The following is a 72089-nucleotide window of genomic DNA, read 5'->3' as shown; positions in this document are numbered from 1 at the left end:
ACCGTTGTTAATGGCGAATTGTACCTAGTCAAATGATTGGGCCTGAACATTCTCCTTCAAAAGTCTGAGAAGCCTACAAGAAAGGAAAAAATCGCCATTTTAAATGGCTATTGCATCATTTGTGAAATATTTTTGCATGCAACATTAGTTGTGATTATGTTTTTGAAACAAGCATCACTTCAGTAAAAAACTCGATTTTTTTATTTTTTTTATAAATTCGGATATCCGTTTGAATATCTAAATCCGTATCCGAAATTTCAGATACAGATTCGGATATCAATATTCACTATCCAAAATTTTTGGATATCCGGTTTTCGGATATCCGAAAACCGGATAATCCGATCTTGAACGCCCCTATCTCTTTTCACGTCCTCTTCCATATGGACTTTTTTATTGCCTTTGACATGGAGTCCACAACCACGTTTATGAAACCTCTCACACCTCCTTACGGTGGTATTTTACGCCCAGCTTCGTAATGTGGCTTGGGCATGAGAAGATTGAAACCATTACAAATAGCCTTGTGGGGAGGAGTACATCTTTCAGCACCCCTCACACTTCTTCACCAACAACAAATCACATCATGTCAACTCAGTTTTTCTCTAAACTTCTCTGAACTCCCTTAAACATCGAGTGTGGGGTTCCTTATCTCACCTAAACGGCTAAACTTTTTCTAAACAAATAATTTAAATTAAACAATTATTAAGATTAAAACATATAACTTAAATTAATAAATAATCAAAATATAAAAATAAGTGTTTCTTTTAAAACAACCAAATTTTAGTAAACTCTGAACATTTCAAAAATTCAAACCCTCAAATGTATTTACATCGAGATAGATGGTAAACGGGCAACAAGCTGCGCCGCTACCCCTTTTGGAATAGCAAAACTAAGTCTTTTAAAAACTACGTCTATAGATCTCGGGGTCATAACATTACTATGCATGACCCTTTGAAAAGTATCAAAACCAAAAGTATCAAAAATAAATAAAAATTTATTCTGCTAAATAAAACTATTAACTCTGTTTATAGGCATTTCACTTTTAGACCATGTGTAGTGGGAGGGAGAGGACCATTGGGCATTTTGCGCCATGTGGCGGTCTAGTCATGTGGGCATGGTGGGGCATTATGTTAAAAGGGGTGTAGTGGGGATGTAGGCATTGTGGGGCATTATGTTAAAAGGAGTGTAATAGAATTAAAAGTTGGTATCAGAGCCCTGGTTTGAGAGAATCTAGTACAAGAAGGTAAGTACTGGAACTTAAACCCGTGTGCTCTTGTGACGAGGAATCCATACAATTCAAGACTCGATCAAGATCCAAGGGTAGAATTGAATGTAAGCATATATTTATGTATTCATATAAAGAAGCTAATTGTATTGAATATGCAATGCAAGCTTAAGTGTTTGAGGAGGATGAGCCGAGGATATGGTCTAAGATGAATACCAAAGCATGTAAATAGACAGAGGGACCCAAGGTACACAATATCAATATATATATATATATATATATATATATATATATATATATATATATGGGTACCGGTGTTAAAGGAAAAAGGAAAATCTCCTTGGGAAGGGTAAGTTTTTGCAAGAAATACTGAAATGATGTAATAAAGTCTTTGCAAGTATGCCTGAATGGAAAAGAAGTACGAACGTGTACTTCAATACATCTACGACAAGTAAGAAGTGCTTGAAAAGTCAAACTGCAAAAAGTTGGCGAAATAACTAACAAAATGAAAGAATTGTATGTAAGAAATGGAATGTGTGATATGTTATAGTATGTACGTATGAAATTTGTGAAAGAATTATAGGTGAATAATCACCAAGTAGAATGAATGTTTGAAGGAAGTGTGCTAACTGCCAATTTTGTAGATGATAATGGTAGGACTCTTGATGTGATGAAACCAATCGAGTTGGTGAAAGGATGCCCACGAGCGAAAACTCATCAGATGGATGGATGAGATCAACCCCGTTATGGTATGGACTCGTGAAGAAGCGAGTCAATTCGGATTGCGATTCGTTGGATTGTGCCAAATTAGCGAGGTTAGTAAATTGTTTAACTTGTGGATGTTAAATAGAAAGTTATATATTGAATAGTACTTCCATGAGAACTAATGGTAACACAAGCATGACATGGTATAAAAGGTTTGACTTTTAAAGGTCAACAAAGGAATGAAATTTTAGTTCAGACTTAATGTCATTCAATAACACACATATGTCTGTATAGTAAGTAATGTGTAAAACAAACGGACGGACAACTCGTGGTGATGTGAATGAAATGAATCAGAATTTAACCTAAGGTTGTACATAGTACCATGTATCTGTGGCAAACGTAGAATGATGTTTAACTCTGGAGTTAAGTACGAGTGTGTGAGTATGAAACAGTAGTTTTGTTGCGATAACGAAACAAGAATTAAATGCTATATGATATATGTATGATCATATCCTGACTTCTTATGTAAATACGAAAGTAATTAGAATAAAATGTCGACAGTAGAATGTTGTAGTGAGATCATAATGAGCTTTAGTATGACTAACGGAAGGGTAGAATGTCATGTATGATTCATGAGTACATTCTTGCTATAATATGAATTTTGAATAAATTAAAGGAATGAACTAGTAGTGATGATGATTACAAGGAACTAACCTTATGTAAGAATCCGATTTCTAAGGGAATGTATTTTAGGGGTGTGCCCTAAATATGTCGGTTGATGGATTAATAATAATCGGAAAGTAAAGGTAGGTATTGTCTGATATGAACGAAACGTACAGTTATGTTTATTTTGCTAGAAACTAGCATTATACAATGAAGACGACACTAATAAGAACTCCGGGTCGGGTTCTTGGAGTTAGAAGGTTGTCACCGAAACGGGCTCGTGATCTAGTTGATGGGCGGGAAGAAAAAATAGTTAATGTTCAGTAGAAATGAACAAGGTTTCGAGGACGAAACCTCCTTTAAGGGGGGTAGACTTGTAATGCCCCAAAACATGAATCTTTAACCCCCTATTACGGTTTCCATATTATGGAATAAAGTATAGTAACTAGGATTAAGTAACCTAGTTTATTGGTCATGAGTAGTTGATAAAAACATGAATTGGTGGTTCCTTATTATAAGACCAAAGTGGGGGGACTAAATAGGAACAATATGAAAACTAGTTATATTAAATAGATAAAAGTTAAACACAATACACGCTTGTATGTGTGTGTATGCGTCGACCAGGAGCAAGAAAAGAGGGAAGAACATCATCTTGCCCTACTTCATCACAATCCTCAAATTGAAAGGCTAAGAATGTTGGAATCTAATGCATGAGTTAAGATTATCATGCATCTAAGTGTTCTCTACACAAGGTATGCTAAAATTTATGTTTTTGTGACATTTGATGAAATGGGTTGTGATCAATCTGTGGGTTTATGTGAAATTAGGATGACTAGGAGTTAGAATCATCTTATAGAACACGAATCATACTCGAAATATTGGTTATCTTGATGATTTGATTAAAACCCACCTGTAGTAGTAATGTGATGAGCATGATGATGTTACATGTGCCGAAATTTAGTTTAATATTGATGCATAAAAATTGATGTTGTAGATTATTAATAGATGAATGTATTATAGAATGAAGATTGTGTAAATTAGTTAATTTTGGTGAAACATAGCATGAACTAGTAAGGATATGCATAAAACACTTCTACATTATGCTTTAATAGTGGTACGCCCACCAAGTGTTTGATGAAATGCCTAGGTGAGCTTAATAAATGAAATTGTATGTAAGTAAAAGATGAATATGTGTGGAATGTGGAAATGATGTATTTGATAGTAAAATATCATGTGACATATGTTCTTGATGAAATCCATGAGAGAGTGTAGTCAATGTGAGATTTAGTAGAAGTATGATTTAAGAGCTTGCACTACATGCTTGTATAATGTAATGCACACCATGTAGATTGATTGATTTTCCTTATTGTGAATAAGAAGTGAATGTAAAGCATGTGAGAATCCTAGAAAAGGGTAATATTGAAATGATGTTGATTTAGGTAATTATGGGTTATGATGTTGGTTGTGAGGATATGAAAATACTAGTTGGGAAGTTATGAAATGCCAACTTGAACGAAATGAGTGTTCGTGTAACTAGGTGATCATATGTTCGTATGTGCATCGTTACATGAGTATGAAATGAATATAATGTTCGTAATATAACCCACTATAATAAGATGGATGCAAAAGACTGAGTTGAAAGTTCATATGATAAGCAGTTGACTTTCTGAAAGTCAACTGCGCATAAATGACATGGTTAGGCTTTTTGCCATAAGAGTAAGATTAGAGATAATCGTGTGATATGCGTTGGGCAAATGATGTGTTATATAAATAGGAGTTAAATTGCATGAACGTGGAATAATGTGATTATCGGTGTGTCTTATGCATGATTAGTGAATGATTGACTAATGAAAATAATGCAACCAAGAATTTGAAATGATTATCGATGTGGATGAATATGCATACTGACAAGTTATGAAAATGATGGCATGGAAGAATAGGAATCACATTAGCTCAGGACTCAAGCACGGAAGGCTAATGAGTCGAAGGGAGGCAAGGATACGAGCATGAACATGGATGCTAAAGGTAAGTGATTTCCGGAATCACTTCTTATTTTATAAATGAAGTTTGATACGTTGCACGTAGGAAATCATGTAAGAAATTATGAGTAAGGGTAAGTACCAAAGTAAGTATTGATGAGGTAAGTCGTAGAAAGTTATCTATGTTTGGAATTACATGGTAGAAGTTAACGGGTCAAGAATATAGAAACTAACATGACATAATGTGGTAGTTAGTTTGATCATGGGGTTAAGCATTAAAAGGATTTGGGAGTTTGAATATGGTTATTTGACATCTTGGAAGCATGAAAAATGTGGAAGAAAGAAGTTCGGAGGCCTAACGGTCATTTGCGAATGTTAAAAGAGAACAAAAGTTATGGAACTGGGCTCTACCATAGCTTACGGTAACCACCGTAAGCTATGGTAAGTAGTGATGCCACAATCTTCCACCGTAAGATATTAATCCCACACCGTAGGGACTTCCTAGCCACCGTAAGCTATGGTGGAGGTTCCAGCCAACAATGTTGTTTTCTTCAATTTCGGACCCCGTAGATCCTTTTCCAAGCCCCGTTAAACTTATACAATGTACCCCAACCCTACCAAATAGCTTGGTGAGCTACGGGTGAGTATGGAACTCGTTGTCAAGCTCTTGATTTGTTCTTCAAACTCTTTGAAGAGTGTTTATGAGGTGTGTTGAGCGTGCACGAAAGCAGAGCCGTCTCCAAAAACTCTCAAAATAAAATAGGCCTCGGGCGAAATAAAAAGTTGGGCCCAAAATTGTGGTAAAGGGAAATGAATTAAAAAAAAAACTAGACCTTTGTGGTAGAGCAAAGCCTTGAACTTGAGACCCTTACATTATGTTGAGATGGTTTTTTCCACTCAACCACCAACAATTTTATGTACAACAAATGAATGCGTATATTAAATACATAATTTACTATATTTATAAAAGCTTATAAAAACTTTTCGGGCCCTTTAAAAATTTGGGCCTCGAGCAACGACACGGATTGGCCGGCCCAAGAGCCGGCCCTGTACGAAAGTATGAGAGGGAACGAAGTAAGTCTAGAGGCATGTATGGGTATGGGTATGTGTATGGATTTACATGCATGTTATAAATGGAACCCAAAGGTATATAAGAGTAGAAGTGAGCATACCCATAGGTTTGTATATATGAGCCATATTTATATAGATATTCGCAATTAGGATTTGTTAGTATATTTATTTGGGAATGTAAGTTGTAGGTAAGAGCTTGGTTATGGAAGTATGCATGAATGTATGTATGTATGTATGTGTGTATGAATATATACATACATATATATATAAGTATGAATGTACGTATGCATGAAGTGGGATTTATTATACACGAAAGGATAGGGTTGGTATATAACTATACATGGCTTCAAAACGTTTGAGTAGTACCGTTACTAATTATGTGCCTTAAGAATGACTTGAAAATGCAGGTATATTATTGCTGACCTTGTGAAGATTTGATATTGGGATGTGAGATTGTACCCGCAATGATAATCGAAAAAAGTAGCATGAGTAGAAAGAACATGACGTGGTTATTTAATTATGTATGTTTAGATTATGAATAATGTCACCAAATAATAATGATGTGGATGTATGTGGTGATTGCAGGTTGCACGGAATTATCTTCATTATGGAGTTTAAGTGGTTGAAGATCAAGTCAAAGAGCAAGGATTGTACGGGAAGAACGGTCACATAGCTTGAATTATATAATACTTTTGACGTGTTAATTAAGAGTAAATGTTGTAAATCCCTTCAAGAATGTGTTTGACATTTTATAATTGAGTCTTCAAGTATGTCATACAACTAATAAAGAAAGAATTTTTGAGTTAGTATTTTCCGCTGCGTCTCTTTGGTTAAAATCGTGCTAGGGTGTTAAAAACTGCTCAGATGAATATCTAACTCACGAAATAAACAAGTGAAATAGGTGGAATCATAGTTGGAGAACCAAGGTTTCCATTGTTCACACCTTACCAAAACACAAGTCTTTCAACATTGAGGATTGAAGGCTTGGTTGATTTCAACACTTTGTAGGTCGCTTGGGACCTTTATGGCAGTAACTATGTGAGGTATCTGGACCTCTAATCTTATAAAAATCGACCATACACAAGCCCAACAACCATGAGTTTGATTGAGAACAGCGTTAGTACAAGGTTACTACAAGATTCCCACAAGATAAACATGAACAAGAACAAGTTGTAAAAGTTAAACAAAACAGAATTTTGAACTCACTGTGGACCCTCATATAAGTGATGTACCACCTTGTTACACCTTGGTGAACATTGGGTAACATCATTTGAGGTTGTCCAAGTAGTTTGATATAAGAAAATGGAGAAGAATGTGCTCAAAACTCACTGTTTTGAGACTTGGTACAGTCTGCCTCACTTGGAGTTTTTGAGATGGTTGAGAGGGTTAGAGAGTTGTTTTGAGGTGTGTAAAGAGTGGAGGAGTTGTGGAAGACACAGATTTATAGTGGGGGATTAGGGTTTGGTTTAAAGAAGGTTAGAATATGAATTAGAGTAAACTTCCGTTTTGCTCCTTGTGGTTTGGTCATTTTAACGGTTTTGCCCCAAACCTTTAAAAATAGCCATTTTACTCCCTGATGTTTTGGTTTTGTTGCCAGTTTGGATGGAGTTAGAGGCGGGGAGCAAACTGGCAAAAAAACCGAAACATCAGGGAGTAAAATGGCTATTTTTAAAGGTTTGGAGTAAAACCGTTAAAGTGACCAAACCACAGGGAGCAAAACGGAAGTTTACTCTATGAATTATGATTGAAGGAGAAAGGAGGCCCAATCCGCGAGTTTGGCAATAATCTGCCCGTCAGACATGCCTTGCGGACCGTTATACTCTATGGTCCATTCCATTACGCCTCTCATTCCACCATACCAAACACTACCCAAGTTAAACTTTTTGATTTTATACTTATAATTTTATAATTGGTTGAAACCAATTACTCAAAAACTAATTTACTCTAGAAATAAAATAAAAAAACTGCCTCTCGAGTTCACCGTGCGGTGGTTCCGGTGGCAACTGTTGATATGTTCTTAACATGCCTGATAATAATAAGTGTCCGAATACGACAGCGGTGAAAAACCAACCAAAACACGATCCAAATTCTCCAGTTCCCCTCACATTTGACTTTGACTTTGAAAACTCCACACACCCCCCTTCATCAAACCCCCAAATCTCACCTCAATTTCTCCATCTCAACAACAACAACGATCTGTAAACTGTAACAATGGCCGGACTCCTTACATACATCATCGGCGGCACCGGCTTATTCCTCATCGGCGCTTCCGAATCCTTAATCTCCACCACCCCAACCCTAACCCAAATCTCCACCCCATCGTCAACACCCTCAAAAAAATCAACCCCTTTCATCTTCTTCACAGCCTCTTTACTCTCCTTCTTATTCATATCAAATTCCTTTATCTCCATAACCTCCGCCCTCAAATCCCACGACCAAACCGGCGTCGTTTTACAACTAGAAGTCATCTCAATTGCCGCTTTATTCTTACTACTATCCATTTTAGGTGCAGTGACACATCTCAAAAATTCTGTTAATATTCCGTCACATGTGATCAACCTGCTATGTTTATTCGGGTTTGTTGAAGAGTTCTTTTTGTTTTATATTCAGAAGAAAGACCCCGATGGGATCGAAAACCGGTATTATGATCTGTTGCTTGTGCCTATTTGTGTTTGTATTGTATCCACGCTTCTTGAATTGAGAGAGGAGGGTGCGAAGTATTCGCGATTGGGGCGGGGGGTTGGGTTGGTTATGCAGGGGATGTGGTTTGTGCAGATGGGGTTGTCGTTTTATTCGGGGTTGATTACGGATGGGTGTTTTATGAAGAAGAAGAGTAGGGGGAATTTTACGATTTGGTGTAAAGGGCATCCGGAGTTTCATAGGGCTAGAGCGGTTGCTACGTTGCAGTTTAATTGTCATCTTGCGTTGCTTGTGTGTTTTATTGCTGGTGGGTATAGTTTGGTTAGTAGGAGGTATGGGGTGAGTGGTGGAGCGATGGAGTATAAGCCGCTTGGAGCGGAAATGCAGCGTGTGAGTATGAGTCATCATGCGCAGTTTACTTTGGATAGTGATGATGATGATGATGATGAAGATGGCGTTAAAGATGATGAGGGGGTGGAGAAGAATGTTGTTGTAGTCGCTGAGACGGGTGTCAATGGTTATGGTTCTCATCACTGAGGTAATTCTAGGTGGTTCAGTAAAGTGTTTGTTTGTTTGTTTTGTTGTCGATTTTGTAGGTGAGATTAGAGGGTACATTGTGGTTCTTTATGTTCGATAAAGATTATGTTATGAACTTATGATTTTGAACTCTTTATACAATCTAATACGTTACCATTTGCTCTCTTGTAAAGCATGTATCGAATCTTCATTGTGTTCTTGTGTTGGTTTATGGATCTTGGTGATGATAGTTTGAAAGACGATGATTAATGGTTGAGTAAGGGGTGTGTTTGTTTGTTTGTCGATTTTGTAGCAAGGTTAGAGAGCACATTGTGGTTCTTTTGTCGTATAGAAATTATGATTTTGGTCTTCTTATACAATCAAGTTTGTTACCATTTGATCCTTGTAAGCATGATCTTGAATCTTGGTGAGGATACTTCGAAAGACGATGATTAATGGTAGTTTGATATGGTTGTTTACATTTGTGAGTTAGGTTTCATAATTGACGCATAAGCATTATTCGGAATCTTGATCGTGTTCTTGTGTTTGTTTATGGATCTTAATGATGGTGGTTCAAAAGACGGACCTTTTTGGTTCATCTATTTGTTCGAATATCACATTGACTCGTCTATAAGCTTGGTGCCATTTGCGCCTTGTAAACATCGTCTTCAATTTTTTTTTTTATGTTTTTGTGTTTGTTTATTGTTTTTGGTCTTGATGAAGATGGTTCAAAAGGCTTGTTGGCTCTTGGTTAAAATGATATTATGATTTCGAACCGTTTATAGACTAGTGGGTCTGATCAAGTGTCAATTCTTTCACTTAGAATCGACACGATTAGAATATAGAACAAATCAAGATGATAAGTGACCTTTTGAAATTCGAATCGTTTATTTCAACACAAAACTCAAGAAACGGAAAGAACATTTTTATTCTGTTCGACTCGATCACACTTTATTCTTGTATTAAAAAGTACCGATTTGACATGTTCTCTAAGCCGGCCCATCATAACACCTCTAATACTGGTTTAAAAGACGACACTTTGTTCGAATCTAATGTTCAAACCCGTGTTTGGTTATCCCCATGAATCCTCCATCACCAGAAACCCCAAACCTCAGCAATAACAAATTTCAGAAGCAGAAGTCGAAACATTATAACCAAATCCAGATATCGAAACATTAAAGCCAAAGTCAATATAATCAGGAATCAAAACCCAGAAGCAGAAATCAAGACATTATAACCAAACCTAGTAGAAGAAGCAGAAACCAAAACACTAAAACTAAAATCCAGAAGCAGAAATCAAAACATTACAACCAAAATCCAGAAGCAGCAATCGAACAGAGAATACAGAATGATTTATCAAACCCATCACCTATCTCGGGTTTGAACTTTTTATAATCGAACAGAGAATACAGAATGATTTATCAATAGTAAAATTTCAGTTTGATTCCCGAACCTAAATGCCAAACGAACTTAATTCAAAGTCAATACGTTCCTTCATACTTCGTTCCCATATCAAACACCCCGCCCACATTATAAAGAATCCACTCTCGAAACTAAACTTGATCATAAGTGAGCAGTGACCTTCTAAACCGAAAGATCCCATATACCAACTTGAAGCAACCAAACGAATAAAAGGTTCTCATTCAACAATAAAGAACTTAACTAGATGATCTAAAATGAACATGTTGACAACATTTTCTGCTAACGATATGAAAAGAGGACACCAACAACTACGGCTGCCAGGCTCATTGTAAATATGAAACAATTACATCCTATTCGTTTTAATTCGGTATAACATACAACAGAACAAACGTTACACTTAAAACAACAACATACTTGATACAACTAGAATGATTAAACATTACACTTGCAACGAGAAATGGTAAGTTTATAGGTTTATTAGTAAAAATACAGCATACAACCTGTTATGCAGGTTCGGAACACCAACAAACAACAATTATTAGAAAAGCTCACCAATTGAAAACGCATAAATCTAGAACCGAGTATGAATTCTACATGAGCGAAGGCGATGTGCGCCTCTTGGCTTAACAACCTTCTTCGGAACAGGTGGAATAGGAACCGGTGTGGGCCACTTCGGGATCACGAACGGGATCACCACACGCCACGACAGGTCATCAACGACACCGATAGGTTTAGCGACAACATCTAGTGTTTTATTTCGAATACTATATGATACAACACAAGCAAGCTCCACACACCTTAGATAAACAATATCGAGATCAAACGGGTGGAAAGATAACGGGAGAAACTTAGCTTTCATTAACCACCCGTTTAATTCAGGATCCGAAGATGAAAGATCACTGCGGGTCACCTTAAACTCGGAACACCATTCACCCTTCTCGTAATCCTTCATATCCCACATGCTAAAACAATAAAACGAACAAACGTCATAAGCCACCTCGAAAAACCGAAGCTTTCCTTGACACTCATCACACAACCGATAAAGCCCGTCATGTTTATACTCAGTCTCAACCTCTCTATCCTCCGGAAACTGAATAAGCCGACAAGATTTCGGTTCTTTATTCGGATCAAACGCAACCATCCCATGATCATAAACAAACCAATGAAAATTCCCATTAAAACAAACCGGACCTCCACCGCGCTTCATAAGCGCAATCGGACTCTCACAAGGCAACTTATAATCAACCCATTTCCCAGTCTCCGACGAAAACGCTTCCAAACTAAGATAATTCGTCCGCAAACTCAACAACTCGACTCTCACAACCGTATACCCGACAACAACATTATTCTCATCAACCCGACTAACAAACCCCTCTCCGAAAAATATCGGGTGGGTACTCGCTGACATATCTCTACCTCTAGGCAAAGTAACCCACTGTCGAGTAACGGGATCACAAACATAGTAAACCAAAGGCCCCAACAAACAACACAAGATCAACCCATTACTCACACCCAAAACCTTAAACTGATCAGACTGCTGCTGCTCCTCAAAACTAGACAAAAACAGCACAGAAAACTTGTGGGAATTGTAAACCTCGGGTCGAAACCGGTCAAGAACATCCTTAAACTTGGAGACATAGATATACCTGTACAGAATTCTAAACTGTACAGACGAAGAAGCTGAGTTTGCAGTAACATTAAAATAAAACTTTGAAAAAGAAGGTTGGGATATTAGGGTTAACCAGTGTTTGCAGACACATTTGAATTTGAAAATTGACTTGAGGGGTAATCTTGAAATGATTTCTAGAAGGAGAGATTCAGGGAAATTGGTGAGATCGTATGTAAATGTGTGGGCTAATAGAACAAGCCCTAGAACTGATGTGTTGGAAATAGGGTTTGTGATTTGTGAGAGTGTTTGAGATTGGGTGTTTTGTTTTTTGTTTTTTGGGTGGGTGATTTGGGTTTGGTTGTGAAGATGATTGGGTGGATTATCGTCTTCCATTGTTACCAAGCTTCAGTTGTTGTTGTTCTTGGTGTACGAACATAGGGGGGATATTAGGTTGTGAGAAGTAGTGTGTGCCAATAGGCTTTTTTAAGAATGTTTTTTTTAAGGAAGGGTTGTGTTAAATGTGATTAAGAGTAGGAATCAGCAATTGGTATAAAATACCATCTCGATTCCGATCTCATCCTGATTCCGAAATTTCGATTCCGAATTTTTTTCGGTATCGAAATCGGTATCCATTTTTTGGCATTTTCGGTATCGGTACGGTACGGTATGGTATCGGTAAAATACCGAATTTTACACTTAAAATACCGATACCGTACCGCACCGACATATTTCTGTATCAGTATCGGTACCAAGTTTACACAAAATTCGAGATCGATATTTTTCAGAATCGGGACGACATCGATATTTGCTCGTCCCTAATTAAAAGTGTGTTACTTTTTGTGTAGAGATTTTAACATTAAATCGTTTTAAATAATTAATTTATTTTTAGTAACTTGGTCTTTATGTTAGAACATCAGATGAAAGTTAATTATCCATAACTAAATCAGATTTTCACACCCATGGCATCATAGCCTAGTGGTATTTTGGTGGTGGGATAAGACTTATGACCATTAGGTTATGGGTTTGATTCCCACAAACGAGGTTTTTCCCAGATTTATTGGGTTTTCTCCTGAATTAGTGTATAGGCATTATTGCCTAGTGGAGATGGATATGATCGGGTGGTTCTGCTGGTGGCACGATGATACTCCAGTGGTCCGTAGTGATCCAAATTTCCCATTCAAAAAAAAAAAAAAAACAGATTTTCACATTAAATGTAACTTTTATGAAGAATAAATTACATAAAACGGTTTTATTTGTGTTTATAGCCATTTGGAAAGCGTGTTCTTTACCTTAAGGCTAGTGGGTATGGTGATGATCCATCTTTGGAGGATGATCCGCTACGTAGGCGCCACGTCATAGTCCTCCTAATGATGGATCATCCTCCAAAACTAGAGGGCATGGGAGGATGGTCCTAGTCATAGTCCTCCACCACTTTTATGTTTTTTTATTTTTTTTAATCTTCAACTTTTTTTTAACATTTAACAATTAAAGTAACAAAATATTTTCATTAATATTAAAAAACATTACATAAACTTAAAAAAAAATAAACTTAAAAAAATAAATTTAAAAAAAACATAAACTTAAAAAAAATAAACTTAAAAAAAGTAAAATACCTTCTTGGTCTCGGTTATATTTTGCTCGTCTAGTTAGCCGTTGGGACGACGCTTAAAAAAAATAAACTTAAACTTATTTGTGTTATAAAAATGGAAGTGAATTGGGTGAATATTTAAAAAGTAGCCGTTATTTATAATTAATAATTATGAATTTGATTTTTTTTAACGGTCATATTCAAATTGGGGCCCACTTTTTTTGTTTTCACATGATCGTCGCCAACGTCCTTTTAGCGACGGGACGGGGGGGGGGGGGCACGGTGTTCAAACGGCGACGGACCGGGACGGTAGGGGGACGACCCCCATACCGTGTAGCCTAAGAAATTATAAAAACGTATTTTATGTTTCAAAATCGTTAAATGTTACATTCTTTAATCCTAAGCCAGTTAATTTTTATCGTTTAATTAGGTAACACAATGGTATTTTAGTCTTTTTACTCATTTATTTAAAAATATTTAAATAAATAAAACAAAATTAAACATATATATATAGGGGTTAATGTACAATGTTCGTTAACGTACGATGTGTACGCTGGGAAATCACGCACGTTATAAAACTCAAAAATCCTAATCACGCATGTTGGAAACCATAATCACGCATGTTGAACCTATAATTACGCATGTTGGTAATGTTCCTGCATCCTCTGTTCTACGGTATGATTTCGAGTCGTCATCCGACCATCCGATCGAACGACTATTCGACCAGGTGACTTGACTTTACAAGTTAAACACTTAAACTTTTACAAAATTTTCAAAGAGTATCGGTTTCAATCGAACAACCATCCGATCGAACGACCATCCGACCGAACGACCATCCGATCGAATGACTTTACTTATACTACAACGAAAACTTCAAAAGTTTAACATTTCACAAACACACTTCCCCCAGACGAATGACCATTCGATCGAATGACTTTACTTATACTACAACGAAAACTTCAAAAGTTCAACATTTCACAAACACACTTCCCCCAGACGAATGACCATTCGACCGAACGGTCATCCGACCGGATGGCCATCCAATCGGACCACCATCCGATTGATCATCTCACCGACACGCTGTTTTACGCACTGTTCAACGCTTATACTATCGTTCTCTGATCAGGCTAATCTCTCCAGCGCTCCCTTAAATCCAAAGCTTGTGTTTATTTATTAAACACGAACTGTGAGTATACTCGATCCCTTTTGCTTAACGCACCTTTGGGTGTTACATACGTTATTTATATCAGATCACATCGACACACAACGCAAACACTTTTTATACGCTAACCGCTCTGCATGTTATACGTGTTATTCGATGAATGCTTTTATGTTATGTTTACACAATGATTGTTGCCTGACATCTTAGCAAGGATAATACTATAGTTTGGACTCATCACCTGTCGTGGACAAGGATTGTTAAGGGTATTTCTTCACGTGTCATAGTGGTGATATGTGTTGCGCATTCTACAACTCGCAGTCGTGTATGTGCATATTTCATTGTCGATAGCTTACTTGCTTCACATTTCTACGTGTTACATGTTGGTTATGCGTAAATCGCTTTTCGCTACTATATTCTGTTAAACCTGTATGCTCACATTTACACTATGTGTATTGACCTATTTTAACGTATGTGACAAGTGTTTTGGGGGCCAAAGGTGTTAAAATTGAAACTAATTATATTAAAACAAAAATTAAACACCAAACACACTTGTATGTGTGTCTGGTTCGATCAAAAACACAGGGGGCGACCAAACTCCTCCACCAAACCATAGTTCATGCAAAACTGTCCAAATTGGAGGCCTAAATCTGTTCCAAAACGAAATCCAAGCAAAGATTAGTGATCTCCTTAGTAAAGGGATCATAAGGTATGTAGAATTTCATTGAATAATTTCATCTTGAACTCTAGGTGAACATATGAAATTTGAAAATTGTGTTGCATGATTGTTGTTTGGATGAAACTGCTATTAAATAATGTCTAGGAATAAACCCTAGTCATTAGATTATGGAAATTTTGCTCATTCATTGTGAATTCCACAATCACCAATGTAGGTGATTAATGGGTTTCGTGAAATCATGTTAAACACTAGGATTATAGTTATCATTCTAGTGTATTTTGAACTCTATGAAGTAAATTCAGATTTGTGATGTGAAAATTTGACATGAAATTGCCTAATCGATGTTTAATCTTGGCTAAATGACAAGTTATGAACTTGATTGTAAGTTGTGTGAAATAATGCCCTCTAGGTGTTTGTAGAAATGCCAAAAAAAAAGTTAAATGATGGAAAATCGAACTAAAACGCATATTTGAGTATTATAGCAAACTATGCGTTATGTGATACGAAAAAAGTTCTAAACGATTCGTGGTTGAACTCTATAGGCAAGGAAACTGGGACGTCAAGCGGACAAGCCGGTGGTGATACGCGTTTGAAGGGAGTGCTTTGAAGGTATGTAACCTCGTTCCGTTACATTATGTAAATTTGATAGTGTAGTCATTCAAAGTTGTGTTTAAAATAAGGATTTGCATTTAGTAGAAGTGACGATGATCACCACTTAATTGAACGAGTCAAAACTAGATTAAAAAATGTTTGGTTGTCATTGAAACGGTGGATTCCATAAATCAGCCAAACGGGTCAAATAAATGTGTGTTGATTAGATATTAGGAAAATGTTGAAAGATCATTTGGCGATTGTGGGTCACAAGAGCATAAACCATGGAATTGGTAATGATACGCTAGTGATCGTAAGCCCTGGAAGATGGGTAAATACGCCTGAAGTCATAAAAAATATTAGTGGTAGAATTAGTGCGAAACTATGCGGGCAGAATAAATAAAAAGGGGAACTATTAGCCCTTCAGTCCGTAAACTCAAATTTTGACAAGATAATCATGATAGATGCGTTGGTATTTAAATTACAGACGCGTAGGAAAAAAATCGCTGAAAACGGACCGTTAGATAGAAAGTTATGAATGTTTAAAGTTGGAATTTTGGTAAATTTTAGAGCTGGGAATATGCAGCTCAAAACCAAGCAACATGCTGTCGAAAATAGGGTGTCGCGTCGCGCGACACCATAGCATCTTCATGGTCGCGTCACGCGACGTCTGTCGGGGCCCACGTAAGCCTAGACGGGATCTGTCGCGGGGCGTGACAGACCCAAAACTCATGAATTTTATTTTGTTTTCATTGTTTGGCAATAGAACTTGATTATACGTGTTTTAACGTTGTCAAAACTAATAATTAACGTGGTTTTGACATTAGGTGATATTTGTCTCACTCTAGATGGCGATCAAGCATGCATTCAAGAACCGAACACATCGTTTTGAAGCTTCCGCATTAATCTAAATTTCTTGTAGAAAATGTTTATTTTGTAAACACTTAAGTTGATGTCTCTCATGTTTAAACTAGTTAGTTAACTAAGATACTATCGTTATGAAATCTTATCGTTTTGTATAACTTTTGAAATGATGCGTTTCTTCTAAAAATGCGTATTTTATGTTAAAATCCTAAACAAACGAGACGGGTGTTACAGCTGGATGTCATGGAATCAAGATTAGGTGGTCTAGAAACAAACTAAATAAATTTGAGTTGTCATTTTTATATTTAAGAACAATATCTGTAATAACTGTTATGCTTTATATGTTATGGTGTGGGACATGACATTAAATATATTGTCACTAATAGTATTATAGATTCTCTTGGACAATTTGTTTCGCTCAGTGCCTCACCCCGATGTTTCCGTCATCGGTTGGGGTGTGACACTTACACTTAAAGACAAGATACGACTCATGGGATCTTGTGTTAAATTTGTGACTAATGGTGTTCTTGCTACCCAGTGGGATAGGTGCAACTCTGTTGCTTTAACTTGAATTCTGAACTCTGTGTATGCTGAGTTATACTTGGGTTAAGTATATTCCAGATTTGCTTCTAATGTGTAGAAAAACTTAAAAGAAACTCATGATAAAACTGACGGATCTGTAGTTTTTTTGATTTACATCAAAATATAAGATCCTTTATTCAAAATGGTATTTCTCTGCCTGAATATTATCACAAATTAAATTTGACGTGGAAACAACTTGATCAGATTGTTTAGTTACCTTCTTGCACTTGAGATGCTTTTAGGGAGTTTAACAATTTTAACCACATGATACAATTGATGCAATTTTTAATGAGATTAGATAGTGTTTGTAGTCTGTTAGAACAATTTTGTTAATCAAAGAAACTCCTCCCGGTGTTAAAGAGGCTTTTTGTTGTTGTGTCTAGGGAGAATCACATAGGAATGCTAGTGGTATTGTTAAAAATTTATTATGTTGTATAGGTTTGGTACACGTTTATTATACTATAATATCTATATATCTATGTTATAACCGTATTATATACTACACTTTTTTATAAATTTTTGTATACATTTAGTTATAGTTTTAACAAAGTTTAATGAAAGAATTATTTTATTTTTTTAAACAAAAAACATTTACAAATTTATTATACTATACTATAAAAAGTTATCATGTAGTATAGGTTTGGTACATATTTATTATACTGTACTATCTATGTTATAACTGTATTTTATACTACACTTTTTGTATTATATACTGCACTTTTTTACAAATTTTTGGATACATTTAATTATAATTTTTGTATATAAATTTATAAAGTTATTTTATACTACATATATATTATATTATACTACAACTATTAGCATATACGATATATATACTACACCTATAGGTTTATACAGTACCTATACTACACCTATAATTTATAATAATATACTATACTTATACTATTGTATTTGTGTTATAAAACGACATGTAACGACAAAATACGTTAAGTAATAATACCGTACGACGTGTATACATACAACACGACACGTTAGAGTACAAGTGGATTCCAAACAAAATTACATGTAATCATAGAATACGATACCACACGGAACCGAACGTCACCGGTACGACACGTATAGAGCATATACTTCATAAAACGACATGTATGATAAAATACGGCCCGTATACGCACCGAAAAGGCAAAACCTAAAATTATGAAATTTTGATTTTACCCCTATATGCATCGTGTAGGTCAAAACTGGGTCGTATGGTACCATTATACGACTCGTATAGACCTATATGATCCATATAGACCCATTGATTTATCAATTAACCCCTTGTTTATTTGAGAATTCAGAGGGTCTATACGATTCGTATTAGCCTATTATACGACCCGGTGGTGCGTATAGGGGTAAAATCAAAATTTCATAATTTTAGGTTTTGCCTTTTCGATGTGTATACGTGTCGTATTTTGACGTATTTTGTCATTACGTGCCATTTTATGAAGAATACCTTCTATACGAGTCGTTACGGCGATGTTCGGTTCCGTGTGGTATCGTATTCTATGATTACGTGTAATTTTGTTTGGAATCCACTTGTACTCTATCGTGTCGTGTTGCATGTATACGCGTCGTACAGTATCATCAATAGACGTATTTTGTCGTTAAATGTCGTATATTGTCATTATGTTTGCGTATTATGGCATATAGTGTCCTTACGAGTCATGTCAGTGACGTTTGGTCATGTCACGTTTATAGTCTGTAAGTGTCGTATTAGGGTGTAGATTGTCTATACGTGTCGTGTTATCGTGTATTATGGCGTAGTATGTCTCTACTTGTCGTATTGTTCCGTATTATGGCGTATTATGTCTATATGATGTCATATTTTGGCGTATATTGGCGGTTACTTTACATGTTTTATCCATTAAACAAACAAAAAACACTTTAAATATATTATACAAACAAAATACCTTTAAAATTACAAATTAACCTATACGATACATATACGAGACCTTTACTTCACCTATATATGCTCATACGGGACCTATACCTCACCTATACTACACTACATTGTACATGGTATTCTTAAAAAAATTAAGGAAGTTTTTATTTAAAATAATAATTTTTTTTAGAAAACACTCAACCAATACGACTCGTATAGACCTATACGATCCGTATAGGTCCAGTCAAATAGACAAAATCTGACACATCGGTCTTTATTAGAAATTAGAAAAGCAATATGACCCGTATAAACCTATACGACCCGTATTAAGGTGATTCAGGTGTGTGCCAATAATACGACCCTTTACAAAATCCGATTATGTTTTTACAAAACCAAATAAGTAAAATTCAAAATTAGAGAATGAAGAAAAAGTTATAACCAGGGGGTGGGGGGAAGCCGCGCATCATCCCGGATTCAAATTCCCGCGGCCTGTTTCAAATCGCTCTTTTCCAATCTCCTCCGCTTTCACCACCAACTCAAATCCCCAATTCAAACCCTAGATCCCGCCATCAATCCCCCAAATCAACCTTCAACCACCACCAATTCCACATCAAATCGAGCTCACTTCCACCAATTTCACCCATGACGTCACTTCACGATTCCGAAAACAGAAACCCTAACCTCTACAGCCGTAAAGAGAAATCTCTCGGTGTCTTATGCTCCAAGTAGTTACTCACTTACCTTTTCTTTATCAATCGCACACATGCACTGTTGTTTAGATCTTGTATAATGATTTGAGATTTATTTGTTTTCAGTTTTTTGAGGCTGTATAATCGAGAAGGTGTCGAATCGATTGGACTCGATAACGCGGCGAATCAATTAGGTTTTTTATAATTTTGTTTCATTGAATTTTTATTATTACATGTAATTTTGTTTTATTGAAGAAAATGTAGTAGAAGGATATAAATCATGTGATGATATTGGAAACTTACAGGTGTTGAGAGGCGGCGGATTTACGACATTGTGAACATATTAGAAAGTGTTGGTGTAAGGAATTTATGCTGTTTATCTTTTTGTTATTTGTTATTATTGTTATTGTTGTGTTTTTGTAAATTGGATATGAATAGGGGATTTAGGGTTTGACTTTTTTTTAAATTTTAGGTTATGACAAGGAGAGCAAAGAATTCGTATACTTGGAAGGGTTTTGGTGCGATTCCTCATGCGTTAGAAGAGCTTAGGGTACTTGTAGACATATGTTTTTGATCACATTAATGAGTTTGTTTTTGTGTGGTTGTTATAATGTTATCATGATCATTTGGATTTTGATGTTTTGTATATACGTTTATATGTAGAAACAGACATCTAACGAGAACCATAAAGTACCACAAATGCGCAGCTTTGGAACTGTAAGTTTTTTTATGTTAAATTTGAGGTTCTTTTGCTAATTTATACATGTTACAAGAACTATTGAAATTCTTTGGCCAATAGTATAGTAAGGCTCAAATTGTAGATGGACCGTGGATGGTGCACTTAGGGATGGCAATCAAACCCGAACCCGATGGGTAAACCCGAAACCCGATACATTTGGGACGGGTTTGGGGTCGGTTAATCGGGTTTGGGACGGGTTTGGGAATAGGTTTTATTTTTTTCGCGGGTTTGGGACGGGTTTGGGATTTAGTGATATACCCGTTTACCCGACCCAATTACCCGATAAAGTGTACCCGTTTACCCGATTGTATACCCGTTATAATTTCTTTTATATTATTAATATGTATATATATGATACATCCATTTTTTACACATATAGGTATTTTATTCCGTATACATTGTAGTTATTTGATATATATCTTTATAATAACAATACAAAATGTAACCGGTTAGTAGTTACCCGATAGACACCCAATGGGTTTTGAGATAAGTATACCCAACGAGTAATCTTTTTAAATTAACGGGTTTACCCGAAACCCGCGGGTATACCCGATACCCGATGGGTATTTACCCGCTAGAAACCCGACGGGTTTTGGGACGGGTTTGGGACAAGCTTATCTAATCGGGTTTGGGTTTGGGATTACCTAAACCCGTCCCAAACCCGACCCATTGCCATCCCTAGGTGCACTTCTTTACACAATTACAATATCAACGTTTTGTTAGTGATTGTACTGATGTTAGATTATCATGATGCTTTTTGCTAAATTTTACTTTAAATACGGGGTTCTCTTACCAGGTTGTAAGTGAGAACGATTCTCGTGGGCCTTCTTATTCAAACAACTCATACACAGACAGGTATACGAAATCATCTGGATCTTCTAAAAGTGGTAAGTTGATTTCTTTCATAAGGGGGCTTAGCTTCTCAAGATGTAAGTTATATTCTTAACTGGTATTCCTTTTTTTCATTTGTCAGAAAATAACAGGAAGGAAAAATCACTTGGACTCCTGACACAGAATTTCATCAAGTTATTCATCTTATCCAATGTGAGTGAACCTGCTAGTAAACATCGTCTTTCATGGTACCTAAACTACCTATTTTCAGCTAACTTAAACTAAAGTAATCAACCTTTTTATATATTTTACAGGCAGATTTAATCTCGTTGGACACTGCTGCAACAGCGTTGTTGGGCGATGTACATGATCCAACAGCCATGAGAAGTAATTTCATGTACTCTTTGATTTCATGAGTTATTTATATGATACTAGTTTACTTACCATATTTTGTGTATGCAGCAAAAGTCAGGCGTTTGTATGACATTGCAAATGTATTTTCTTCCATGAATCTTCTTGAGAAGGTAATTTATATTCTTATACGTATTGAAAATACTTCATTTATAGTTTTATACAAGTCAGCGTATCTAAATGTTTTCTACCCTTCTATTGAAGACGCGTCATCCTGAAAGTGGGAAACCATCGTTTAGATGGTTGGGACTTAAAGGACACCCAAATACTAAATCCCGAACTTTAGATACAAACAACTCAAAAAGAAGAGATTTTGGAACAGATATTACGAACCGTGATGATTTAAAAAGAAACCGGATAGATTCTCTGTCTGATTGGAGCTCAAAAGGTGTGACTGTTGCAATGCATGGGAATTTTGATAACGTGAAGATCGAGTATGATGAGAATGTAACAACGCAGATGCAGCCTGCACGCAACTCAAAGGAGTTTGTTTTTGGCCCGTTCACACCTGCTATTGTACAAAAAGTAGGAGTTTGTGGAAACAAAAAGTCAAAGCGGGCTCAGGACTGGGAGAACTTGGCGGATACTTATCGTCCTCAGTATCGGAATACAGGTAATTTTCTGAATCTTACATGTGGCAAAATAGGCAGGTCGAGACGTGTAACTAGGGCTGCAAGCGAACCAAACGAACATGAACAAGATTTATGTTCGTGTTTGTTTGTTAATTTTAAGCAATGAACACAAGTGGAAACAACTGAGCACAAACAAGCATTCATTAACATAATATAGAATACACTGATACTTATTAAATATTTTATTTGTCGCGATTTTGAAGTATTTAAATAAAACATAAAATCTAAAACACACTAATTTTGGTACATTAGCGAACGTTCACGAACATAAATGGACTAACGCGGCCTCTGTTCATGTTTGTTCATTTAACTAAACGAACGAAATTGCTTGTTCGTGTTCGTTCATTTATCAAACGACAACATTTAACTAAACGAATGGAATCGCCTGTTCGTGTTCGTTCATTTATTAAACGAACGGACACAAACAAACTTCTCGCCTAGCGGTTCAAGAATTCTTCGCTGAACGTTTGGTTTGTTTGCAGCCCTACGTGTTACGGATCAAAGCGGGTATTTTTGTGCAAGACTAATGTGTCGGATTGACCCGAAACACTTTTATCCAATTTTTTTATAAATGTATATTGTGTCAGACTGTCAGTATGATTAAAAAGGTTTATTCTTTCAATAACAGTTCATTCTTTTGCCTACAGTTAATCACATGGTTTATGCACTGAAATATTTGAGCGACTTTTGACCCACTCTCCTTATAATTAACCAATTTATAAACCTATTTGCCTGTTAGATATCAAACATAATCAGAATTGACGTATGCATAAAACATAAGTACATGGGTCGAAATTATCATCTATATAAGTGAAAACATATGTTTAATAACTTTCGTTAATAATATTACAGCTTTATGTGAACTTTTTGGACACTATGTGGAGGCGTGGAAATCATGGCATGTTGAAGCGGATGAGAAGAAGCAGGTACAGCCAGTCCCGTGAATCTTTATCTGATTTTTAATGGTAGGCTATTTGTTGTTGAAGAGAGATGAGGACTAGTGACTGTGTGTGTGCATATGGCCTTAATGCACTGATTTTGGTACATTTTTAGGAGGTTCTAGTTGCCATAATCATTGGCAGATGGCAGTGGTACTAATGTGGTTAGATTTTGTAAACCTGCTCAGTAGTTTGAGGTTTTTACATGTGGTAAGAAGTTGTGACATCACTAATTTCTTTACCGAAAATGACTTGTTTATTTTGGCTATTCAGACATGTTTCTTTCCTTTTGTGGGTTATAATATGTATCGGTAATCGGTGTTTTTGATAGGGCACAGTTGGTAAATATAAACTTTATACCTGGCAAAATGGGTTGGGTCAGGTCGGATGGCGGGTCAAAACGGATTCGGGTTGAAATGTGTTCTGGTCAAATTGGGTCAATTAAAAAAAAAGGTTGTTTTGGTTCGGGTCAAAGCGGGTTTGGGTTAGAACGGGCTCGGGTCGGGGTGGGGTTTGGGTCAGAACCAGTTTCGGGTCGGGTTGGTTTAAAAACGTTTATTTTTTAAAAAAGGAGAGATTGTGATAGTTATCTATTAGATTCAAAAAAAAGTTTTTGTTGGTTCAGGACTTCGGGTTAGAAGTACGGGTCAAAAACGGGTTCAAAATATCTATCCTATTTAAATAAAGACTTAGACAAATACAAATAAAAATTTGAATGTGAATCGATTAGCGGTGAATGTCCAGCACAAAAGTTTGTGCTGAAAAAGCTTATTTTATATTTTAATAAACTATAAATAAAAATGAGTTATATTTTCATTCCTTTTAGGTTTTCTCTGTATCCACTTCCTCAAATTTCTATCAAGTGTTGCAAGTTTATTTCAAGCACTACTTGAGTAGGAGGTAGGCACCCATTAGGCCATTTTCATGGCCCAAAATAGAAATGAGTCACTTGGGCTGCACTTACTAATTAAGTTTGGGTTGGTATTAACGGGCCTACTAATTAATTTCGGAAATGATATCTTTGGTTCCATTCAAAACACAAGCTGCAAACACAACAAGTTTAAAGGAAGAAAATAAACAAACCAAAAGACATCAATCACACAACCAAAACAAGTTCAGTAAAAAACGACGTGATCCATTCCAGGTTTCATGTTACTAAAGTTTGTAATCTCCAATTCAACGAGATGATCCAAGTTAATAAGATACGGATAGTCTTGCAAGTCAAAAAGGTTCATGGCGGTTTGTGATTCGTTGGATTGTAGTTCATCTATGGAAAAAGCGAAACATTTCTTGCTTAGTGAAAAGAAAAACACATGAGAATCATACACCTATAGGCAATAACAATGTTAGGTAAGACTTAAAGGCAGTGAAAACATATGGGTCAGGTCAGGTAAAGGATTAAAAAAGGTTGTGACGAAACTGAGTTCAGGTCAAAACAATTAGTTTTAGAAAAGTATCAGTTGGGGGATGTGTATAATTTTACCTCCATTTTTACTTTCTTTAAATTTGGGGAGCTTGCAACCAAGAGAAGAACAAAACGTAGCTCATCTTCTTGTCCAAAGGACAGTCCATATAATATAAGATCACGCAGATGGACTAGCATGTTCGGGAGACTCTCTGGGATATCACCTGAAGCAAAACACTTTAACCGAAAAACTAAAATCAACAACAACAACAATAACAATAATTCAATTTCTGGTATGAAATCTAGTCTCCTACCTTAACAGCACAACAATTCATCTCCAAATGCTCGATCAAAGGCAACAACTGAAACAGCCGAGAGCAAGAACAGAATACTCACTTCCCCTGAGATGCTTTTCATCTTCAATCTGCAATCAAATATAAAATAGAAATAAAATCTTTTTGGTTTTTATAAGCTTTATATTAAAACACACCTGATATTTTCCATTTTTCAAATGTAAAGAGGGAAAGCAATAAATAAATATTTACAGACATTCTTTTTGCGAGTTTCGAGAATAATTATAAATAAATAAAAATATAGTTTTTTTGGTTAAAATAAAAAATAAAGTAGCACCCATGAACGTTTTTGATCATACCAAAGTGAAGCTCTTGAGTATAGGGCAACAACTTATTATATATATAAGCATTGTCTTGGTGATGCTCAGTGGCGGAGCCAGAAATTTTTCTTATGGTGTCATTTTTTATGGATATTCTGGTTTATAGTAACCCGGAGTCGAACTTTTTTGGATCGGTTCAGATCTAGTCGGGTCAAATTAGATAATAAAAGCAAATATCACAGTAAAAGTACAATGTCATTGAATAAAAACACATAATAAAATTACAAAGTCATTTGAAATATATATAAAAAATGCATTTAATAGTTGCTATGTACGCATTTTCATGTTTTGAGAACGATTCATAATGTTTTCAATGGCCTCTTACAAAAAAAAATAAATAAATAAATAAATAAACCCTCTTTTTCATTATAACAAACAAATGCACACATCATTGAAATGATCATCAAACATCCTATTAGGTTAAACAATTGAAACAAAATCAATTAGACATAAGACTATAATACTTAGTGGATTAGAAAAAATAAAAAATGAGCATGGACCTTTAATAATTTAAATTATACTAATTAAATTCAAGTAACTAGGCTTAATTTTTTTAATATAAATTTGTTTATTATGTAATTCTTTTAGAAGAAAACAAAACAATGGTGTCGCTCGTAAAAAAAAATGGTGTCGCTCGAGTTTTTTCTATTATACATTGTATTTGCTACATAAAATTCAATGGTGTCGGACGACACCGTTGTTTAAAGTGTGGCTCCGCCACTGGTGATGCTGACATTATGAAAGGAGAGCATAAGCTTGTAAGCCTCTGAAATCTCAAAATGGGTGATTGAAGCTCAAAAGCACAGTTATTGAGGTTTAAATGCGTTAACCTATGCAGACCAAAGAAGGATTTAGGTAACTTATAGTCATTACCATAGCTCATGAAAAGATTAAACTTCTCAAGGGTGTTGTTGTTTGCAAGATGCAGTATAATCTCACAACAGCTTGGAAGTTGAGAGACACAAAGAGAGAACTCTAGCACCGGACCGCGGTGTAGTAGTAACAACACAGTATAGATAGCATGCAAAACTTTACACTTGATGATGTGTGATTGGTTATTATTGCTTGATCCTTGTAGCAGTGTGTCATCAAACTCAAGTTTAGGTAAGTTAACACAATGGTGCCTCCAGTTCCGAGATACAACGGTGGTTCTAAACACATCGCGTATCGGCAAAGAGTTTCAAATACCTCAACCAAAGAGTCCATGAATCAAAATTATCAAATGAAGGATAAAAAGTATACCGGGCAAAATGGGTGGGTCAGGTCGGGTGGCAGGTCAAAACGGGTGCAGGTCAAAATGGGTCAATTCAAAAAAAAGGTTGTTTTGATTCGAGTCGAAACGGGTCGGGGCGGGTTTCGGGTTGGAACGGGTTTCGGGTCGTGTTGGTTTAAAAGCGTTTATTTTTTTTTTTTAAAAGAGTGATTGCAATAGTTATCCATTAGACTCAAAAAAGGTTTTTGTTGGTTCAGGGCTTCAGGTTAGAGGTACGGATCAAAAAACGGGTTGTTCAAAATATATAACATATTTAAATAAAGACTTAGACAAATAAAAATAAAAATAAAAATTTGAATGTGAAATGATTAGCGGTGAACGTCCAGCACAAAAGCTCAAAAGCTGGAAAAGCTTATTTTATATTTTAATAAACTATATAAATAAAAAAGAGTTAGGGGGTGTTTGGCCTAGTTTTTATTTTTTGGCTTATGCTTATATTTTAAATTAGCTTATAGCTTATTTTCTATTATTTGATAAGCTCTTTTTAATGTGTTTGGATTAGCTTATAGCTTATTTATATCATTTGCCCTTACACAAAGAAGGTTTCTTCAAATAAGCTAAAAAACCATCATCAAATAAGCTTATTCAAATTAGCTTATATAAGCTAATAAGCATAAGCTTAAAAAGCTAAACCAAACATCAAATTAAGCTTATTTTGTAAAAAAAACTAAAAAAAACTATAAGCTTTGTTAAAAAAGCAACACCCCCTTATATTTTCATTCCTTTTAGGTAGTCATATTTTCATTTCTTTTATGTTTTCTTTGTACTTGGTACTCCACTTCCTCAAATTTTAAATGGTTCAACCCAGGTGTCTCTCACATACATAAATCATGAAGAACCAAAAAAATATCCAATTGTTGGCGATTCATTCAATAACAATGAGAGAATTGATTGTATGTTCATTTCAATTGGTTTTTTCATCTGGGTTATTGCAGTTTCAGAATCGATTTTGCGACCTTTCTTTGCGACCTTTAACAGGATTTTTGTATAGAAGTTTGATGAAACAGTAGTTAACATAGGGAGGTTAATTCACTGGTCTCATCAAGTAGGGTTAATCCCTTCTTTCCGAGGATCGGTGGCTGGATCGTCCACTGATCTGTCTCCTGCACAAGGAAAACACACCATGACTCGTAACAAGGAGGATGGATTGGGTGGTGCTCCTTGTTACCACTCTCCGACGTGAGAATCAGTAATTTGCTTGAAAACAAAGTGTGTGATAGTAGTAAGAGTGAGTGAGTTGATAAGTGATACCTCAAACCTGGCCCGAATGGGTATATATAGCCGAAGAGTGAAGGAGGGTAATTGAGTGGCTAGACTGACGACGCGCAGCCCCTTGCAGGCATGTCAGGCACGTAGGTCATGGAGGCGACGCCACATCCCGATGTGGCTGTCAGTCTGTATGCCATCGTTGCTTACGTGTAGGCTGACAGATGACTGCTATTAGTGCCACTTGCTGTTTTGGCCACTTAAGTCAAGGTGGCAGTCCCACTTGCGTCGTCAATAGAATGCGGTGCTGGGCCGCATCGCTATCTGTGGTAACTATGGTTGTTTCCTGTAACATCCCAAAACCCGAATGTTTATAATTGCCATGTGTTCTTATATGACTTAGCATGAAATAAACGACTAGGTTAATTAACCTAGTTAAGTAACGCTCCAAAAACTCGAATTACTAAATTTGCTAATGAGACCCCATGTTTAATAAAATAGAATGTAGTAACTAGGTTATTATACCTAGTCAAAAGTTTAGCAAAGCAAACAAGGGAACAAACTTGAGGGACCATATATGAACAAGGGGGAAAGTTATGTTTTATTAAACAAAATCACAACACACAACACACAACACACATACATCGTGTGTGTGTGCGTGGAATGCTCTGGAGAAGAACAAAGGGGTGCAAACCCTAGTTCTTAAAGAAGTTCCAAATTGAAGGTTGAATCGAAGCCCAAAATCATGAATAAACACGATTTAATGCTCACCATCACAAGAGGATCAAAAGGTATGTCTCGAAAACTAAGATTGGTGATCTTGTATGAAATGGTTTAGGTCTTAATCCATGAATTGGGATGAAATTAAGCATGAACATATGTTAGAATTATCATTGGAATGTGAATTATGCAAGATTTGATGTTATTTGAGATTTGGAGATGAAACCCACTTGGGTTAGTAGAAATGGCGACATGGGTATGTCACCCATGTCCAATCTTTGTTTGATTCTTGATATGATATGTTGCATGTGACCAAATTGTTAGTTATATTGAATATGGTATGAGATTAAATTGTTATTGGTAGTTGGATGATTGAAAACAAGAACTAGGAAGAAAGAATGAAGGTTACTTGTACATCATGTTTAGAAACTTGTACGCATGCCAAGTGTTCGATGAAATGACTAGGTGAGTGTAGAAGGTGAAATAATATGCAAAAAAGTGGTAATTAGTTATGGAATGTGATAAAGGGGTGTTTGATAGTAAATTAACATGAGAATTGAGTTTAGATATAGTTCATTGCTAAGTATGAATTATTGTGAATTGTGAATTAATATGGTTGTTCTCTTGTATAATTTCATATGCTAACAAGAACGTGTGTGTAATGAAACGAATGAATGTGTGAGTAAATATGTATGCGTGTATGATTATGTGATTATGTGGTTGTAAGTACATTTACATCATAAGTAGGAAATGTATATAGTGTCATATGTATAGCCTAATATGATGTAGTGAATATATGAAGTTAAGTCGGAAGTTTATACATTAAACCGTTGACTTTTGGAAGTCAACTGGATATAAGGGACATAGCTAGATTTTTGACACAATTATAAGATCTTGGAACGTCATTTGGTATGTGTTAAATTAATATGCGTTTTATGCGTTAACATGATGGATTGTATGAGTTTGAAAAGATATGATTTGGGCGTATGCCTTATGTTTGTTAGACTTGACTATGAAAGCTAATTGCGAGTTATGCATTCGACATGATCATTTATATGTAAAATCATGTATACTAACAAGGATGTGATTGCGGTGACACGAAAGCATTAGGGATCATGTGGAAATGGACTCAAGCAAGAAAGACTAACGGGTCAAGAGGAGACAAGAAAGTGGATGCGAAAACGGACGCTCAAGGTAAGTGAATCCCAAACTTACCCTTTTGACTTAATATGTTTTGTTATTTGGTAAATTATCTAGAAGTTATGTAAGAAAGTATGAAGTAAAGGTAGTGATAGGGTTAGTCTAATGGAAGGTAGCCGAATGAGGTTAGGTAAGTTGGGAAGTGCATGATATAGATCAAGCGGGTCAAACATATATGCATGAATCGTGTATCGATGATGTAATTTATGAAGTTTAAGGACCTCAAGGGATAAATTTTTAGTTAATAAGGTAGGGAAATGTTTTATGAACATTTAGAAACAAGTTTCAAGTGAAACGGATGCAAGACGAGAAAGTTATGCAAGTTTTAGTATTAAAATAGGGGGCTGATCTGGGCATCGCCGTAGCTTACGGTGCCCACCGTAAGCTACGGTGGATGCTGGGCCTTTCCTTCTGCCGTAAGACAGTGTAATGTCACCATAAGGTTTTGGGGCCACCGTAAGCTACGGTAGCCACCGTAGCTTACGGTGGAGGTCAGGTGCAAATTGTAAGTTATGTTTTTCTTTGTTTTCCCTTAATTTTGGGCCTCGTGAATTCATCCCAAGCCCCGATAAGCTTCTATAATGCACCTTAACCCTACCAAATGGCTTGATAAGCTACGGTTAAGTGTGGAACTCATCTTTAAGATCCGAAATGTACCCGAAAGTTATTTAAAAGGTGTTTAGGAAGCGTGAGTAAGAATGGAAAGGGTAAGTGTGTGTACGGAAAACGAATTAAGTATGTGGGTCAGTATGTATAGATTTAACTTCTTCCCAATACGCTTAAGCTAATAAGTAATCATGAAGATGAGGTAGTATGTATGTATGTATGAATGTATTTATGTAATTATGTAAGTACATGTACGTGCGAGCGAAGGTATGCACATGTGTAGTTATGATCCGTTTTATGAATGTATATTTGTATGTAGTTAAGTATGCATGTATTTATGGTTGTATGTAGTTATGTATGCACGTATGTATGCGGGAAGGTATGTTTGTATGTAGTTAAGTATGCATGTATTTATGGTTGTATGTAGTTGTGTATGTATGTAGGCATGTATGTGGGTAGAGATGTATGTACACAGTCAGGTATGTAATGTATGCGTAGTTTCACTACATTTAAGTATTGACGTTATTAAAAGTGTGCCTCGAGAATGAAATATGGTGCAGGTACTATATTGAAGTTCGTCAAGGATTAGACGCCCGGATGGAATGACTAGACCTAGAAAGAAAACGGGACGAAAAGTATATGTGGATAGAACGTAGCGAGACTACATGATTAAGAATCTTGTTTGTAAATGATGTATACTAATGTTGTGAATGTATGTGGTGGGTGCAGGTTGTACGAATGACAAATCATCATCATGAGGTGTAGCGATCAAGGTCCGAGTTGCAAGATAGATTGTACGGGGATCCTGGAGTATGTAAAATGATAGACATAAGTTAGACTTTCATTTTGTAAATGAGTACGAAGGTTGCGTATATTGTAAAAAGGTTATTTTATATTGAAGTTTCAAGTAGTATAAAACGTTTTTAATGAAAGAAATTTTATGGTACGTAATTCCGCTGCGTCTTTTCAGTTAAAGCATGTTAGGATGTTACATTTCCGCGTCCCTTGCTTTGACGAAGATGTGTACAGGATGCGGAGCTAAGCCGCATCGCTACGTGCGGTAACTGCTGTTTTTACCGCATCCCTTGTCGTGACGAAAACAGTACACAAGGTAAGTCTTCTCATCACTTGACTGATTGCAATCGCCAACTGCGTTCGCATGTGCCTGCACGGACGCAGATAAGTCCTTGCTGGTGGGAGTATTTGATAAGGGTAATGGTCACTCGCGACTGCTTCAGTGCAAGATTTAGGACCATACCCCATCAAGATGTTATAAAATTAAAACACTCCCTTTGATCGAGAACTCCCAATCGTAAAATAAATTCTTCCATATCAAAATGGATTTTATACAAACTTAACAGTACTGCTAGATTCCAAACTTAGTAGAAAATGAATACTATATTACACAAACATTAGGTAACGTTCATTTCACAAAATAAGATCTTAATAAAATTAGAATGTTCATTTTATTTCTTATTTTGTTGGTTTTAGCAAAAAAAAAAAAAAAAAAAAAAAGAATTAAAAGTGTCCCCTCGACAGCGAACCGTGTTTGAGTGTTTGCGAGCCCCCCATGCTCAGGATTTCCTGTCTGTTGTTCTCATCGAAAGTTTAGGGTAATGTATGTCGGATGTGGAATACCGGGCTATCTTCAAGTACCGGCTGATGATACCCTTTTTCCCGGTTGATGACTCGTGTCCTGTATGTCGAAAGTGTTGCTTGGATTCTTTTGGGGAGCATGCAGTACATTGCAAAGAATTACTGGGTTTTAAATATCGACATGATTTAGTTCGAGATGTGCTTTATGATGTCCTTAAGCGGGCAGGGATCTTGGCAAAAAGGGAACCTTCGGTGAACTTCTTGTCCGATCCATTAAAAGGGAGATCTACCATATGATCCGCTAACATTCTTGTTTTTTGATGGGAAGGAGGGAAACACGCGTGTGTCGATTTGACAAGTGTGTCCCCCCTCGTTGGGCTAAAGGACCACAGGTTTCTGGCGGGACAGACGATAACCAAGGCAGAGGCGGGGAAAGTAGCTAAGCATGAAAAAGCTGTTTAGCAGGGTAGGGTTTGCTATTCAGAAGGGGGTAGCGACGCAACTTGTTGCTCGTCTACCTGCCATTAGTCTGTAATCGTCTCTGTTTTCTTAAACGTATAAATAAATTGTTTCAATGTGCCAAAAAAAATTGAACAACACATAGAACAAAATCTATATTCTAATATCATCTAGATTTCACTTTATTCTGTTAAACAAAGACACCTAAATTTCAAATCAAATTACAATTCTATTAAATTACAATTCTTCTACGAATTTCAGTTACATTCCACAAAACTAACATTACTTATAACTTTTATACATGGAAATAAAAATTTGAATAAAATCAAATCATAAGGATTATATAATAAGAGGTGTTGGTCCAAGCAAACGGATGGTCGTTGGGCCTCTTTATGATTCTCATTGGCTACAACTAGTGGCTCCCGCTGTTTTAAATATACCCACAACCCATTGTCTCTATACTTTTTTTTTTTAACGGCCAACAAACTCAATCCCGAGCACTCTCGGGGCACCCACTGGACAAACGGAGTACTCCGAGAGTAACCCGAGTCCACCACCAATTCCGGGGAAAACCCGGTAACCCACCCGCCCGTAGGCACGACAGTGAAGTTACCGGTAAAACCCGTTTGGCTCAAGGATCCAACCCAGGTTTCCCTAGGTCTCCTATCATTGCCCACCAGTGCCTCACTCTGCACCAAGTGGGAGTCGAACCTGCATCTCTCAAGAGAAATGCAAGTCCTCCACCACTTGATCTAGAGATCATTGGCCATTGTCTCTATACTAGTTAGTTTATAGTTTATACACACGAATAAAAAACTGTAATTAATTAAATAAAAAGGGCAAATCCGTTTAAGAATTATTATCTTTTGTCGTTTAGTAATATACTTTTATAATTTTTGCTATAAACACACACCAAATTGGACTCCACGTCTTTTTAAAGCTACCTTTTATTCAAAGATAAATATAATATTTCTATAATAAATTAAATTAAATGATGAATTGAACGTGTTTCAGCATAAACAATCAAGCATGTGACAAAGTTCATTTACTATTCAACAATATTTTAATTTTTAATTAATTCATTGATTGCCCACTCAAATATTAACTTCTTTTTTATATATCTTATAGTTTATGTATATATGTTACATATTTACATATGAAAAATTATGTTATAATTTAACTTCTGTTTTGCGTTTTTTATACTTCTAATTATAAACATATATGTTCAAGAATTATAATTATTAAGTGTTTGTTAGCCAACAAAAAATCAGTTACTTGTTTTCTATAATATTTTCACTTAGAATATACGCTGTGTGTGTGGGGTGGGGGGGGGAGCCTTGAGGGAAGGGCGTGGAGCGACATGTGACAACCACGTCAGCATGTGGTGTGGAGAAAAAAACACAGGGTGGGAAAGTGGCGTGGAAGATATTAAAAGAAATTTAAAAAGAAAATAAACGTGAACCAATCAAAACAAACCTAAATTACATCCACCAATTAAGAGCATCCACCTCACCCATATATTTGCCCCCACACCGTTGAAAATCCTCAAGCCCCAAATACAACGCTTTTCATAACGCAGGCACATGATGGTTTTATGGGCATGGACCGACAACACTGTATTTTCACGCCAGAACGTTTGTTGAGCTAACCACTACACATGGTTTTAGCGTATCTAATTAATAAGCTGAATAAAAAACTAATGTCAAAGATGTAATTAGTCTCAACCAATAAGGCCATAGTATTAAACCCCACCACTCATATTCACAACCAAACAAACATATTAATTGTGAACATCAGAGCAGAAGATATACTCGCCTGAGGGCTTCGCCGGAGACACTAATGGCGGCAGCTTCCTCTAGGGCTTTATTCTCACGTTTCACCGACTTCTCACCATTCCACCACCACCAACCGCCGCCCTACACTCACCACCTCCTCCTCCGCCCCTCGCCGCCGTCGAAGAAACGTCTAGGTCATGTTGTTACCGTCAACTGTCTAATCTCCGGCGTTGACGGCGGCGGAGTATCTGATGAATTTGTATCAACTCAACGGAATGTTTCCTTCGACCGTGAATTCTCCGTCATCGCGAATATGTTGAAGAAGATCGAGCCGTTGGATTGTTCCGTGATTTCGAACGGCGTTTCTGATGCCGCGAAGGATTCGATGAAGCAGACGATTTCGACGATGCTAGGGTTGCTTCCGTCGGATCAGTTTACGGTTATGGTTAGAGTTTCGAAACGTCCTCTAGATCGGTTATTGTCATCTTCGTTTATCACAGGGTAAATTGCAGTTAGATGTAGTTTTGTTTGTTAATTAGTACAACTTGGTTGTTTACTTAATGGATATGTGTGCATGAGCGGTTAAGGATTGGATTGATGTGTGTTGTTTAGGTATAATCTTTAGTACAAATTGTATATTAACTCAGTGGATCTATGTGAATGATTGGTTGAGGATTGGATTGGTGTGTGTTGTTTAGGTATAATCTTTAGTACAATTGATATTAACTCAGTGGATCTATGTGAATGATTGGTTGAGGATTGGATTGGTGTGTGTTGTTTAGGTATACTCTATGGAATGCTGAATATAGGATTATGTTGATGAGGAATTTTGAAGTTATTTCTTCCAATGATGTAAAAAGGCTGAATTCTGGTGAGGATAATGAGGCCTCAGAGGAGAAGGTTGAGAAAAGTGAATGTTCGTGTGATGATGTTTTTGTAGATTGCTGTACAGAAGAAGCCGAGAGACTAAATCTTCAAAATTGTTTGGGTGATTTGGCTCCTGAAGCTTTGAATTACATCAAACGGTTGGAATCGGAGATATCTATCGCCAAGAAGGTGAGGCACCGTGTGCAGTTTCATCTCATATTTTTTAACTAATTTATGACCTTTTTATCTTAGGAACTACATGCTAGGAAGCAGGAAAATACACAAATTGAAGATACAAGAGAAAGCGACAATGATCTTTTAAAGTACTTGCGGTCACTGGATCCTGACATGGTAATTACTAATTACCCTAATTTCATCACAGCTATATTAATCATTCATCAAAGTAGCGAAATTCGACTCATCCATCATGTTGGAACAGGTGAATGAACTTTCTAGACCGTCATCTTCAGAGGTTGAGGAAGTTATACGTGAACTTGTACAATGTACGTCTAGAAGATTCTTCAAGGAAGAGATTACCTCTGACTCATCGGGAGATTCAGATATAGGAACTCAAGAAAACTTCCCACACGATATTGATGACATCAGTGACACCATAGGTACTTCACGAGATTACCTAGCAAAGCTTCTATTCTGGTTAGTATTGTATCTTCAAGCTATATTTTTATTTACTAGTTTGACATCGACTCGTTCATAATTCCATAGTGTTTGATGCATTACAATAGTTGTTTGGCCTCTGTGTATGGAAAATTGGAAATGAACAACTAATTATTTTTGGTATACAGGTGTATGCTATTGGGTCATCACTTGAGAGGCTTGGAGAACAGATTGCATCTAAGCTGTGCAGTGGGATTGTTGTGATAAAACTTCAAAAGGAAAAAAAAAGGGTTAGAAAGATGTATATGATTTTCCCTTTCAAAAATTTCTTATTTATTGCTGCTACTTATTCAGTTTATTATATAATAATTTCAAAATGTAGAGGCTTGCATGCAACAATAGCTTATGTTGTATTTAGAAATTCTGGTTTACATGCTAACTTTCTTTCCTTTCCCTCTCCAAATAACAAATTAATCGGTTCCCTAGGCATGAACCTTGTTGTTCCCGCCTAGGCCACGATGGCTCGTCAATTGGCTCAACGTTGCTACTCGACCTTCTACATAGCTTGTGTACATCATATGCGAATATGAAATTAGAGTCAAGGTCAATTAGGTGTTTGCATATAGGTCAATAATGTTGAACAAAATATCCCTCAATTTAAGTTTAATCAAGTTCAAAAAAAAGTTGCATATTTAAGTGGCAAGTTGCAACCACATAACCAATTTCCACTTCATAATTTGCAAGCTAATGTTTTGTGAGCTATTGTTTTGTGTTATAATAGCAAGTCTAAAATCACTAATTTACCTCACAAGTTATGCCTTAATAACCGATTGAAGCCTCATGTCTTTTCACAATTTCACATATTTCGGGTTTACAAGTAATTTAAGATTAGCTTTATCTAATAAACCGCAGTCCTGTAAAAGCATTTTACAAGTGACAGTTATCGCTCATTTTTTTAGAAACTAGTGGATCTGGATATAAAAAATTTTATACATTGGTTCATGTGGATCAATTCAAGCTTCATAACATGCCAAATCAGATTACTATTATAAACTTGTAAACTTAAAACGGATCTAATTGAGCTAGCACCACCTGTAACCATTGTTTGTCTCCACTCTCCACTCTCCACCACCCACTGACCACACTACCACCATTGTTGCCGCCACCATCCTTGACACAAACTCTCATCGCCACTACCACAACTGACACAACTGCTATCTCACCTGCATCCGTACCACCTCTGCTTGTGGTCACTAGACGTCATAAAAAGTTCAAAACCGGTGCGACAATGTGTGATGCGGGTTGGTGCGGCATGGGGGATGGTGGTGCGTTGATGGGGGTTATGGAATGGTGGCTGGTGCGGTGATAATGGATGAGGGTTGGTGGTTGGTGGTTGGGCAACGACGCTATGGTCGATAGGCGGCGTCGTTGTCTCAATGGGTTAAGTTATGGTCGTGAATGATGCAAATAAACTAGGTTAAAATTGATATATTGAAGATATGTTTAAGTTATGGGCTTGGTAATGTGCTATTTTGAGACTTAGAATAAATTTATAGACTAGTTTATATTATAGCCCAAATTAAAGTTATATATTTGTACTCTACATAACTATAATAAATAAATAAATATATATGTATAATTCGAATTTGAACTTTTAATCGAACCGCATTCAAAATTATAAATTTGTATTTGTTTACTAGACTAGAATGTAATCGAATTCGAATTCTTGATAATTGAAACAAATTCTTGATAATCGAATCGAATTAAGGCGAATTTCGAATTTTTCGAATCCCAATAGAATCCTAAACACCCCTACATGTAACAAAGGTCAGTACGACAACCTAGAGTTGCACAATATTTATAAAGTATTAATTGCTGGTAAATTGTAAAAGAATCTTGGTTTTAAAAAGCGCGAAGCGCACAAAAGCTACGAGGTCTAAAAGCGAGTCGCAAAGCGCAAAAGCGGAGGGATTTTCGAACGCGATGCGCAAAGTATTATTAAATTTGTTTCATATAATATTTACTATAATATTAATTTCTTACAGTAAAAATTTAGATAACTAAAAGATGTATATTCTTTAATCTATAAATAACCTATATTTACAACATAAAAAGAGCTATATATACAAATTAAAGAAACACAACTCTTGATGAAAGAAGAAAAAAAAATTAAAAAATGTTTTAGGTTAAAACCGAAAAAAAAACATTGAGGATGGAATGTGTAACTTAATAAAAAAGTTTTAGGTTAGAATTGCAAAAAACAAATACATTAGGGATCAAATGTGTTAATTAATAGGGTTTTAGGTTAAAATAGTTTGAAAGTAACACAACCATCATCTTCATACGACATCATCTCTACTCCCGCCTCCATTGTACTTGTCGTTCTGCTCCATTTTCATCGTGCTTCTACATTATGTCGTAGGCAAGCTTCATCTCTTCGTCTTCATCTCCATTCTTAGAGCATAAAACTTGGATTTCGTGTCTTGTACGTGAATCGCGTGCTTTACGCCTTTGATTTCATCAGAAAAAAAGAAAAAGCAACATAGGCGCTCGCTTCTTGTACATACCTTGCATTGTGTCTCACAAGGCGATCCCCTCTGCGCCTAGGTGCGCCTAAGGCACACTTTTTTAAACCAAGAACATAATTACGTGTGTTATTTGTAAACTTTTCCGTTAGTGTGATATGTAAACCCAATAAGTTGCACACCCGGGTTTGGAGGGTGTTAGAATTTCATTACTAAAATATACTAAAAATTATTCATGGTAATTTTCATATTGTTACTACTTAAAAATAAGAGTAAATTACAAGTTTTGTCATTTATGTTTAACATCAAATTGCAGGCGCTGTCCTTTTGGCCAAAAGTTGACATGCGGTGTCCTTACGGCTTTACCTTTCAAAATCTTGCACGTTTTGTCCTTTAGGCCAAACCCAGTTAGATTTTTTGATTAAATCTAATCATGTGCAAGGCATAACCCTGGGTTCGAACCGTCGTGACATGAATAATATTTTTCGAAACAGTATTTTGTTACCAATTTTGAAGATGACGTCACATAAATTTTAAACAAAATTTAATAAACCCGACTCCAACGGTCGTGCTAAATAAATACTCGCGCACAATCGTAAATCAAGCGCCTCATATTTATATTTACGAACCCTAGATCCTAAATCACCGAACACTTTTGTTTGATTAATGAGCGATTTCTTTAGAGAAAACAAGAAGAATTGCGGGTTTCTCAATTGCAGAGTACAAAACCACACACCATACATCGGTTGTTTCAGATGTCTGAACTTAAAAACCCCTCTTCGAGTATTTAGGGTTTTTCAATCAACTTGATGTAGGCGAGAATCACCAGGTACGACAACCAGTTTATCCTTCTTCCTTTCAATTGTACGTTACAAAATCTCACTTTACAGCAGTTGATCTTTGAATTGTTTTGAAATAAACAAGAATTTGCAGGGTTTTGTGAGATTTGCGAGTTTAAGGTTTTTCAATCATGGAATTTGACGATCATCTGACGTGTTCTTGGTCTGCAGTAGAATTAATTAACCGGCAAGTTTCTTCTGCAAGGGTTTATAATAATCTTGATCTTTTGAATTTGTTAATTTTCTGGGTTGATTAGTGATCAGATCTGCAGGGTTTGTAAAGATAATCTAGATCTTTTTGAATTTTTTAAACAAATTGTAACTATTTTCACTTGTTTTTTCAGTTGTTTCTTTTGTTTTTAACTTGACTTTTAAACTTATTTGATTTTGTAGTTTTGTGAAGGGGTTGTTTTATTTATAAACTATCGTAATTTTCTTGTTTTATAGGGGGTTTTACAAGACTGAACTCACATGTAAGAACTTGTGATCCTGTTACAAGAACACCTAAAATCCAATTCCAATTGTTTTGTACTTTGAGGCTTGTACTTTGCACTTGATTGAGCGTACCTAGGTTGTGTTTGTAGCATGGATTGCTTTCTTAATAATGGAAGTTCTTTTTGTTATTTTCAGGTTTGTTTGTTCTATACTTTCTTGAATTCGTTTGATTTTACGTTTTCTTTTTTTTGGCACTCCCGTATTGTTGAAACTGTTTCACTTCTCAGTTATTTCAGTGTTTTCAAATCTCCCATATTATTGTATATGTTTTCTGTTGTTTTTATTGTTTTTGAATTTGAATGTTAAACTTGTTTGATTTTATAGTTTTGTGAAGTACAAACTGTTGTTCTGTTATTGTTGTTTTTACTTAGTTTTTAACAAGACTGAGCTCACTTCGAGAAATAGCAACACTGTTACCGGAGCACCTAAAACCCCATTTTAACCTGTCATTGTACTTTGAGACTTGTACTTTGCGGTTGATTGGTGACGAAGGTAGCTATTGTAATGTGAATTGCTTTCTTGATAAAGTTCTCTCGTTTGATCTTATTGATGATTTTTACTATGTTACTATCATATATATATTTTTTATTTCTTAGTAATGAGATTTTTTTTATATATTTTAATAGCTTTATGGTTTGACAATTTTATATTGTATTTTAGAAGACTGAACTCCTTTCGAGAAATAGGAATTCCATTACCAGAGCACCTAAGAACCCAATTCAACTTGTCTTTGTACTTTGAGGCTTATACTTTGCGGTTGGTTGGGTGTCGAAGGTTGCTATTGTAACGTGAATTGCTTTCTTGATAAAGTTTTTTCTTTTGATATATTTTTTATGATTTTGACTATGATTTTTATAACTTTTATTTCTTGGCAATGAGATTTTTTTTATATAATGTAATAGCTTTTTGGTTCGATAGGTCTTTTCCTTTGTTTTTAACTTGACTTCTAAACTTATTTGATTGTAGTATTATGAAGGGGTTGTTTAAGTTATAAACTATCGTAATTTTTTTGATTTATGTGGTGTTTACAAGACTGAACTCACATGTAAGAACTTGTGATCCTGTTACAAGAACACCTAAAAACCCATTCCAATTGTTTTGTACTTTGAGGCTTGTACTTTGCAGTTGATTGGGCGTACGTAGGTTGTGTTTGTAGCATGGATTGCTATCTCGATGGAATTTCTTTCTTTTGTTTTCACGTTTGTTTGTTCTATACTTTCCTGAATTCGTTTGATTTTACGTTTTCTTTTTTTGGCACTCCCGTATTGTTGAAATTGTTTCACTTCTCAGTTATTTCAGTGTTTTCAAAACTCCCATATTATTGTAGATGTTTTCTCTTGTTTTTATTGTTCTTGAATTTGAATGTTAAACTTGTTTGATTTTATAGTTTTGTGAAGTACAAACTGTTGTTCTTTTATTGTTGTTTTTACTTAGTTTTTAACAAGACTGAGCTCACTTCGAGAAATAGCAACACTGTTACCGGAGCACCTAAAACCCCATTTTAACCTGTCATTGTACTTTGAGGCTTGTACTTTGCGGTTGATTGGTGACGAACGTAGCTACTGTAACGTGAATTGCTTTCTTGATAAAGTTCTCTCGTTTGATCTTATTGATGACTTTTACTTTGTTACTATCATATTTTTTTTTCTATTTCTTGGTAATGAGATTTTTTTCATATATTTTAATAGTTTTATGGTTTGACAATTTTATATTGTATTTTATAAGACTGAACTCACTTCGAGAAATATGAATTCCATTACTAGAGCACCTAAGAACCGAATTCAACTTGTCTTTGTCCTTTGAGGCTTGTACTTTGCGGTTGGCTGGGTGACGAAGGTTGCTATTGTAACGTGAATTGCTTTCTTGATAAAGTTTTTTTTTTGATATATTTTTTATGATTTTGACTATGTTTTTTATAACTTTTACTAGTTTTTTAACCGCCGCGCGTTGTGGCGGCACCATACGCGGCATGATAAATTATAGATTACAATCAACCCGACTCGTTTTTGACTAAATTTACGTCGAAAGATAAAGCAACTCAAAACGTACATATAATATACATGCGCGTTGGCGCCGTACGCGGCGAGGATACATTGCAAACATCGAATGGATCACCTAAAGTATTAGGTGTTCATTAGGTTTCATGAAGCAAAGTGGATTGCCTTATATTACAAACTACAGTTTTGCTGATATTCTTTTAACATTACAGTCTTGTTCTTCTTTTTAACACAAAAGTTATTCTTTGTTAATGGCCTTCGTAGTCGGTAACAATTATGTTATTGATGCCAAAATCCTGCTCGTTGCTAACGCCGACTATGAAGGCCAACCATGTCATAATTTTCTTGTAGACCGAAATTTATCACTGCATATACTTAAGAAAAAAATATTCATAAACCTGCATTGACGTGACTCAATTCCTATTTAGAATTTACTTCGAAACGTAGACCAGCTCAAATTTATATCAAGACGCACATAAAAATAGTTAAGTAGAGGAACCATACATAATAATTTAAGTAAAGTAATTTAACATAAAAATATGTAACAAATTTTATGGGGAAAAAAGAAGAAAAAAATTACTTTCCAACAGCAATTCCTTGCAACACTCAAACAAAGCACTACACACAACTAATTGCTTAAGAATGCATTTGATTTTCTGTAGCAGAATGTATAGTATAGGTGGTGGTCGGTGGTTTTTGCCACCCCCGGAACCGTTTGGTTGCACGATTTAAGGTGACTTCTCAAACTCTTGACAGAGAATAACCCGCTCGGGTTCAAAGTCCACTCCCACTTGTCCTCATTTGCAGTAAGTGAAACAGAAGAAAGCATAGTCAATAGAAAATTGTAAGTTGAAACACAATGTTCATCAGAAGACCGAAGCTACCTGACCCAATGGAAATTTGTCCTCCATACGCTATCCACCATGGCCAACTGATTAGATACTGAGGCATGCTTGCGTCTCTCCTACTCTTAATAACAAACATACAACTTGGTTTTAAAAAGCGCGCCCTAGGCGCAAGGCGCAATAAGGCGCAGGGTCTGGCGCTTTTATGCTGCTCGCCTTGTGTGATCCCAGGAAGCGCCCAAAAAGCGCATATTTTGATGATTTTTCGTGGGCTTTTTGGCCAAAAAAGCGCGCCTCATGTACCTTAAGCGTTTGGCTGCATAACCATGTTGTACCTTGGCTGTTTTGACTTGTACATGATGCTTAATGAAATGGTGCAAAAACTGCCGCACGCGTGCCTGGTTTTTCGGAGCTGCATTCGTGTCCGCAGGACGTGCGGGCACGAGTTCAAGCAAATGCCAGCTGAGAAAATCACTTTTTGCACCCCCCCTGCGCGCGGGTAGGACTTGTGGTAAAACATGTCAGAAAGCTACAATGGAGTAGTAAATGCTTTACCTTATAAACAATCACTCACTTTGTCCCCACACCGATGTGGGACAAAGTATTTATAAAAAAAAATTATATGGACTCTAGATATGAATATAAATATATATATATATATATATATGCATGATATTATAAATTAACTGCATAGATGGGATATATAAAAAAAATTATATAAACATCTTGCGCTTCGGGTACGAAAAGCCCACCGCTTTTGCGCTTTGCGCTTCGCGCCTCAATTTTAGACCTCGTCGCTTTTGTGCGCCTCTCGCTTTTTAAAACCAAGACATACAGATACTTTGACTCTTTTCATATATTCAAACTTGAAAGCTATCAGACTGAATCCTTCATTGATTGTACAAAAATTCATACCAAATGATCCTTATAATAATTCAAAGCTCAGTGCAAAAGATATTCGTGATAATTAATTTGGAGAAGCATTACATAACGAAGTGTTTTACTAATAGTCACAAACTGAATTCATTATAAGCAACTATAACGTGAACGACAAAGTGACTGAAACCTACTATCTCATTACCTCTGATTGATCCCGGTGTCGACATATTGACCGAAAACATCAAAGAAAAACTCATCGAGTATTTTGTTGACCAAAAATCATAGCCGAGCTTTCTTCCGTCGATCCAAAGCGACTTTTACTGTGTTCCTCCTCTTTGTCGGGATAACTCAGAACAACTCAGAGAAGGCCAAATTCCTACGTGCAAATAACAAACCCTAATGAGCACTGCTGCACTGAAATAGCAAAAATCAAACGACCCATTAACAAAAATGGAGGAAAGAAGATACGAAATACACGTAGATCGTAAATAAGAAGGAAGAATCAAAGAGTATGACATACTGACATTACCAACAACGCAGGGAAAACACACCTCTGGAGAACCACCTGAGAAGAAATAAAGAAAAGGGCGTTTAAGGGATGCAGATTGCAGAGGAACCGAAGATAACAATCAAAGGAAAGAAGGATAGTCAGAGTGTAAAAGCAGGAGGGACCAAAATTGTAAAATACACCGACATTTCTTTTTAAGATATAGATAATTTCTTGGCAATGAGATTTTTTATATAATGTAATAGCTTTTTGGTTCGATAGTTTTATATCAGTCTTTTCCTTTTATATGGTGTTTACAAGACTGAACTCACATGTAAGAACTTGTGATCCTGTTACAAGAACACCTAAAAACCCATTCCAATTGTTTTGTACTTTGAGGCATGTACTTTGCAGTTGATTGGGCGTACGTAGGTTGTGTTTGTAGCATGGATTGCTTTCTTAATGGAAGTACCTTCCCGAATCTTTTTGATTTTAGGTTTTTTTTGCTAGCCGCATTTGTTCAGCACTCTCATATTATTGAAATTGTTTCACCTCTCAGTTGTTTCAATGATTTCAACACTCCCTTATTATCTGCTGTTCTTATTTATAAACTATTGTACTTTTCTCGTATTTATATGGTGTTTTACAAGATCGGACTCACATGTGAGAACTAGTGATCCTGTTACAAGAACATCTAAAAACCCATTTCAATTGTTTTGTACTTTGAGGCTTTTACTTTGCAGATAATTGGGTGTATGTAGGTCGTGATTGTAGCTTGTATTGCTTAATTGGTGGATGTTTTTACGTTATTTTCACGTGTAATTTTATTTTATATTTTCCTGTATCTTTTTGATTTACGTTTTTTTGGCTAGGCACGTTGTTCAATGTTTTTAACACTCTTATATTATTGTAGAAGTTTTCTGCTGTATTAATTGTGTAGTTTTGTGAAGTACAAACCGTTGTTCTTTTATTGTTGTTTTTACTTAATTAAACAAGACTGAACTAACTTCGAGAAATAGGAATTCCGTTACCAAAGCACCTAAAAAGCCAATTCAACTTGTCTTAGTACTTTGAGGCTTGTACTTTGCGGTTGTTTGGTGATGAAGATTGCTACTGTAACGTGAATTGCTTTCTTGATAAAGTTCTTTATTTTGATATTCTGGTTTTGATGATATTGACTATGTTGTTATCATAAAATTTATTTCTTGGTAACTAGATTTTTTTTATATAGTTTAATAGTATTATGGTTTGCCAGACGTTCAAAAAAAGTATTATGGTTTGACAATTTTATATTGTGTTTTACAATACTGTCCCTTTGAGAAATAGAAATTCCCTTACCAAAGCATCTAAAAACTCATTTTAACTTTTCCTTGTACTTTGAGGCTTGTGCATTGCGGTTGATTGGGTGACGGAGGTTGCTATCGTAACGTGAATTTCTTTCTTGATAAAGCTCTTTTTTTTATATTCTGGTTTTTATGGTTTTGACTATGTTATTTATATAACTTGTATTTTTTGGTGATGGAATTTTTATTTATAATGTAATAGCTTTGTGGTTTGATAGTTTTATATGGTATTTTACAAGATTGAAGTCACGTTCAAGATCCAGACATGTCATTGCTAGAGCATTTTAGAACCCATTTCAACTTGTCTTAGTACTTTGAGGCTTGTGCTTTGCGATTTAATGGGTGACGAAGAAGGTTTCTACTGTTGCGTGAATTGCTTTCTTGATAAAGTTCTTTACGTTGATATTTTATTTTTGATGATTTTGACTGTTATATTCATAATTTTTATTTCTTGGTAAGTTCTTTTCATTGATATTCTATTTTTGATGATTTTGACTATGTTATATTCATAACTTTTATTTTTTGATAAAGTTCTTTTCGTTGATATTCTATTTTCGATGATTTAGACTATGTTATATTCATTAACTTTTATTTCTTAGTAATGAGATTTTTTTGAATATAATTTATTAGCTTTGTTGCCTGACAGTTTTTTATGCTATATTATAAGACTAAGCTCACATTCGAGAAACATGAATCCCGTTACTAGAGCACCTAAAAGCCCACTTCAATTTGTCTTAGTACTTTGAGGCTTGTACTTTACGGTTGACTGGGTGACGAATGTTGTTATTGTTGCGTGGATTGCTTTCATGATAAGGTTCTTTCTGTTGATGTTCTATTTTTAATGAATGGGACTACGTTATTTTCATAAGTTGTATTTCTTGATAATGAGATTCTTTTGTATATTTTAATATCTTTGTGGTTTGACAATTTTATTTGGTATCTTTTAAGATTTAACTCACGTTCAAGAGTCGGGCATGTCAATACTAGAGCATTTTAAAACCCATTTCAACTTGGCTTTGTGCTTTGTGGTTGATTGGGTGACAAGGGTTGCTACTGTAGCGTGAATTGCTTTCTTGATCGAGTTCTCTCTGTTGATATACTATTTTTGATGGATTTTAACTTTGTTATTATCACAACTTTTATATATTCTGACAGATTTTATAATATTTTTCGAAATTGAACTCACACTCAAGAGCTAGGCCTGCTGTTACTTAAGTACCTAAGAATTTATTTCAACCTGTCTTTGTACAAAACTGGCAGTTTTTATGTTTTCACTTCTCAGTTATTACAATGCTTTCAAAACTCCCATATTATTGTAGATGTTTTCTCTTGTTTTTATTATTCTTGAATTTGAATGTTATACTTGTTTGATTTTATAGTTTTGTGAAGTACAAACTGTTGTTCTTTTATTGTTGTTTTTACTTAGTTTTTAACAAGACTGAGCTCACTTCAAGAAATAGCAACACTGTTACCGGATCACCTAAAACCCCATTTTAACCTGTCATTGTACTTTGAGGCTTGTACTTTGCGGTTGATTGGTGACGAAGGTAGTTACTGTAACGTGAATTGCTTTCTTGATAAAGTTCTCTCGTTTGATCTTATTGATGATTTTTACTATGTTACTATCATATATATATATTTTTTTATTTCTTGGTAATGATATTTTTTTACATATTTTAATAGCTTTATGGTTTGACATTTTTATATTGTATTTTACAAGACTGAACTCACTTCGAGAAATAGGAATTCCATTACCAGAGCACCTAAGAAGCGAATTCAACTTGTCTTTGTGCTTTGAGGCTTGTACTTTGCGGTTGCTTGGGTGACGAAGGTTGCTATTGTAACGTGAATTGCTTTCTTGATAAAGTTTTTTCTTTTGATATATTTATTTTTATGATTTTGACTATGTTTTATATAACTTTTTTTTCTTGGCGATGTAATTGTAACGGATTGCTTTCTTAATGGAAGTTCTTTCTATTATTTTCACGTTTGTTTTTGTTCTATACTTCCTTGTATCTTTTTTTACTTTACGTTTTTTTGCTAGCTGCGTTTGTTCAGCACTCTCATATTATTAAAATTGTTTCACCTCTCAGCTCTTTTAATGTTTTCAACACTCCCATATTACTGTAGATGTTTTCTGCTGTGTTTTTAAATTAAATTCTAAACTTATTTGATTTTATAGTTATGTGAACAAATTGTTTATTTATAAACTAGTGTACTTTTCTTGTTATATATGGTGTTTTACAAGACTGGACTCACAAGTGAGAACTTGTGATCCTGTTACAGGAACACCTAAAAACCTATTTCAACTGTTTTGTACTTTGAGGCTTGTACTTTGCAGTTGATTGGGCGTACGTAGGTTGTGTTTGTAGCATGGATTGCTTTCTTAATGGAAGTTCTTTCTGTTATTTTCAACTTTTTTTATGGTAATGAGAATTTTTAGATGTAATTTACGTGTATTTTTGTTTGAAACTTCTTTGAATCTCTTTGATTTTACGTTTTCTGGCTAGCTGCATGGTTTAATGTTCATACTGAGAAATTGTTTCACTGAGAATTTGTTTTAATGTTTTCACCCTCCCATATTATTGGAGATGTTTTATATACTTAATTTTGTATGTGTTTTATTCCTTTTCAATAATGATGCTATGGTTTGATAGTTTTTTATAGTATTTTACAAGACTGAATTGACATTCGAGAAATAGGAATGCCGTTACTAGCGCACCTAAAAACCCAATTGAACTTGTCTTAGTACTTTGAAGCTTGTACTTTGCGGTTGATTGGGCGACGAAGGTTGCTACTGTAACGTGAATTGCCTTCTTGATAAAGTTCATCCTGTTGATATTCTATTTTTTTTCGATTTTGACTATGTTATCATCATAATTTTTATTTTATATAGCTTTGTGGGTTAAAAATTTTCTGTGGTTTTTACAAGACTGAGCTCACTTTGAGAAATAGGAATGGTGTTTCCAGAGCACCTAAGAACCCAATTCGACTTGTCTTTGTACTTTGCAGTTGATTGGGAGACGAAGGTTGCTAGTGTAACATAATTTTCTTTCTTGATGAAGTTCTTTCTTTTGATATTCTATTTTTTTATGATTTTGACTATGTTATTTATATAACTTTTATTTCTTGGTGATGAGATTTTTTTATATAACGTAATAGCCTTGTGGTTTAATAGTTTATATATATATGGTATTTTACAAAATTGAACTCATATTCAAGAGCTACGCATGCCATTACTAGAGTATCTTAGAACTCATCTCAACTTGTCTTTGTACTTTGAGGCTTGTACTTTGTGGTTGAATGGGTGACAAAGGTTGCTACTGTGGTGTGAGTTGCTTTCTTGATAAAGTTCTTTTCGTTGATATTCTATTTTTGTTTGTTATATTCATAACTTTTATTTCTTAGTAATGATATTTTTTTTAATATAATGCATTATCTTTTTTGTCTGACAGTTTTATATGCTATTTTACAAGACTGAACTCACATTCGAGAAATTGTAATCCCGTTACTAAAGCACCTAAAAGCCCATTTCAGTTTGTCTTTGTACTTTGAGGCTTGTACTTTGCGGTTGACTGGGTGATGAAGGTTGTTATTGTAGCGTGGATTGCTTTCTTGGTGAAGTTCTTTCCGTTGATATTCTGTTTTTAATGAATGGTGCTACATTATTTTCATAAGTTTTATTTCTTGGTAATGAGATTCTTTCATATAGTTTAATAGCTTTGTGGTTTGACAATTTTATATGGTATATTATAAGATTGAACTCACATTGAGAAATAGGAATGCTGTTACTAGAGCTACCTATATAATATCGGCTAAGACTATAAACCCATTTCAACCATTTTTGATGATTTTAACTATGTTATTTTCATAACTTTTATTTCTTGATAATGAGATTTTTTTTTGATATATTGTAATAGATTTGTGGTTTGACAGTTTTTATAATATTTTACAAAAGTGAATTCACACCTGAGAACTAGGCCTGCTGTTACTAAAGCACCTAAGAACTCATTTCAACCTGTCTTTGTATAAAACATGCAGTTTTTATGTTTTTAACTTTTTCTGCTGTTTTTATTCTTCTTTGAAGATACGACCTATTGTACTTCTATTGTTGTTTTTACTTGATTTTTTCCTGGGGGATATGAATAGCAAATCAAGGTGGAACACTTCTTATTCAAATGTTCAAAAGTGTCATTAAACTTATGATCAGATTCTACATTTTCTTGGTAGAATCGCAATGTTCTGCTATATAGTACTAAATGTCATTAAACTTATGATCGGATACTTCATTTTCTTGGTGCGAAGGGACCAAAGACCTTCGGTCCTAGCATATATATAATCGTGTCATTTTTTGATCATGGAGTGGTCTAGGCGAGTGCTGTAAGCACATTGTGCTAAGTTGGTGTGATGGTTGGTTTGACTTAGCTTACATTTTTTTTTTCTTATGTCAACGTTACTCATAAGGGTGGGTTTTCTATTTTTGGCTACTAAGGTGGACTTGAATATATATGTATTTTACTGCAGCCCCATATATTTGGTGTTTTGAGGAGTTGCGTGTATGATGATGAGGTTAGTTGCATTCGTAGATTGTAACTATAGGTTTTGTTATTTGTATATGGTAAACATGTTTTTTTTTTCAAGCTATGAAACCTTTATAGCTTTTTGTAAATCCAGTTTTGGATATCATACATCGTAATTACTAGTTATTTTTATATCATTTGTATATTGGCCATTATGGGAACCTACTAAAGAACAATGATATCAGTTCTGTATCCTATGCAGTTAATGTGATAAAAAATCAGATATCGGTATCGGTGATATATATCACCAATATATCACGATATTAACTGCATAGTCTGTATCTAAGGAAGTCAAGTATGAGCCACTTGCAGAGAAAACCTCTGCTGGTAAAAAGTCCACTGCTCTTGTGGCGGAGCCCACGTCACATTTGATGCATATGATAAGCTACTACATTCTATGTTAGAGTTTTCTTCATTTGCAAATAATTTTATAAAGTACCAACTTTTGACCTGTTTTTAAAGATGTCAATTTTGACTATTCGAACATGAATTGGTTGAGGGGGACTCAGGGTTTATTTTATATCTCTAGCGGAAAAATAGCTTTTATATTGAAACGGGTCAAATGGGACGAATGGGTTGAAAAAAACCCAATGTGTATTATAATGTAAACCCTCCTAACTCATTTTATTGAAGTAAAGTGATTTATTTTGAAATAAGACAATACTGTAATCATACTTAAGACGCTAATTATTCATAAAAAAGTGTTTCATGCCAACCCAATCCGGCCTGTTTTGGCTCGGTATTTGGGCCACCCATTTGCCACATCTACCTGTTCTTTCTTCCAATGTGGTTTTTTTTATCGTATTCATGTATGTTAGTCTATGCAGTTATAGCGGTCCAAAATCGAATAGTGGTCAAGGTCAACTTTATGATATATAGATTATAGCGGTAGTATAGCGGTGATATAGCGGTAATTTTTATACAATGCATAATTTATGTATATATATATATATATATATATATATATATATATGGGTAAGGATAGTGTAAAAAGGGCCTAAAGTGTGAGAAGTGTATTATAACACTATATATAATACTATATAATACCATATCAAACACCGTATAACAATATGTAACACCATATAATACCATATAACACTATGTAACACTATATAACATTATATAACAAATATAACACTATACATCTATCATAGACATGCTATCAGACAACCTATAGTGTTATATTTGTTATAGAATGATATATAGTGTTACATAGTGTTATATGGTATTATATGGTGTTACATATTGTTATACAGTGTTTATATGGTGTTATATAGTATTATATATAGTGTTATATAGGGGGAGGTTCATTTGAGAAGACTATTCTTTTAAGAACAAATTAAAATTAATCTTAGCCTTACAATTTATTTGATCAAAGGTTGTGAATAAAGATGACATTTGGGTGAATATGTAACTCTTTTACATTAATTCTTTAAATGAAAGGGTATACTAGACATTTTTGTGTATGGTACATAATTAATTCATTGACGGTTACATGGTGAACATTACATTCACCAAGATTTCATCCACAATCACTATTATAGTTACGACATTTGTTAGAATATTGTGTGTAGGAACAATCTTGATCAGATTGGTTTGTGTACGGACATGTTGCTAGTTGTGAGATTGTTGTGTATGTATGATAGGCACTTAATATGTTGGTGTGTAGGTACTTGTTACTAGCTGTTTGATTATTTCGTGTGCATGAAAACACATTAAAATGGTGGTGTGTAGGTATAGGTTGTTATATATTGGAATGTTGTCTGTGTAGAAAAACACACTTTGGTCTGTGTAGGTAAATAAACACAACAAATTGGTGTGTGAATGTGTGAAATGATTTAGAAATTTCATGTGGGATATAGGTAGATATTAGGGGTTAAATTTGAAATCAGTATTTATTTAATTTGAATAGCTTAATTATAGGATAGTAATAAATTAATTAAATTGTTCAAATTACCTTACTACCCATATAAAATAAAACATTCTTATTGGCTGATTTTGTTCATTTTATTCTTAAGCTATTTTTTCTTCTCATTTGAACCCTCCACTATATATATATAGAGGACCGTTAAAATGAAAACCACCTCCAGTTGTAAAAACCGTGGGCACCACTTTCTGGCAATAAGATCTTCAAAATGGATGGATGAGATTAAAACTAGTTAAAAGTAATATTAAATTCTTTTTGTCTTACTATTTCTTTAATATTTTAATCTAAAAGGGTATTTAAGTAATTTTTTTTGTCTTATTAATTTTATTGTTTTTTATTACATTTTTGTCCTATTGCATTAATTGTTTTTTTTTCTAAATTAGATATTTTTTTATTAAACAATATTTTGAAATCAGATTTTTTGATAAAAAAATTTTACGCGCGTTTTTTTACGACCCGTTTTTTTCACGCCGTTTTTGCGACCGGGTTTTTACGTGGGGTTTTTTATTCCTGGTTTTACGCACCGTTTTAAGCGCGCAGTGTTTTACGTCCCGTTTTTACGCGCCGTTTTTTTTGCCCAGTTTTTTACGTCCCGTTTTTACGCGCCGTTTTTACGACCCGTTTTACACGCCGTTTTTTACGTGCGTTTTTTTACGACCCGTTTTACGCCTCGTTTTTTCCACGCCGTTTTTGCGACCGTGTTTTTACGCGCTGTTTTTTATGCCCGGTTTTACGCACCGTTTTATACCGCCGTTTTTTACGTCCCGTTTTTACGCCCCGTATTCACGCCCCTTATTTACGCGCCGTTTTATCACCCGGTTTTTAAGAGCCATTTTTTGCGCCCCGTAGTCACGCGTCATTTTTTTGCGCGTCGTTTTTTGCGCCCTTTTTCTTACACATGCGTTTTTAAACTTTTTTTTACGGTTTTAAACTTTTTCTTTTACGAAAACTTTTTTTTTACGGTTTTAAATTTTTTTTACGAAAACTTTTTTGACGTTTTACGTTTTACAATTTACATAACACAATGTTTTACGTTTTACATAATAAGGTTTTACGTTTTACAATATACATAAAAAAGTTTACGTTTTACAATTGACATAAAATTGTTTTACGTTTTATATAGAAGTTTACGTTTTACGTTGTACGTTTTACAGGTTACATAAAAAAAATTTACGTTTTACGTTAAAAAGTTTACATTTTACGTTTTACGTTAAAAAAGTTTACGCTTTACGTTTTACGTTTTACGTTAAAAAGTTTACGTTTTACGTTAAAAAGTTTACGTTTTACGTTTTATAACACCACCACCGCGAACACCGTCGGGCCACCCCCAAAACCGCTGTTGGAAGTATAAATGTTTAGTATAACGGATTTTTTCGAAAATCGGGCAGAGTTTCCTCTGTTTTTGGACAATCCCGACAACTAAGTGTCGATTTATTTTTTTTAAAATAGAACAATAAACCAATCACAATTATCAATATATATAGTCTTCGTCGAAATGTCAAAACATAACAAAACGAACGCACCCAGAAATCGCAACTCGGTAGGTGTCTCAGATAGATTGTTATCATGATCGACTGGGGAAAAAATATATAATCAACCAACAATAATCAAAACAATGAGTGGATTCTTGAAAAAACAGGGTTTGGCTCAGACTAAAAGAAAATCCGATTGACAGGAAATAATCCAAAATTACCTACAAAGACTAGAAGCAAACATGCCAACAGGCGCTTTTGTTTCAAGAATTGATCGTAGTGAGGGAATCACCTCCTCTTCGATCATCTCCGGTAACGCCTTAACAGCTGGTGGTGGTGGTGGTTCCCCTTCTTTTCCCTCTTTTGGTTTCGGCAGCAACTACACTCAACAAAATAAACAAAATTCGCATACCAGATCCATAGTTTTCAACATAGTACACACTACATTGACGATTATTGGTGATTATAACTAAAAAATAATACTACGTATGTATCAAAATCTAAATCTAAAGATTTTTAATAAAAAAATTATTCAAACAAATGTTTCTTCATCTCATAATCCATTGCATAAATCTAGATCTAATCCCTAAATTCAATATGCATATAAATAACAATTTCAGAGGTTATCCAAAAAGGAGCATGTAGTATTCAACGAAATCACAAAATTGAAACTTACTAGTAGGTTCTTCCACCTCTCGACTGCCAAAAATCCTACGAGATGTTAGATATCTTTGATTCCCTGCTTGTAACCGCATCTGGCGTCAAAACGTTTTCCAACATCAAACACATATTCAGCCAATAACAATATTTTCCCCAAACGCCACTAACGCTTGTTTCGTCAAGGGTTTTAAAATCAAGAAGAGCACCTCAACAGATTTGAGCGGATCTAAGCAGACCTGAACGTGGATCTGAACGCGGATCTACGGTCATCTGAACCGATTGTGGAGGGTTTTTTTTTTCCGGCGGAAATGGTGGTGGGTTTTTTCCGGTGTAAACCAAGACCATGAACTAAACCCTAACCTACTACCCTTTTTCCACTACCCCATCGTGTACTCTACAATCTGGATCAATAATACATCTGGGTGTACACAGAATATACTGATGATTGAGGAAATTAGGATCTGAAAGTTTTTTTTTTGTGAAATTAAAGATTGAGGAGTTACCGTGGTGGAATTGGGTGGGTTTCATGTAAATAATGATGATTTTGGGGTGGTGGTGGTGCTAGGTAGTTGTGAGAAAAGTGGTGGTCATATGGGGGTGGTTCATGTGGTTGTAGGAGTTGGTTGTGCTGGCAGGGGGAAAGGGGAGGGATGGTTGTCAATAGGTGGTGGTGGGGGAGAAGAGGACTTGGGAGAATATCCGAGTGAATTTGATTTTGAAATGGATAAATATGATGAGGAGAGAGACAAATGAAAATGAGACAAAATGAGGAGAGAGAGAGAGAGAGAGAGTCTGTTAGATTTAAATGAAGAGAGAGTGTGAGATTTGACATTTGGCGTAAATGACCAAACTACCCTTTTTGATGGCAAAATATGATTGGTGGAGAGCGGTTCTCATGGTTCTTACAACTGGAGGTGGTTTTCATTGTAAGAACCATCAGATCCTAATTTCCTCAATCATCAGTCTATTCTGTGTACACCCAGATGTATTATTGATCCAGATTGTAGAGTACACAATGGGGTAGTGGAAAAAGGGTAGTAGGTTAGGGTTTAGTTCATGGTCTTGGTTTACACCGGAAAAAAAACCCACCACCATTTCCGCCGGAAAAAAAAAACCCTCCACAATCGGTTCAGATGACCGTAGATCCGCGTTCAGATCCACGTTCAGATCTGCTTAGATCCGCTCAAATCTGTTGAGGTGCTCTTCTTGATTTTAAAACCCTTGACGAAACAAGCGTTAGTGGCGTTTGGGGAAAATATTATTATTGGCTGAATATGTGTTTGATGTTGGAAAACGTTTTGACGCCAGATGCGGTTACAAGCAGGGAATCAAAGATATCTAACATCTCGTAGGATTTTTGGCAGTCGAGAGGTGGAAGAACCTACTAGTAAGTTTCAATTTTGTGATTTTGTTGAATATTACAGGCTCCTTTTTGGATAACCTCTGAAATTGTTATTTATATGCATATTGAATTTAGGGGTTAGATCTAGATTTATGCAATGGATTATGAGATGAAGAAACATTTGTTTGAATAATTTTTTTATTAAAAATCTTTAGATTTAGATTTTGATACATACGTAGTATTATTTTTTAGTTATAATCACCAATAATCGTCAATGTAGTGTGTACTATGTTGAAAACTATGGATCTGGTATGCGAATTTTGTTTATTTTGTTGAGTGTAGTTGTTGCCGAAACCAAAAGAGGGAAAAGAAGGGGAACCACCACCACCACCAGCTGCTAAAGAAGATGTTGATGCTGCTCCGGTAAAGCCAAAGCCTGCGGCAAAAGCGCCTGTTAAGGCGTTACCGGAGATGATCGAAGAGGAGGTGATTCCCTCACTACGATCAATTCTTGAAACAAAAGCGCCTGTTGGCATGTTTGCTTCTAGTCTGTGTAGGTAATTTTGGATTATTTCCTGTCAATCGGATTTTCTTTTAGTCTGAGCCAAACCCTGTTTTTTCAAGAATCCACTCATTGTTTTGATTATTGTTTGTTGATTATATATTTTTTCCCCAGTCGATGATGATAACAATCTATCTGAGACACCTACCGAGTTGCGATTTCTGGGTGCGTTCGTTTTGTTATGTTTTGACATTTCGACGAAGACTATATATATTGATAATTGTGATTGGTTTATTGTTCTATTTTAAAAAAATAAATCGACACTTAGTTGTCGGGATTGTCCAAAAACAGAGGAAACTCTGCCCGATTTTCGAAAAATCCGTTATACTAAACATTTATACTTCCAACAGCGGTTTTGGGGGTGGCCCGACGGTGTTTGCGGGGGTGGTGTTATAAAACGTAAAACGTAAACTTTTTAACGTAAAACGTAAACTTTTTAACGTAAAACGTAAAACGTAAAGCGTAAACTTTTTTAACGTAAAACGGAAAATGTAAACTTTTTAACGTAAAACATAAAACGTAAAACGTAAATTTTTTTATGTAACCTGTAAAACGTACAACGTAAAACGTAAACTTCTATATAAAACGTAAAACTTTTTTATGTCAATTGTAAAACGTAAACTTTTTTATGTATATTGTAAAACGTAAAACCTTATTATGTAAAACGTAAAATATTGTGTTATGTAAATTGTAAAACGTAAAACGTCAAAAAATTTTTCGTAAAAAAAAATTTAAAACCGTAAAAAAAAAAATTTTCGTAAAAGAAAAAGTTTAAAACCGTAAAAAAGTTTTAAAAACGCATGTGTAAGAAAAAGGGCGCAAAAAACGACGCGCAAAAAAACGACGCGTGACAACGGGGCGCAAAAAATGGCTCTTAAAAACCGGGTGATAAAACGGCGCGTAAATAAGGGGCGTGAATACGGGGCGTAAATACGGGACGTAAAGAACGGCGGTATAAAACGGTGCGTAAAACCGGGCATAAAAAAAAGCGCGTAAAAACACGGTCGCAAAAACGGCGTGGAAAAAACGGGGCGTAAAACGGGTCGTAAAAAAAGCACGTAAAAACCGGCGTGTAAAACGGGTCGTAAAAACGGCGCGTAAAAACGGGACGTAAAAAACTGGGCAAAAAAAACGGCGCATAAAAACGGGACGTAAAACACTGCGCGCTAAAAACGGTGCGTAAAACCAGGAATAAAAAACCCTACGTAAAAACCCGGTCGCAAAAACGGCGTGAAAAAAACGGGTCGTAAGAAAACGCGCGTAAAATTTTTTTATCAAAAAATCTGATTTCAAAATTTTGTTTAATAAAAAAAATCTAATTTAGAAAAAAAAAACAATTAATGCAATAGGACAAAAATGTAATAAAAAACAATAAAATTAATAAGACAAAAAAAAACAAAATTACTTAAATACCCTTTTAGATTAAAATATTAAAGACATAGTAAGACAAAAAGAATTTAATATTACTTTTAACTACTTTTAATCTCATTCATCCATTTTGAAGATCTAATGGCCAGAAAGTGGTGCCCACGGTTTTTACAACTAGAGGTGGTTTTCATTTTAACGGTCCCCTATATATATATATATATATATAGTGTGAGGTTCATTGGGGAACACTAAAAAAGTGGGGAACAGTGGGGAACCGACTCAAACGAACTCTGATTGGACTCATTCCAGCGGCGTTGGAACCGTCTCGTCGAATCCTAACTAGGATCTTTTAACCCTAAACCCTAAATCATAACCCCTAAACCCTAAATATATTAGGGTTTGGCTTTTAGGGTTTAGCTTTAGGGTTTAGCCTTAGGGTTTAGATTTAGGGTTTAGATTTAGGGTTTAGAGTTTAGCTTTAGGGTTTAGGGTTTAGCTTTAGGGTTTAGCTATAGGGTTTAGCTTTAGGTTTAGCCTTTAGGGTTTAGCTTTTAGTGTTTATAGTTTAGATTTTACGGTTTAGCTTAGGTTTTAGCCTTATTTTTTAGCTTTAGGGTTTAGAGTTTATGAGTTAGGATTTAGGGTTTAGGGTTAAGAGATCTTAGTTAGGGTTCGACGAGCCGGTTCCAACGCCGCTGGAATGAGTCCAATCGGAGTTCGTTTGAGCCGGTTCCCCGCTGTTCCCCAATTTTTTAGTGTTCCCCAATGAACCTTCCCCTATATATATATATATATATATATATATATATATTTGGAAAATATTAATACTAATATCAAAATTCATAGTAACACAATCAACCACCTACCTGCGTTACTGTGTTGCCTCATTCTACTGCGTTACTGCTATAACCGCTATATAGGTTTCCAAATAGCGGTATTTAGCGCCGCTATAGGCCACCGCTATTTGGACCGCTACACACCCTGAGGTCCGCTAACCGGTATAGCACCGCTATTGACTGCTTAGATGTTAGCTCAAATCTGTAACAATCCTCAGCCCTCGTGGAGCTAACGGAATCTGAAACATAATATGCGGTAAATGCTATGAAGCAGTTACTGGATATGGAAGCTTATCTCGAGAAAGATAAAAATCTCCCACCTTAATCACGGACGCTTGTTTAGGTCATTGTTGTAGATGTTTCTGAAGCGGAACCAAGTCATCGAAAGCCCTTCCATATGATACATCTGGTCAAACTTTATGGCATTTGAGAAACCAGAAGGGGCCCCACCTCAGCTGTTGGCAGATTTTCTAACGCCTTGAAGTTTATCGTCGAAGAGGTAATAATTCTCATCTCAAGTTATTACAGAGGGACTAGAGTCGACAAATTTGACCCATTTATTAGATCGGGTTATTTGGGTTACATTTGCCAAATGGTCCAGTTGGTATTTTCAGTATGTAAAATGTTCTAAAACGTTTTTATTAAACAAATTAGGTATTAATTGAGATAATATAAGGTGCTGTTTGTTTTTTCTGCGGGAAAAGGTCTGCAGTCTGCGGACTACATCTGCAGCCATCTGCAGGAGAAGAGGTGGACCAAAGGTCTGCAGTCTGCAGGGAGAAGAGGGTTTGTTTTTTTTATTCTATAAAAAGATCTTCTCACTTCTCAACACACACAAACACACTTTACACACACAAACCTCTGTTCTCTCTCTCTGCATCACCACCGCCACAACCATCTACAACCACCCACCCCCGTCGCAACCACCCACCCCCGTCACACTCTCCTCCCTCGATCTCTCTCTCTCTGCCTTCATCACCACCACCAAGCACCACCGCAAACCCACCGTCACCACTACACCACCGCCACCACCGTCACCACTACACCGATCTCTCTCTTCTTTCTCTCTCTCTCTCTCTCTCTCTCTCTACGGTAGCAGAGATCGAGAGGGGTGTGTAGCAGAGATCGATTTGGGGGGTTTTGTTCGATGATGATCTGATGATGGTCTCTGATGATGATGGTCTCCTGCCACTCCCTCTCTCTCTCTTTCTAGTCTCTACGGTATCTCTCTCTCACCGATCTCTCTCTCTCTCTAGTCTCTACGGTATCTCTCTCTCATCGATCTCTCTCTTCTTTCTCTCTCTCTACGGTCTTTCCCTCTCTCTCTACGGTCTCTCTCCGATGATGGTGGTGGTGATGTATCAGGTGGCAGAGATGTGGTGGTGGAGGTGGTGACGGGGATGTGGGGGTGGAGGTGTGGAAGAAGAGGTGTGTAGCAGGAAGAGGGTAGAAGAGGTCTTGAAGACCTTTGAAGACATTAGGCCACATCTGTTTTTGAGGCAGAGGTCTTGAAGACCTTTTTTTTAAAAAGCACTTCAAGAAAACAAACGGTCTGCAAAATAAAAAGTCTGCGCGCGTCTGCGCGATGCAGACAAAAGACATCAGGAAGACCTTTTAGCAAAAAACAAACAACACCTAAATGTTGTTACCTGACTTGTCCTACGTGCCAATTTTCCACCTTTGTTAATATCATACCGTGACTTTCGTTGAACTCCTACATGACTATATAAGTCCCTAGACTTCATTTTAACATGACTTTTTACAACTAAAAAACTCTGGACTTTATTTTGAACAAATTTAATCTTGTTTTTGCATGTTGAAGTCTACAAACTTATAAAAAGATTATTAAATATGTTCCTTCTGCGTGTATAGGTCCCTACACTCATATGAAAAACAAAATGCAATCATCAGCCAAACTGGTAAGTGAACATGTTAGGAGTTATCTTCTTATATCTTGGGTAATGGGCCAAAACGGTCAAATTTTTTGATCTATTCAACCTATTTTATTTTTAGATGTGAGACACATATGGGTTAAAACTTGAAATTGGCACCTCACCATTTTATGTGTAGGTTAGTGATAGCATTACTGGTCAACCTGAGACTGGTTTGAAGAATTATGTAAGCGACTGCTCATAGTTTGTTGATTATACTAATGATATTGTGTGCCACAGTTATGCATTTTTATTATTTGATGCATATGGTTCTATTCCAAAATTTTTTTTATCTCGAACAGAAAAAATAGCTTATAATGAAAATTGTTTTGGCCCTGTGTGCAAAAAATGTTTTAGCCCGTTCCCGAGCCGCCCATTTTGCCCCTTATACCTGCTTTCGTTTGTCATGGCTGATTTTCATGTTCTTGTATGTGGCTCAAACTTTTTACTTGTTTTTAGAGGTGGCAATTTCGACCCTTCGAAAATGATATGATCGATGGGGGATTCAGGGAAATATTTTAGCTTTAGTGGAAAAAAAGCTTATCAAATGGGACGAGCGGGTTGAAAAACGTCAATGTGTGTTATAATGTATAAACCCGCTAAAGTCATTCTATTCAAGTAAATAGATTCTCTTTAAGATAATACGATATTTGTAATCATAATTAGGCACTATCGATTCATAAAAAAGGTGTTTTAGGCCAACCCAATTCGACCTGTTTTGACTCGATTTCTGGGCCGCCATTTTGCCACGTCAACTTGTTTTTCTTCCATCATTGCTTTTTGTAGTGATCCTATATGTTGGTTCAAACCTGTAACATCCCTGGAGCTAACAGAAACTGAAACAGATTATGCAATAATGCTATGGCCCACATATTCGACAAACTTGTCTCGAAATACAGTACTGGGGCAGTTACTGACTTACTGGATATGTAAGTTTATCTTAGAGAACCGCTTTTCTGGTAGTTTATATATTAAAATAAGTAAAAAAAATTCTCACCTTAATCATGGATGCTTGTTTAGGTCATATAGTTGTTATAGATGCTTTTGAAGCGGAAGAATTTGCTGAGGTGGCAACGAAGCCACTGAAAGCCCTTCCATATGACACAGCTGGTTGAAGTTTATGGCATTTGAGTACCCCATAAGGGTCCCAGCCCAGCTGTTGGCAGATTTTTTGACGTGTTGAAGTTTATCGTCAAAGAGGTAATAACTTCTCATCTCATGTTATAACAAAGTACTATAGTTGGCAAGTTTGACCTATTTACTTTAGGATCTATTGATTCGGGTAACGTTTGTCAAACAGGCCCAAACAATTCTTTTTAACTTCGTAAAATCTTATAAATCATTTTTAAACAGGTTAGGAGATGATTGATATAGTATATGTGTTGTAATAATATTGACCCTTGTTTATATAACAATAGAGATTCTGGACTGTAAAATTACCTCTTTTTTACCTGATTCTTGTTACCCGACTTGCCTGACGTGCCAATTTTCCATGTCTATTAAAATTGTTCCATGACTTTCATCGAACTCATACATAAGTCCTTCGACTTTATATTTACATGAAAATTAAAAAAAAAAAAAAAACTATACCTGTTTTTAACAAAAAATTTTTATTTTTGCGTGTTGAAGTAAAAACATATAAAAATATCAAATATGCCCCTTTTACATGATTAGGTCCCTAAACTTGTATGAAAAACATCATTAGCCTAATTGGTAAGTAAACATGTTAGAAAATATCTTCATTTGCCTTTTTAATAGCGGTGGCTGAATGGGTGAGTTGAGTAATGGGTCAAAATGGTCAAATTACGGGCTAGGCCAACCTACACTCACTCTTTTTGTTCATTTCTTCGATTTTTAAAGTTTCATATGTGTATAATATGACTTAACTAAATTAGTTAGATCTTCTATTAATAAAAGTATTTTAAGAAAAAGGGCCTGTGGCCTAGTGGTACCAAGGTTTACCTCCTTATGTGGTTTAGAGGGTGCGTGAGTTAGCCATACAAAAATAATAATAAACGCATTTTAGGAGGTCTTTAAGAATTTGAGTACAATATGTAAAGCTTCCAACTTGTTTGACCCATTTGATCCATTTTCCTTTTTTGTTAAATCATTTGACCTGTTAGATGTAAGACATACATGGGTTCAAACTGCCACTTCACCAGTTTATGTGTAGGTTTGTGGTAGCGCTACACTGTATACTAAATTTTCAATACTTTTGGAGGAGATGGTTTAGTCGTTGAAACTGATAAAGATGTAAAGGTCCTCTGATTGGACATTCTATATAAACTTAAAACACAAAGTCAGTCATAATAAGACAAAATACATACCACGTGTTAAATTGTAGTTAGTCCACTTTTGACTCTTCTTTTTTCAACTGGAAATCTAACACTGTGTTCCAGAGTTTACTAACGGAAGAAAAGGAAAGGAAACAAAAAGAAAGTAAAAATATTTTGTGTTCCAGAGTTTCATTTAAGGAAGAAAAAGAAAGGAAAATAAAACATGTCGTGTTCCCGAGTTTCATTTAAGGAAGGAAAAGAAAGGAAATGACGGGAAAGCTAGGCTAAATTCTTTAATTTTTCTTTCCTTCCGATTTGGGAGGAAACGGTGGGAAAGTCAGCTTTTATTTTCGTTTCTCGTCCTTTCCTTTCTCACTTTTGCTTTCTTTTCTTATCTCTCGTTAAGTTAACTCGGGAACAGAGCGTAAGTGAAAATATGATATACAATGTTGCTCCACTTGCCCAATGAAAGAACAAATGGATCAGATGGTTTTTCATTTTGGTGCAAAACTTTTGGAAGTTACACACGCGGGTTCAAATCCCGGTTATTTTTTTCTATGTTTTGGGTTAGAATGTAATGGTTTTATTTTTTCTCCTTTTGTTTCTTTACAAACACTTAATCTTTATTTGACTAATATATTTGCATTACTCAACATAATCTCTATTTGAATAATATATTTGCATTACTCAACATAATCTCTATTTGACTAATATATTTGCATTACTCAACATAATCTCTATTTGACTAATATATTTGCATTCTCATTCTCAACTACTACAAACTTAAGTTGATGACGTAAGACTTCAATAGTTGTAGCATTTTATTGGGCAACATGGGCGGCAGCTTCCACTGCTTGATAACTTGAGCCACCAATGAAAATTACAAAAGTGCCCTGTATAAAATTTCAACATCCGCATTTGTTAACTAAGAACTAAGGTACATACATAGAAGCATAGGGTACATGCACAGGTCCACCACCACCTTATGCCACTGCCGGAATTGTAGCCGGAAACATCGCCGGATTTCGTTGCAACCGCCAGACGCACTTCACCGATGCTGACTGGCTGTCTTAACATGGTGAATCGCCAGAAGAAATGCTGTCGGCAGCAGCAATAATCGAACTCAATCATCCCCGATCTATAACTGCCTGACAGATCAGGGCTCGATTACTTTGGCCATCGCTTAATCGCCGGGAAAATCACCACCATGGATCACCATAATTTGGATTTGACAAAATAGGCGACATGCACGATATTCACCGGGCCGCGGCGGAACTCGACTGTATTTTCGAGAAAGACGAATGACAACATTGTATGTTTCGATCTAAATACGTTCCGGCGACGGCGGTGACCACCACCGGTGGTTGCCGGTTCTGACCGGCACACCCCTCTCATCGCCTCCTTCTTGACATTCCATCACCTCCTCATTCGAGATCCATGTTCGATGATGCTTTGAGACCTATGCCACCATAAGAAGATCATGGTAGTCGGTTCAGGTGGGTGGTGATGAATCGGGAGAGGGAATGGAAAAGAACATAGAATAGAGAAAAGCAGATGTGGATGCTTATCTACATTGAAGGAAAACATAAATTAATTCATCATATAAATTTAAAAGGAAATTTTATTAAACATAGAAAGTCGTCAAAAGATTGATGGCAAAAACCAAAACAAGAGATTACCCATTCCCTATTGGCCCAATAAATGTACGATTTTATCTCCCTTTAAAATTACGATTTTGCCATCAGTTAAAAAATATGTTTTCGCCCCCGCTTAAAAATAAATTTACGCTTATGCTCCCAGCTAAATATCTCAATTTTGCCCCCGGTAAAAAATTAGGATTTTGACCCGTTTCAGTTTACAGTTTTGCCATTAGTTTTTTTCCTTTAAATTTACGATTTTGCCATCAGTTCAAAGTTATGTTTTTGCCCACGCTTAAAAATAAATTTGCGCTTTTACTTCCGGCTAAAAATTCTAATTTTCCCATCGGCTAAAAATTACCGTTTTGCCCCGTATAAATTGATACTTTCGCCATTAGTTTTTTTATTCTCACAGCCAGGTTACGATTTTGCCCTCAACTTAAATTTACATTTTTCCATCATTTTTGTTTGTTTTCCTGGTTAAATTACGATTTAGCCCCCAGTGTAAAATTACTGTCATGCCGGCAGATTCCTGACACTTCTCTATTGGTCCATTTAGTTTACGATTTATCCCTGAATTAAAATTATGATTTCGCCCGCAGTTAAAAATTACGTTATTCCCAACATTTTAGTTTTTTTTTTGCAAAACTATAAAGGTTTTTTTTTAATTGGTTTACTCGATTTAATTTTTTTTCGTGTCAAGGAGTTGCCTAACATTGCCTCATTAGTCTTGAAAAAATACAGTTTTTCCCTCAGCCCAAAATTACGGTCTTATCATCGTTTTTGTTTTTTTTTTCCTAGCAAAATTATATTAGTCGTTTTTTTAATTGGTTGAGAATTATTCGGTTATCGCCCCGCAACGCGGGCGGGGCATCTACTAGTTACTCAACATAATCTCTATTTGGTAATACAAATATAAATTATAAATATTAAAAATAACACAAATATTATGAATTATAAAAATTAAAAATAATACAAATATTATGAATTATAAAAATAAAAAATAATAGAAATATTATGACCTCGTATAAGCCTATAAAAATAAAAAATAATAGAAATATTACACTATACACTATACGATACGATACGATATGATATAACACCCGTATAGGCCTATAGGCGTGGTTTAGATCCCGTATTGACCTCGTATAAACCTATAAGTGTGATATCGTATCGTATAGGTGTGGTTTAGGTCTCGTATTGACCTCGTATAAGCCTATAAGTGTGATATCGTATCGTATAGGTGCAGTATAAGTCACGTACTGACCTCGTATAAGCCTGTAAGTGTGATATCATATCGTATAGGTGTGGTATAGGTCTCGTTTACTCTTCAGTTTTCTGTTGAGGTCTATCCTCTAGAGGTACTCAAATTGGATCAGTGATCGATTTCTAGGTTTCGTCGTAAACCTAATTGGTTACTTCCAATTACGTAAATCAATAGTTCAAACCGAACTCAAAGGTAGGGCATTTCCCATTTTTATAGGAACTTCTGTACCAGAAACAATGGTATCTCCAATTATAGCGTAGTATATGTCCCGTATAGGTCTATAGGTGTGGTTTAGATCCCGTATAGGCCTATAGGTGTGGTTTAGGTCCCGTATAGGTCTAGTCGCGGTGGCGGCGGCGTGGCGGCGCGGCGGCAGGCGTGGCGGCGGGGGCGGCGGCCCGTGGCGGCGATGGCGGTGGTGGTAGCGGTCGTGGCGATGGTGGTCGTTGTGGTGGTCGTTATGGTGGTCGTTGTGGTGGTGGTCGTAGTCGTAGTCGTAGTGGTAGTCGTAGTCGTAGTGGTAGTCGTAGTCGTAGTGGTAGTCGTAGTCGTAGTGGTAGTCGTAGTCGTAGTCGTAGTGGTAGTGGTAGTCGTAGTGGTAGTCGTAGTGGTAGTGGTAGTCGTAGTGGTAGTGGTAGTCGTAGTGGTAGTCGTAGTGGTAGTCGTAGTCATAGTGGTAGTGGTAGTCGTAGTCGTAGTGGTAGTGGTAGTCGTAGTGGTGGTGGTGGTGGTGGTGGTGGGGTGGTGGTGGTGGTGGTGGTCGTAGTAGTAGTATTTAATTTTAATATTATATATTATATATCTTATGTTGTGTTTGTATGTTTTTTATGTATAACTAGTATTAAACACCCCCGCGTTGCGGCGGGGGCGAGCACTAATGCCACACTACTGTCAGCGACTACCGACACTGAAGTTGCGGTGTTAATGCGAAGAAATTAAACGGAAACGTTGAAACGTAAAACATAGAATAAAATAACTAAGTTGATCTGGGACTTGCGCATTACGATGAACCCGCGTCAATTTTTTCTCGTTTGACAGGTTCATCGTAATCTATATATAATATATATCATTACCACTATACAAACAATAATGCATACATTACAAAAACCATTGCATCAATATGTTGCAAATTATATTTATACAAGATTTTGGCTAAATTAATTAGATTATTAGAAATAATAATAATTTACAAATAGAGTTAATTGCTAAATTCGTCCCTAAGGTTTGACTCAAATTGCTAGATCAGTCCAAAATCAAGTTTTGTTGCTAAAATAATCCCTGAGCCTAGTTTCTGTTGCTATTTCAGTCCAATTAACTGACGCCGTTAGAACCTTCCGTTAATGAATGGGTAAAATTGCTAAATTCGTCCCTGAGGTTTGACTCAAGTTGCTAGATCAGTCCAAAATCAAGTTTTGTTGCTAACAGTCCAGGTAATTTTTTGAATTTGTTAATTATAAACTTATTTAGGTATATAATTTTTCTAGACTTGCATTAATTTTTTGAATTTGTTAATTATAAAATTATTTAGATTATAAACTTATTTAGGTATATAATTTTTCTAGACTTGCATTAGTACAATATTTAAATATAATAGTATGTACAGTTGTATGTTAAAATAAGTGAAAAAACAAACCTATATACTAAACAAAAAACAAACAAACTTGTTTATATCAAATTACATACTTAGTTGTATCAATTCAAACATGTAATAGAACAGTGTGCATCATTTAATTAACTGCAAAGAGTCATTATAAAATATAAACGTATAATTAGATAGTTTACCTATGATATATAATTTTGTTTGGTTAACTTGCATTTAGATATTAACAACTGAATCTCCACTTTTGTACCTGCATTGTTTATCATGTGATCAAATTATAAAATTTTAAAAAAATAATAATATTTAGTTAGCGAAATATTAGGTATTTTTACCATGTTTGCAACTGCTGATTTAAATTCCCACCAGTTTTCAGTTGATAGACGAAGAAACTATCATGTAGTGGATAAGTGGGGTACGTTGAAACTCCCAATTACAGCCTCTATATAAGAAGCACCACAATTAATTTTTCTATAATAAAATAGGTAATCAAAATTTAAGCAAATGGAGCAGATACATATGAAAGCAACATATCTAAATTCCAAGGTATTTTAACTACTCAAATGTTTTAATACACATACCTTCTAATTTGAAAGTTTCGTTTCACGCTAGGTTGAGCCAGAGAAGGGCCTTGCAACTAATGAGACTGTTCAGACCCACGCCCGTTTTCCAGTCGTTTGACATCCGATATACACCGTGACCAGAGCCGTACCCGAAAACTATTGAAAAAATTTAGGCCTCGGGCGACGAAAAGAATTGGGCCTAAAATTATGGTTAAGGGTAAATGAATTATAACAATAAAAACTTAATGATGGAGCAAAGACTTAAACTTGAGACATTTACATTATTTTGAGATGAGTTTTGCCACTACACCACCAATATTGTTGTGCATAATAAATGGATGAATATACCAAATATATAATTTAATAATTATATACAAGCTTATAAAGACTTTTCGGGCCCTATGAAATTTTGGGCCTCGGGCGTCGGCACGAGTTTGCCGGGCCCAGAGCCGGCCCTGACCGTGACCTAAAGTGAAGGTTAATATATTTAAAATTGTATAATTAACAAATTCAAAAAATTAATGCAAGTCTAGAAAAATTATATACCTAAATAAGTTTATAATTAACAAATTCAAAAAACTACCTGGACTGTTTTAGCAACAAAACTTGATTTTGGACTGATCTAGCAACTTGAGTCAAACCTTAGGGACGAATTTAGCAATTTTACCCATTCATTAACGGAAGGTTCTAACGGCGTCAATTAGTTGGACTGAAATAGCAACAGAAACTAGGCTTAGGGACTGTTTTAGCAACAAAACTTAATTTTGGACTGATCTAACAATTTGAGTCAAACCTCAGGGACGAATTTAGCAATTAACTCTTACAAATAAAACAACACAACTTTGAATGGATCAAACCGAATGAATATGGTAAGATAATGAAACCATTATTTGATTATGGTACAACCACTTAAATACAATTTACAACCATACAAGCATACAAAACAGATTGAATTTGGTAAGGTAATGAAACCATTATTATTTGATTAAGATACAAGCATTTAAGCACAACTTACAACCTATATTTGATTAAGGTACAACTATTTAAGCATAACTTACCACTAAATATGCACATAAAAATTTAAATAAACCAAAGTGGCTTAAAATACAACCCACAAATGCATTAACAAATAACAAAGCATAGTGTACAACTATCATTGCACAAATATTTATAGCCTATAAATAAACCAAATTGTCTTAAAATACAACCCACAAATGCATTAACAGATAACAAAGCATAGTGTACAACTATCATTGCACAAATATTTTCTAAATTGATAGTATATAAATGGGCTGGAGTGATTGGGCTTCAGAAGACACCTTGAAGGCAGATTGGGCTTGAAGATTGTTGGGCTGCTGGACTTAAAGAATGCTGATGGGTTAATGGGTTGAAATGTTCAACCCAAACCCGACCTATATTATTATTCGGGTCAAAGACTTCAACTCTAACCCGACCCAACTCTAACCCGACCCATATAAATTCGGGTCAACCCGAACCTGACCCGTTTAACCCATATTTTTAAATGAGTCATATAAGTTGACGATATATAAACGAGTTGGGTTTTAAGCGGGTTATCGATAACATGTTAAACGATGAGTATGAGAATGACAAATAAATAATATAATTTATCAAAATCAACATTATTATAACTAACAATGTACAATAAAAATGGAAAAAACAAAAAAAAATATAAAAATATATTTTTCTAAATAGTTAAACGGGTTAATGGGTCAACTCGTTTTTTATACGGATCAACCCGAACCCGACCCGTTGTTTTAAATGGGTTGTGTTAGTCAATCCAAACCTGTTTTTTTGTGCCAGGTTCGGGTCGGGTTGTCTCAAGAATTGCCGCCTCTACTTGGTATGACTTACAATCTGTTCGTCCCATTTGAACCATTTTTTTAGTATCACTAATTTATCAGTACAGTACTTGATTCAGAGATTTTCAAACTTAGCACCATTAGCCTCGTTTGGATGTGATATAAATAGTTGTGTGATATGGATTTTCAAACTAAACACCGTTAGCCTCGTTTGGATGTGATATAAATAGTTGTGTGTCTCGACTTGTATTCCGCGCTTCAAGGCCGTCTTTGATGGGGTGCAGGGTGGGCGACGGCACGGGGCCCAAACCCTTCGGGGGCCCAAATTTTTTTTAATTTTATATAGAATTTACGTTGTATAAGCTAGAATATATATATATATATATATATATCTATATATATATATATATATACTGAATCGAAAGATGACACAAACAAGCTCTTGTTGGGGTGGTTATTGCCTTGCTTAGACAACAAGTAGACGTGGGTTCTAATCCTGGCGTCTCCAAATTCTCTATTTTAGCTTCATTTTTTAGTATTTTTAGCTGTATATGACATTTAATGTCTAATTTTGTCAACTACATCTTTTCCTTTAATTAATAAATTACTAACTAAGCTTAGCTAAAAATAACTATTTAAATTACTTTCACATAAATTTTAGTGATTAAATAAGTGATGAGTTCATAATACATGGAAATTTGCGAATAGGGCCCAAAATTTTTATCTCGCACAGGGCCAAATTTTTTTTTGTTATTTTCGGAGACGGCCCTGCCGCGCTTGTAGTAAATGTTTAATCCAACCTTGAGCTCGAACCACATAGTTTTAGCCGGTGTTAAAAGAGTTTATGAGAATGTTAAAACTTTTATATATTTTGTAACTGTGTTTTTGTTGCATCACAATGGAACCTGACATGATATATAGAGATGAATACATGAACGTAAAAGAATGTTTACTAAATGTGAATAATACATGATTGAATATGGCTGATGAATAATGAGTAAAGCATCCAGTAAAGCACCCGGCACAAGCCCAACCGTGTACAGTAGATTGGTGCATGCGACCCAATCCGCAAGCAGTTCCAGTTGGGTCAGAGCTGTGGAGCTGCCCCAGAACCACACAGTCGAACCTTGGGATAATCTATACCGCTGCTGAATTTTACATCTTTTATCAGTTTCTATCGCAAAGAGTCTTGGAAAAACGTCTTGTAGAGGCCTGTTACCGACCCAGTTATCCAGCCATAACAACGTTTTGTTACCCACACCTACTTTCGGTATCATTCTTTCTTTGATGTTGACGGCTGGATTTTTAGTTACACGACCCATGTTCACAATGGAGTTCCACACCCCACCCATTGAACTCTTCATAGGGATATAAGAGTAGCATCTTACCCCACAATGTATAGCCGTTATTAGTTTCGCCCAAAGCATCGAGTTGTCATTCTTGTATATCTAATGTTCCATTTAACCATCAGAGCCTTGTTGGTGGAGGCGAGACTTAGGTGCAACAACTTTAAACCAAGGAACCCAACTGATTTTGGGAGGTTCCCACGGACCGCTTCGATGAGAGTCATCCTACCTCCAAATGGTAACGTCCGTGCTTTCCAAAGTGTGAGTTTGTTTTCAAATCTTTCAATTACGGGCTTCCAGTTTTTCACCAAACCCATATTTGCTCCCACCGAAAGACCAAGATAGTTAAAAGGAAAGGAACCCGTCTTACAATGTAGGATGGATGCCATGTTTGATTTAGACATATTAATGATATAGTATGTAATTATTTCCTATATTTAAGTGCAGAATTATCGTTGAACTTGCAATTCCGTGTGAGAAACCGGGCTCACGAGTGTTTGAAGGATTCACAGTGGGCTATCATCCAGAGTCATGGAAATTGTAAGATAATATATAATATATCATACTCCCTTTCTGCACCATTAGTTGGAAGTCACATTAGCAAAATATTATTTATCATTAACCCACTGCTAATGACTCATAGGTATACAACGGCATGACTCAATACGGTTACGAAAAGGCTTACAAGGACTACAGGTCTTGCCTCTTGTCTTAAGTTAAATATATGGATGAACACTTGCTATAATCCATATTTCATAAATTTTATTATTACTTTCCATGTTTTTTCTAGAAAATCTTTACCTTTGGTTATTGCAGCTTTGATACGGACCAGAGTCGTGTATGCAGTTGCTTCTCTTTCTCATTTAGTTCAAAAACCAACTGTTACGGTATATTCGTGTACATAAACTAATTTTGTTTATAGTGATTAGCTTCAATTTGACGATAGTTTTCTTTTTGTATTTTTACTAGGTTTCTCCTAAGACCGGTTTGGAGGTTACTTTTTCTGGGCTCCGCGGCAACAGGGAGTCCACCGACAACTTTGTTTCCAACGTTATTGAATATCGATTGCAGATGTACAAAATCTTCTATTGCTATATTTTAGAGGTGAAGTGTGAGGTTTATTGGGGAACACTAAAAAAGTGGGGAACCGACTCAAACGAACTCTGATTGGACTCATTCCAGCGACGTTGGAACCGGCTTGTTGAACCCCAACTAGGATCTGTTAACCCTAAACCCTAAATCATAACCCCTAAACCCTAAATATATTAGGGTTTGGCTTTTAGGGTTTAGCATTAGGGTTTAGCTTTAGGGTTTAGGGTTTACTTTAGGTTTAGCCTTTAGGGTTTAGCTTTTAGGGTTTATAATTTAGATTTTACGGTTTAGCTTAGGTTTTAGCCTTATTTTTTAGCTTTAGGGTTTAGAGTTTAGGAGTTAGGATTTAGGGTTTAGGGTTAAGAGATCTTAGTTAGGGTTCGACGAGCCGGTTCCAACGCCGCTGGAATGAGTCCAATCGGAGTTCGTTTGAGTCGGTTCCCCGCTGTTCCCCACTTTTTTAGTGTTCCCAATGAACCTTCCCCTAGAGGTCAAAAAGTAAAATGTAGGGTTTATAGGGGGTTATATAACATATGTATGTGTAGTGGGGGATTATGTGAATATGAGGTTATATATGTGGATGTGAGAGAGCC

General features: G+C 35.7%; 4 protein-coding genes and 2 long non-coding RNA genes across 7 annotated transcripts; 4 read left to right on the top strand and 2 right to left on the bottom strand.

Annotated features, from left to right (window-relative positions):
- The first annotated feature begins 7640 nt into the window (after window positions 1-7640).
- Window positions 7641-9054, top strand: LOC110921007. The gene has a single exon (XM_022165270.2). The coding sequence runs from the start codon at window positions 7852-7854 to the stop codon at window positions 8815-8817; it is 966 nt and encodes a 321-aa protein (XP_022020962.1). The 5' UTR covers window positions 7641-7851; the 3' UTR covers window positions 8818-9054.
- Window positions 9055-10549: 1495 nt separating this feature from the next.
- On the bottom strand, window positions 10550-12300 carry LOC110926497 (F-box protein At1g49990). Its single transcript, XM_022170263.2, has one exon. It carries the CDS (start codon window positions 12218-12220, stop codon window positions 10790-10792), a length of 1431 nt encoding a protein of 476 aa, XP_022025955.1. The 5' UTR covers window positions 12221-12300; the 3' UTR covers window positions 10550-10789.
- Window positions 12301-19595: 7295 nt separating this feature from the next.
- On the top strand, window positions 19596-23656 carry LOC110922770 (E2F transcription factor-like E2FF). 2 transcript variants are annotated; one of them, XM_022166973.2, is made up of 11 exons: window positions 19596-19900; window positions 19991-20058; window positions 20170-20222; window positions 20337-20414; window positions 20534-20581; window positions 21400-21490; window positions 21577-21647; window positions 21749-21821; window positions 21897-21958; window positions 22050-22458; window positions 23330-23656. In XM_022166973.2, the coding sequence occupies exons 1-11, from the start codon at window positions 19818-19820 to the stop codon at window positions 23419-23421; spliced, it is 1128 nt and encodes a 375-aa protein (XP_022022665.1). In that variant the 5' UTR covers window positions 19596-19817; the 3' UTR covers window positions 23422-23656. The 2 variants fall into 2 exon arrangements, with proteins under 2 accessions (XP_022022665.1, XP_022022664.1); XM_022166972.2 differs by having other exon boundaries at window positions 19597-19900; window positions 20528-20581.
- A 763-nt stretch (window positions 23657-24419) lies between these two features.
- Window positions 24420-25239, bottom strand: LOC110923131. The gene is made up of 3 exons (XR_002583761.2): window positions 25135-25239; window positions 24899-25057; window positions 24420-24682 (listed from the first exon to the last, which is right to left on the bottom strand). It is a non-coding gene; the product is annotated as an uncharacterized LOC110923131 (long non-coding RNA).
- A 3360-nt stretch (window positions 25240-28599) lies between these two features.
- LOC110923982 lies at window positions 28600-31444 on the top strand. Its single transcript, XR_002584256.2, has 3 exons — window positions 28600-28763; window positions 29797-29886; window positions 31228-31444. It is a non-coding gene; the product is annotated as an uncharacterized LOC110923982 (long non-coding RNA).
- Window positions 31445-34312: 2868 nt separating this feature from the next.
- On the top strand, window positions 34313-36249 carry LOC110920750. The gene is made up of 5 exons (XM_022164948.2): window positions 34313-34829; window positions 35111-35384; window positions 35448-35546; window positions 35635-35849; window positions 35999-36249. Exons 1-5 carry the CDS (start codon window positions 34393-34395, stop codon window positions 36072-36074), a joined length of 1101 nt encoding a protein of 366 aa, XP_022020640.1. The 5' UTR covers window positions 34313-34392; the 3' UTR covers window positions 36075-36249.
- The last annotated feature ends 35840 nt before the right edge of the window (window positions 36250-72089 follow it).

Source organism: Helianthus annuus, chromosome 17, assembly GCF_002127325.2.
Source record: "Helianthus annuus cultivar XRQ/B chromosome 17, HanXRQr2.0-SUNRISE, whole genome shotgun sequence".
In the NCBI taxonomy this organism is placed as follows: domain Eukaryota; kingdom Viridiplantae; phylum Streptophyta; class Magnoliopsida; order Asterales; family Asteraceae; genus Helianthus; species Helianthus annuus.
Note: the sequence above shows the minus strand (reverse complement) of the source record. Positions and strands in the feature narration are given on the sequence as shown.

Coding starts and splice junctions, on each gene's coding strand:
- LOC110922770 (XM_022166972.2), top strand. CDS start 19,818: ATGACGTCACTTCACGATTCCGAAAACAGAAACCCTAACCTCTACAGC. Junction 20,059..20,169: donor TAACGCGGCGAATCAATTAG/GTTTTTTATAAT, acceptor GGAAACTTACAG/GTGTTGAGAGGCGGCGGATT. Junction 21,822..21,896: donor TGATCCAACAGCCATGAGAA/GTAATTTCATGT, acceptor TTGTGTATGCAG/CAAAAGTCAGGCGTTTGTAT.
- LOC110921007 (XM_022165270.2), top strand. CDS start 7,852: ATGGCCGGACTCCTTACATACATCATCGGCGGCACCGGCTTATTCCTC.
- LOC110926497 (XM_022170263.2), bottom strand. CDS start 12,220: ATGGAAGACGATAATCCACCCAATCATCTTCACAACCAAACCCAAATC.
- LOC110920750 (XM_022164948.2), top strand. CDS start 34,393: ATGGCGGCAGCTTCCTCTAGGGCTTTATTCTCACGTTTCACCGACTTC. Junction 35,385..35,447: donor AGATATCTATCGCCAAGAAG/GTGAGGCACCGT, acceptor TTTTTATCTTAG/GAACTACATGCTAGGAAGCA. Junction 35,547..35,634: donor GGTCACTGGATCCTGACATG/GTAATTACTAAT, acceptor ATGTTGGAACAG/GTGAATGAACTTTCTAGACC.